At 34.0% G+C, this 72,089-nt stretch overlaps 2 protein-coding genes across 3 annotated transcripts; one reads left to right on the top strand and one right to left on the bottom strand.

Moving 5' to 3' along the window:
- Nucleotides 1–11,516: 11,516 nt before the first annotated feature.
- On the top strand, nucleotides 11,517–51,349 carry LOC131928074 (structural maintenance of chromosomes flexible hinge domain-containing protein 1). Its single transcript, XM_059283984.1, has 51 exons — nucleotides 11,517–11,663; nucleotides 12,581–12,656; nucleotides 12,901–13,059; nucleotides 13,194–13,276; nucleotides 13,467–13,600; nucleotides 13,821–13,838; nucleotides 15,117–15,261; nucleotides 15,534–15,653; nucleotides 16,157–16,320; nucleotides 16,736–16,838; nucleotides 17,175–17,388; nucleotides 17,845–17,965; nucleotides 18,707–18,766; nucleotides 19,052–19,175; nucleotides 19,458–19,652; nucleotides 19,862–19,975; nucleotides 20,388–20,494; nucleotides 20,624–20,706; nucleotides 20,969–21,076; nucleotides 21,315–21,392; nucleotides 21,760–21,879; nucleotides 22,272–22,416; nucleotides 22,960–23,059; nucleotides 23,346–23,415; nucleotides 24,131–24,267; nucleotides 25,692–25,826; nucleotides 26,670–26,829; nucleotides 27,032–27,099; nucleotides 27,288–27,433; nucleotides 28,577–28,703; nucleotides 28,972–29,052; nucleotides 29,872–30,021; nucleotides 30,442–30,567; nucleotides 30,686–30,765; nucleotides 31,109–31,266; nucleotides 31,632–31,750; nucleotides 32,229–32,287; nucleotides 32,569–32,653; nucleotides 32,896–33,027; nucleotides 33,693–33,842; nucleotides 34,472–34,604; nucleotides 44,755–44,874; nucleotides 46,065–46,150; nucleotides 46,323–46,442; nucleotides 46,771–46,872; nucleotides 47,068–47,156; nucleotides 47,611–47,717; nucleotides 49,131–49,201; nucleotides 49,654–49,825; nucleotides 50,426–50,584; nucleotides 51,087–51,349. Exons 1-51 carry the CDS (start codon nucleotides 11,526–11,528, stop codon nucleotides 51,347–51,349), a joined length of 6,114 nt encoding a protein of 2,037 aa, XP_059139967.1. The 5' UTR covers nucleotides 11,517–11,525.
- Nucleotides 51,350–55,428: 4,079 nt separating this feature from the next.
- Nucleotides 55,429–71,055, bottom strand: LOC131928077 (mitochondrial folate transporter/carrier-like). 2 transcript variants are annotated; one of them, XM_059283987.1, is made up of 8 exons: nucleotides 70,669–71,055; nucleotides 62,521–62,683; nucleotides 62,184–62,272; nucleotides 61,641–61,792; nucleotides 61,153–61,266; nucleotides 60,603–60,748; nucleotides 59,710–59,867; nucleotides 57,487–58,053 (listed from the first exon to the last, which is right to left on the bottom strand). In XM_059283987.1, exons 1-7 carry the CDS (start codon nucleotides 70,859–70,861, stop codon nucleotides 59,717–59,719), a joined length of 1,008 nt encoding a protein of 335 aa, XP_059139970.1. In that variant the 5' UTR covers nucleotides 70,862–71,055; the 3' UTR covers nucleotides 57,487–58,053; nucleotides 59,710–59,716. The 2 variants fall into 2 exon arrangements, with proteins under 2 accessions (XP_059139971.1, XP_059139970.1); XM_059283988.1 differs by lacking the exons at nucleotides 57,487–58,053; nucleotides 59,710–59,867 and adding an exon at nucleotides 55,429–55,654.
- Nucleotides 71,056–72,089: the final 1,034 nt, after the last annotated feature.

Raw genomic sequence — 72,089 nt, 5'->3', positions numbered from 1 at the left:
GCTGGGGAAATCTCAGGACACCGTCCCACCATGTGGCACTATTGCTAATAAGTAATAACCAAGGATCTACTTCTGTCAGCCATCAAAGGCAGCCATCATTACATTCAATTTCAGTTTCTCATTTGTGACCATTCGTTCATCTTATAATCTGCATTTTAAAAAAGATGAAAACAATATTCTGAATGTGGCAAAGATCTATTCATTTCTCAAGTATCTCTATAATCGCTCATCGAAGAGCCACACGTAGGAGGCTAGGGGTGACAACAAATTGAAAAAGTATAACTAATTTTAATAAAGTCTTAATTATACATTTAGTTTAATAACTTCTAGTTACGATGTAAATTGATTCGGAAAATTAATTTATTAATTTGTTTTATTTTACCAAAGTTTTGCCCCAAATTGAAGTGAAGATTTAGTTCATCTTTGTTGCTGTTGTTGTTGTAAAATTGTATCTATATATGTGTAAAGCAAAGCTGACATATCTGTATGTTTCATTTTATCACCTGTACCTGTTATGCATAGATAATGAATGATAGAAACAATTTTAGAAAATATATATACAAAATGGTGACGGAAAACTGTGCATTGAAAACTGAGCACACAAAAGTGCCCAAGAGCATTTTTGTTATCTTAAATCAAGCATCAAAATCGATCAATTAGCGAAAAATTGCCACATGTACATTGTAGCATAATAAAACATTCTGACTTGAAATATGAAAAAAACTAAAGTGTATTAAAATAATTAATTTGTATGTGCGCATTTTTCCGTTGCGCAGCTTTCTGTTTACGCATTTTTCTGTGAACCATATAAAATATTCACATGTAACTCTCTATTTATTTTCGACTTTTTTTTTTTACTCCCGCTTCCCGAAATATAGGCTACATATTTATAAAACAGGCATTAGAGTTCCTTTTTGTAACCGTCAAATTGTTGTAATCTATCCTGTTCTTAAATGTAAAAAAAAATGAAATAATGATGTAATTGTAACACAAACGTGCGTGATCAAACAGACAATCGTCTCGGCAGTGCGAGGGGTTCAACGACCTCTCGTTGTTTTATTCTCGAAGTTTCTATCTTATCCCACGATTTTTCTAGACTCCCTCGGGGGGAGGCAATATCGCTCTCTTTGGGAATCAATGGGTTAGCCGTTTTGCTCGTATAGCTTTAGAAGTAACCCTGCCCAGTGGCGTCGCTAGGTCGGGTGTCACCCGGTGCGGCACCTCATAGTGTCACCCCCCCATATAAAATAAATAGATATATATATATATATATAGTGTCACCCCTCTCATTTTGACTAGTGGCGTTTATTTGTGCCGCTAGTAATCCACCTATTAATTCTTGTGGAAAAAAGCAACGTTTTCATAGAAAATTATTAGATTCAGTGACATCCCCTTCACGTTGATAGACTTATCAGTTTTTGAAAATATTCGAGAAAACATTTTTTTCTGTGTATTTTTCATCATCATCATCTCCCGTTCTTGTCCATCCAATACACATGGGGCAGACGAAGTAGAGTTCTTCTGCTTCAGGGACCTCGGCATATGAAGGGTTAGCCTTTGTTTCCCTAACGTAAGTTAGGTACCCATTAGAGCTGGGTGGACTCAGGGGCATTTCACTCAGGAGCATGATCGGTTATTAATAAAGTCGTATGTAGCATTGGTTTCTCTATAGATATCAAACTCAAGTCATGGTGTGCTAACCCCCCCCCCCCCCCCCCCCCTCCTCTCCCCACCCCAACTTGTCGTTATCGTCAATGTGTACGTAAAAAGGCTGCAAATCGAACAAAAATTGAACCGCAAAAACCATTTCTCTTCTATATAATTAGCAATTTTTTGCATTTGTGTCACCCCCCCCCCCCCCCTAATGTCCCCGGTGCTATCCGCACCCCCGCCTCGCGACGACTCTGACTCTACTTAGCCATAATTTAACCCAAACCTATCCTTAATCGTGACCATAGCGGTGTCACTAACCTTTTTACTCTTAACCACGAATTAAGACCGAAAGCAACAACAACCAAAAAACCTCACCTGCCTCGGTAGTAGGCCCTATAGCCGCCTACCCGCTGTTATAATACAAACATTTGGATTGGAACTAAAAAAAATGTTATTAAGCAACGGCAGTGGTTCTTAATTTTTTAGGAGGTACCGAACCCCACCAGTTTCATATGCGCATGTACCGAACCCTTCTTAATAGTTCTACCGTATACGCTGACAAAATTCGATCATGAATCGTATGAGTCGGGTATGTATCTTGACCTACGCCGAACCCTTCACACTGACTCACAAAAAAAAAAAAAACTTGGTGTTCGATCGAATCCAGGTTAAGAACCACCTACAGGTATAGAGCATGTCATTACGCAATACACCACAGCTGCACCTGAATCTACCGCAACCACCCCCGCCGCCCTTACCTTTTCAGCCCGCCACCCCTACACGCTGCGCCCGCCCACGCGTGTCGCGATCAGGTTCAACGGTCGCCCAGCCCACCTCCCAGCCCACCTCCCAACCCACCTTCCGCCCCAACCGTGCTATACTTTTATTTTCTTGGTAATTCCGTCAAGGATGGATCCCTTGACCTCGCGTGCCAAGGTCAAACCACAAAGTTAGTTGATTCAACCAGGAAGTAAAATACTCCCAAGTTTGTTTATTTTTAAATTATAAACAATTAAATTCGGACTTAATTATCCTGTTTAATATATTTAAAGATTCATAATCTATATTAAACGACAACTGATGCATGCGGAGGGTATCAAAAAATTCAAAGCCGATTTATTTTGCTAGTATCGCAAACTGTGACCCTAACGCTAATCCAATAATTCTATTCTTCACTGCAACATTAACTGTCAACAAAACAGCATGTTAATGCTCGATTTGACATGTCCTCCCTCGAGCTCCCCGCCTCCCCCTCCCTAACTAGAGATATTAAACATGTATTAAACATCTATTCCTATTTTATGTGTATACCGTGCAAAGCTGTAAACGATTACGTCACTTCTATGTTTTAGAGTTACGGCACAAATAAAGTTAAGAATTCTCATTGTTACGATATACCTACCTACGGCGGTTGCGGATACAACCAGAGTTTCGTCCAGGCATCTCTTCGAACGAAATGAAATTTATATAATTTATATAGAAAATATATACTTTTAACAGTGTCCGCCCCCCCCCCCCCCAAGAAAGTCTACCGCCCCCCAGAAAATTTCGAGTGCCCCCCCCCCCCCCGGAGAAAAAAGTCTGGAAGAGACACTGGCTACAACCAATCAATGCATATCTCATTACCTGCCGTTAGCTTATAAACCAGCTACTGTAATCGAAGGTTCTAGACCATGCTGAATAACTCTTGTTTCCTTTTCCGAAAACAGATCGTGTTTATGTGTTAGTGCCCTTGAAGTTGTATTTACCCGTTTGCAGTGTTCTTGCACTTATAATAAAATGCATATCAACAGAAGACAACTAAACAAGTTGTTTTTATTTTCCCTTAGCTCTGCGAATAAAACACAAGTGCCCCGCGGATTTTCAGGATATTGTGTGACGTCACTAAAGTTTTAAAACTTCCTCGATTATTTGTTGTGGTTTGTTTTGCTTTGTTTGTTTGTTTGTTTTTTTTTTTTTTTTTTTTTTTTACATAAAAGCTTATTATTAAAACGTTTTTAATGAATTTTTTTACACTTCTCTGCTCAAGGCTATTTCTATTTTTCATCTTATGATGAATCCAACCTAGTATACTGCACAAACTACAGCACTACAGAACAGTTGCTTTTTCTTCTTCGTTCTCAATTGTAACGTTGGGCAGGATTTCGTCCAACAGAATGAAGCATACTTGTCAACTCGTAATGTTCCAATAGGCCAGGGGTCTCCAAACTTTTCAGTCCGAGGGCCGCATTAACTATCAAATTTCAGTTCGGGGGCCAGTTTCTTCCAGGCATGGCTTTGTTTTTTTCTGGGCAAAGCTCCTCAGCAATCACCAACAAACGTTTTTTCCATGAACAAAAAGATCTCCGCGGGCCGGATGAGAGGACCTCGCGGGCCGAATGCGGCCCGCGGGCCGTAGTTTGGAGACCCCTGCAATAGGCAGTAGTTGTTTGATTTTATAGTTTGAAGTTTCTCTCCTAAATGCTTTCTGCAGATGAGTTTAATATTCTAGCTTTAATTAAATAATTAAAAAATAATGAGTAGCCTTCATACAGATTATATATTTATATAAATACATATATATATATATATATATATATATATATATATATATATATATATAAATACATATATATATATATATATATATATATATATATATATATATATATATATATATATGTGTGTATATATATATGTATATATATATATATATATATATATATATATATATATATATATATATATATATTTATTTATTTATTTATTTATAAAGAGGGCACATATATATATATATATATATATATATATATATATATATATATATATATATATATATATATATATATATATATAACAATAGGTGAAAAGCGCATTGCCTTCCCCTCACACACACACACACACACACACACTTACTAACCATTTTGAGTTATAAGCCCAGGCGACCAATTTAAAAATTTCATTAGGTAATTGCAGATCATCAAAAATCTTCAACGAAGACCAAGTCGTGTCTATACCAAACGGTAAAAGAATGACATACATTTACATGCTACCATGCGTGGTAAACTATATATAAAAGCTGTTGGACAAACTCTTTTGTATATGCAAGCAGAAGTAGGATGTGGGTGTAGGTGGTTAAATGAAAAGCCATCAAACCAGTGGAAACCGTTGTAACAATGACGTCACTTAATTTTTGTGTATGTTGGAAACCGGACGTCAATTTGCTTCTAAGTACATGAAACAAAGACGTCATTTAACTTAATTTACCTTGGAACACCACGATTTACATTTAACCACACCGAACAAAGATGTTGCCTACTCGATTAATCAGTGGCCATTGACCTCTAGTTGAGAAACCCGGATGTATAAACACAAATCAACAACTTAGTGTTTCCCTTGGTACTCATTTAAAAATTTTCCACACCGCTAACAAGTTTTTCTCTCTCTTAAACAAACAGTTCCCAGTGTTATGATGTTATTGTGGCTGTGCTGTACAAACAATGCCCAAATACACTGTGAGTTAACTCAGCCTTAATCAATGGAATCATTTAATCACTCTAGATCAGTGGTTCTTAACCTGGGTTCGGTGGAACCCCAGGTGTTCTGTGAATCAGTCTCAAGGGTTCGGCCGAGGTTAAGACACATACCCGAATTCAGGATCGGATTTTGTCAGTTCGGACGATTTAACAATTAAGAAGGGTTCGGTGAACGTACATATATAACTGCTCTAAACTGCTCTAGATGGGGAATTAATCGTAGCAGTGTATGAGAATGTCACAATGATGGTGCATTTTTTCAAAAGAATTGCTGGGTAGGGCCTAATGGTAATAAACTTTGAACTAATTTAAGTTGCTGATGTTGAAGCTAACCCACACCCTGACCAGGGTTTCTTTCAGACATTTTTTTCCGGGGGTGGGGGACACCTGGGTGGGTGGGGGGAGGGGGGCGAGCATTGGTTAAAGTATATAACTTGTGAATAAATTATATAGTTTTTATTTCATTGGCTCTATAGTATCCCCCGGAGAGATATTTTAAAGGAACACTGACCCTAATTAAGTTGAGAGAGAGAAGAGAGAGGAAGAGAGGGCGAGAGAGGTATCATCTCCAATCTAAACACAATCCTCTTCTAAAGACTCAAGTCTCCGTAAACTGCAACTAAGGTTACTTTCAGATTTTCTACACTGGAAGGTGTCTGTGGGGGAGAAGGGGGGGGGGGGCACTCGAAATTGCCGGTTTGCCGGGGGTATTGTAAAAGCGTGATTTTTATTTAAATTAAATACTTTTTTTTATTTCGCCCAAGGGTCGGCGAATGTGTCCCGGATGACTGACTTAAAGACTTATGTGTTACAATTACATGTTTCATCAAAACAATCTCGCAAGGTCCAGTAGCGTAGCGAGGGGGGGGGGGGGGGGGGGGGGGGGGTTGGGGCGGGTGGTACATATGTCCCCGGGTGCCGACCTTAGGGGGCGCCAAAATGGGTTGGAAAAATAAATTGAAAGGTTGAGGGGGGGTGCAAATCGAAATCTTGAGGGTGGGGGGATGCAAATCGAAATCTTTAGGGGGGGGGTGCAAATCGAAAGCTTGAGGGTGGGGGTGCAAATCGAAATCTTGAGGGGGGAGTGCAAATCGAAAAGTTTGTCCCCTTTGCGCCGGGAAGGGTCGCTACGCCTCTGGCAAGGTCGCATGTTGGGACCAGTCTAGCGCTGTAGAGAGTTACTGGCACCATCCGTGAACAGGTCTCCACTTTCCAGATAATCCATGGTATGGATTAGTAAACAACAATACTTCACACATACACAGATGAAATAGAAAAACATATTCAACTAAGCTTGTTAAAGGCCAGACATAGGCAATATAACTATGTTCATTTTGTGATTATGCCTATTATTATTATTTTGTTTTTTGTAAGAAAAATTAAAATATTTAGTTTTTACTTTCTCGTATATACGAAGTATAGAGAAAGTCTTGTAATCGTGCAAAAAAAAATCGAGATTTTTACAAATCTCGACGTTTTACACCTCACTGATACGGAAAAACATAATTTTGCAATCTTGTCCGTATGTCTGTGTGTCTGTCTGTCTGTCTATGTGTCCGTGTGTAAACACGATAACTTAAGTACCGTTACAGCTAGGTTGATGAAATTTCATATATATATTTTATCAAAATCGTAGATCCGTATCAACTTTTGAGCGATTTCCGATAACCGGAAGTGGTACTTTTCCTACTTTGAATTTTTCAAAAGCCTATAACTTGAGTACTATTTCAGATAGATAAATGAAATTTCAAATGTAAGTAAAAGATCTAATTCTCTACCTTCTGTTAAATTTTGAGTAATTTCCGTTGACTGGAAGTAGTAATTTACGCTACTTCCGATTTCTCAAAAAACTAATGTAAATTTTAAAAGTACTAATAATATTGCGCACTATTATGCGCTTTTTTATTTGGCGTTCACTTGGTGTGCAATTAATTTGTCTACGAGATTTTATTATATTTTTAAAACTTTAAATATTTAAAATGGATTATAAATCATGTCTATAGCCCGAGTTCCCATCTCCTGTTATTTTATATAAGATAAGAATATTCGAGAAAGTTTAGGGGAGATCACTCCCGGTTAATTTATTATTTTTATTATTCATATTATATTTCAGTTCTTTAAAAACTCGCTTCAAATTAAAAAAACAAAACAAATATTATTTTTAAAAATATGGACGAAGGGAAAATAACGCTGCTGACGTCACAGCTTAATGGGAGTTTCCTGACCTAGTTTTCTCGTCACAATAAACAAACAGCTATGGCGGTGTCATGGAAAAATTAGCCGCGCGCTGTCTGTTTTTTGTGTACTCACTTAGTTCATTGAACTCCTGGATGCGTGGTACAAGAACTAAAGCAGCATAGGCTAGTGATTTGTATATCATGACATATTATGTGTGCTCTATTAACTCTATAAGTTAATATAGAATGCGAATGTGACGTAAAAGGTTGGGTTGATGGTTTGGCAATTTGTTACTGTGCTGTTTGAAGTCGTTTAAGGTATGATAATGGTTTGTATGTTTGTTGTACCCATGGGCGTATCGGGAGCAGGACATTACACCCCCCCCCCCCCCGCCACCACACACACACCCCGGACATTTCCCCCGACATTAACCCCCCCCCCCCCCACGTCAATTACTCCCCACCGAATAAGTTAGGGTTAGATGTTGGTTTAGAGTTGGGGTTAGGATCAATGTCGTGGTAAGGGTTAGCTATTGTTTTGTTGTTGGGTTTTGGGTTGGGGTCAGTGTTCTTCAGCATGCCGGGGGGGGGGGGGTAATTGTCACGGGTGTAATGACTCCGGGGGAGAAATGGCGGAGTGATGGGGGGGTGGTAATGTCCTAGACCCTTGCGGATCTAGCTTTTATGGGTTTTTGTGGGCTGGGTGGAATGCAATATGTTTGTGTATGTGTGTGTTTGAGAGAGAAAGAGAGTGAGAGAGAGAGAATAAGGGAGGCTTTACCTACATGTGATTCCCAAAGAACCTGAATTTTCAGGGGAGAGGAGGGGAGGGTGGCCACTGGTTAAAGTAGACCTATATATTTTCTTTATTTAGTTGTGTGGGTTGCGGGCGGTAGACGTACTTCGGGGAGGGAAACACTGACCCACTCCCCCACCTCCACCCCCCCCCCCTTTAAAGAGATGTTTGAAAGAAACTCTGCACCACACTCACTCCCTCCCTTAGACATTTTTCTCCGAGTGGAGGCCATTTAAATTTTCTTGAGGGGGAGGGGGTTGCACCGGTTAAAGTATATATTTTCTATATCAAAATTATTTTTTCAATTTCAGTTTGGTTGTGCGGGTGGGGCGGTGGACGTGCTTTGCCGCCCCCAACCACAGATTGCCATTAGAAAAAGATTGCCTTCCAAGAAGGACCTTCCCTTCTGCCCAGCCCACGCTTCGCCGCTGTCGGTCACATTTCGCCGCTGTCGATTGCATGAAAAACTTATGAATATGACAGCCCACGAGACACCTGACCCTATTTCACGTCTAGCAGTCTTGTTTGACCAGGATTCCAACAAATATGTTATAAATACAGCGAAATATATGTTTAATAAGCAATAACAATTAACATTATCAATGAGAGCTGTTTTTATTTTATTTTTTTATTTTATTTTTTTGAGATTATTAAAATCTATAGGGAAGTAAATGGGAAGGTGTGGTCGGACGGTAAAGTGCACAACTTTTAACTCGAAAGACTCGAGTTTGGATCTCAAACTCGAGTCCTTAAGACGTCCCTTGAGTCCAACCAGCTCTGTTGAGTACCTGACACATCAGGGAACGTAAAGGCGGTTGGGCCTAGGGCTGACACTTGAGCTCTACTACATCTGCACCACAGACCGCGAGGTTTAAAAGGGCTAATATATATATATATATATATATATATATATATATATATATATATATATATATATATATATATATATATATATATATATATAAACAAAATGAAGCCAGCTTTTTACAACTAAAACTCAATCCAATGCTTAAAGCAAAGTAAGTTCATTATGTAAAAATATAAGATTGCGTTCAAAGGGAGACCACAAAAAAAAAGTATATTTATTTTAGCTTTTGAGCTCGAGTTGTTTCATATTTATTTTTACATCGACATACTAGAAATGTTTTTTTTTTCTTAAATCCTTAAAATGTCCAGACAAAACTTCCACTAGATGTAGTATCACCTTTGGGAAATAGTAATTAAAATATTTTTGTGCTTCTGTAATCATCTCACAAATAGTTGTCTACGACAAATCCTTGCCTTAAAGATGGCCAGACAAAATGTCCACCAAAGACTTAAGGCAAACCGTACAGATGGGATAGCATCGTTTGCAATAAAATAATTGAATAAACTAACAACTAAATTAGCTCTCAGTAAATCGAGTTTGCTTTAAACAAAGTAATTGAATATACAAACAAGGGGTCATCCATAAATGACGTTACACTCGTAGGGGGGAGGAAGGTCCGTAATTTTGTGACGATGTGTGATGAGGGGGAGGGGGGGGGGGGTTCAGATGTTGCGACGTCACATTTTTGCATTATAAAAAAGCAATGTTAGAAAAAAAAGAAATTTTAGACGTTATTTCGCGTTTTAGATAACTGTTTTAATAAATTGTAATAGTTTAGACAAGATTTTGAAAAAAAAATATCGATGTTTAAAAAAAATTCAACTGCAATTTCGAGGGGGGTTGTAGGTTGAGGGGGGGGGGGGTAAAATCGTCCAAAAAAGCGTGACGTCATTTATGGATGACCCCCAACTAGTAAGTTCACTGTCGGTAACATCAAATATGTAATCAAATAATTAAAAGAGTGTCAATAATGCGTAAATGGTTTCCTTAATTGACGTCATATATATCTAGATATAACTAATGGGTAGTGTAAGGTCGGATTATCTACGCGGGGTGGGTGGCCCATTTTATGATAAACTGCGAGCAATCAGAAAATCAATAATCCTCCATGACTTACATCAACAGATTTTTTTCTCTTAATCTTCAATATTAATATTTTAATCGATACATCTGTTCACAACAGCGACATGAGTTGGATTATCAGCAACAGATAAAAAAGCAATAAAATAGCAACATTTATTTGTTTTATATGACATGGTTTTAAAATAAACCAGGTTATGCAAACCTGGTGTAATTTCATACATGTGAAGTTTGTAGTAGGAAACAAACAAAATAATTTCAACTCAATAAAACCTAAGTAAATGTTCATATAGCCTATGTTATTTATACGATACGAGTAATGATAAACTTCGTATTAAAACAAAATAGATCTATAGACCAAAGGCAGCAATGATCTTCTACAAAGTACTTTTCACTTCCCAAACTGACATTCTGATTTTAGGTTCCGGTGGGTGGTACCTGACTTACGTTAGGGAAAACCCAAGGCGGCTGACCATACTATCCTTTCATATCCCGATGTCACAGAATACTGACCGCCAAGACCGAATGGGGTGGGGGGGGGGGGGTTCATAAAATGCGATGTAAGAAACTGATTTTTAGCTGTTATTTCGCGTTTTTGTAAAAAAAAAAAAAAAACTTGTTTAATGTTCTCAATGTTGACCGAGCTCAGTATACAGGCTTATTTTAGAATTGAAATCGAAGTTGTGTTTATTAAACAACAGCTGCATTTGGGGGGGGGGGGGGGGCGGAGGTTGTTGGCTAAGGTGTAATGACAATATTGGAAAGGGAAAGGGGTAGCCGGGTAGCCCTATGTTTTTGTGTTGTGTGTGGGTGTGATAACGACAGAGGTAAACGTCGTTTTTTTTTAAAAAAAGTATGACGTAGTTAAGGTTTAGATTACTTAACTTTCACTATAATAGGCTTTCAAAGATTACAAAATAAGGTTAGACCAGGTTTAATAATTCATTATATTTAAATTAAAATAATTTAAACAAACTCGTGTTAGTAGGCCTATTGATAGACTGGTGTCCTAACTTAGTGTTCGAATTAAGAGTAGGTTAAATTTTCAGGAAGACTTCTATTAGCCATAATAAAAACATTTTTCTCAAAGACCCTTTCATTGCTACCACATCGTTGCGTCTAATTTCGATAAAACTCTTTGGTTTCATGCCTGAATCAGGTGGAACAGTCGAGGAAAAGACATCCGGGCATTTTCATGTCCTAAACTCACAAGTCTTTTAAAATAAAATAAAAATCATATGGTAGTTAAAAGATTCTACCGAATCGCACGCGACAAAAGCTCCTTAATTAAGTTGTTGAAAGAATACGTCTTAAACGCTTAGAGTGTGGTTTACATGGTCTTGTCCAAATAGGACCAAGGGCCTAATAATGTTACAACCACACTAAACCTAGACTAAAAAGATAGCAAGGAAAAACTCGTCTATTTTCAAATCAAGATGGCGGCGCCCAGTACACAAGAAGATGAAAACCTCGAAGTTTTTATTTATGACCGCAGAACTGATGCTGCTCCAGAGGTTAAACTATCATTATCAGGGGTCCTGACCTTTAAAGATTTTAAAGCAAGAGTTAAAGAGGTAGATATATTTACTGTACGCATAGATCTAGATCTATAAGTCTGAGTCTATTGTTTTTGATATGCAGATCCGAGAGATCAACATCAGTTTTTTTTAGCAGAAATATGAACTGAAATAGACTCAATACTAAAATAGACACTGAAGAATGGCAGTCACTGCCAGCACTCTTCTCAACACTTAGATAGATCTAGATCTATATCTATTATAGATCTCATGTAGACTCTTGATCTAATAGTTAAATAGATTTACTGATTTACTAATAATAAGGGCAAACAGTAGGCCTAGGAAACTTACAAATAGACAGTTATAAAATGACAGTAACAGTAAACACAGCCTGATTGATTTACTTATTAAAATAAATAAATAGTTAAGCGTATCTGATATCTTAAACATTATTCAAATGTCAAATAGACCTAAGGAAATTATTTTAACATTATTAATTAATTCTTCAGTCCTACCACCCATTCCCGTTATCATATTTCATATAGTTTGTTGATTGTTGGTAACAAAAAAATCCAACAGAATAATTAGCCTACAATACATTTAGATCTAGATATCTATTATCTATCATTAAAGTACTTGATTGATTATGAAAAAAAGTATGTGTCTCAAGAATGTTTAAATAACTGAGACTAGTAATGAGTATCTAATATATTGTTACCTAGATCTATATGTTTACTAATACTTTGTCATCTTGTGTTGTTAAATAAGTCAAAATACAAAAATATAATAGTAGTTCGCAACAAATTATTGATAGTGGTGTTAGCAAATATTATATTAATTTTACACATTTTTAAAAATGTGTATTAGGCTATATAAAATAGGGCTAAATATTTATTCTATGACATTGGTTTAGTGATTTGTTAAAAAACAAAACTTTACTCCTAAGCTAAATCAAACTTTGAATTTAATTTCAGGTCTTGAATTTGGATACAGATGATTTTATTATTGCAACAACCAGCAGAGAAGAGATAAAAAATGATGATACTTTTGGTAAAGGAGATAAGTTTGTTATTATTAGAATAATGCATTTATAGTTGTAAGCATTATTTACATAATTTATCAGTTGAATATTAATTGTACTTGTAATTAAATAAATGAAAATAATACTAAATATTTTCCTTTATTTTTGTTTTACCTATTATTTATTTGAACAACGTTCAGATAACTTTTATTGCAGTAAGAAATTGTTTTTAAGAATTTTAATTTAATAAAAATAACAATTATTCCTTTATAGAGTACATTGAAAGGGGAGATACTCTGTATATTCTCAATGAGATTAATCAAGAGTTGTGTGCTCCTGCTCATGAAAGGGTTGACTACCTTCCACATTATGATACCATTGTTAAGGGTGGTATGTACGAATACTATGCATCTGAAGGACAAAATCCTTTACGTAAGTATTTTTAAATCCTTCATTCCAAAACATTTTCAGTACTAGTATCAAATATAGCTATGTTAAAGTATTTCCTAGAGTGTAATGTATCACCATCAATCTGTACTACTGATATGAATTTTATTTTCTTGCAGCTTTTGCTTTTGCTGAACTTATTGACAATTCACTTGCCGCTACAGCTTTTAATGATGGCTCTCGAAAAATTGAACTGCGATTGGTACCATATTTTTTCTTGCCCTTAAATATAATGAAAAAAAATTGCACTGCTGTTTTTTACTTTTGCTCAATATTAAAAAATTCTTGTTTAATTAAAACATTTAAAAATATAAGCTTTTTTAAAAATTATTTTACATTTAATGAATAAAGTGTTCCGATGATTAAGTACAAATATATTTTATTGTATTCAGTATGTAGATGATGCATCTGTAAAAAACTGTGTTGTGGTTATCGACAATGGTAAAGGCATGACCCCCAGGCAACTAAACAACTGGGCCATCTACAGGTTGTCTAAGTTTACAAGAAGAGACAAACGTGGAAAAGGGTAAGCTAGTTCTACCGGTGTTACATTATCTGTGATTTTTATTTGTTTATAGCTTCTTGCTTTCATTGTTAAGCTTCACAGTTTAAATGTTTGTAAGGCAACCTGCTTTGTTGACTAATCAGATCCATTTAAAATTGAACAAAAATTGTTCTATGTTAGCGAATGAACAATGTATGATTGCTATATTATTAAAATGAAATAGCTAACTATCTAATTTCAGAAAAAAGCCGGGTAAAGGGTAAGAGTTTCATCCATCAGGGCTAGATATGTTTATAAGCCTCTTTTTATTTATTCTAAAAATATTTATCAAAATCAGTCTAATTTGGATTGACTTCCCTGAAACAAGAAATATTAACTGATTATAAAAACGTAAACAATTTGTTCTCACATTCTTACACATTTTCTGAAAGCTCACTTAATACATAAACATAAGTAAGAAATATAAAAACTATTGATTATAACACAAAACATTTAATAAAATATGTTAATTTTTCTGTTTTTCTATGCAATTTCTTCTGTGCAAAATGGGTAAAAGTAAGCTGACCAGATGATTTTGCTAAACAACACTGTAACATTTTTTATGGTGTGCATGCATTATATTGCAGCTCTCTTCTTTAAAATGATATGAAATTATCTGAAATGAATTTTTTTTTAAACAAACACACATAATATTGCTTTTTCCTTTTATATCTGGCACAGCTAACCTATTATTCTCATTTTATCTACACAGTAGATTTAGTTAGTAGGGGATATAGAAGTATAATGAAATGCCTTGATGAGAAATATGTTGAACCGAACTTAGCTTTTTGTCAATAAGAAAATTAAAATTGTTAAAAACACAAATTCTTCATTGTGTTTTTTACAGCATTTTATTGTATAATCTAAATCAAAAACATTCAAGAAACAAACAATGACAGTATAAAAGCAATAAGAAAATACTTTTATTTAGAATTCTAACAACAGGAAGAAGTAATGTCACTAAATTAAAGTAATGGTAAATCATATAAATTTTTTAAAATTCAGATGTTATCCATCAAAGGAGTTATTTAGAAAAGCCATCAAATAACTGCAAAAATGCTTACAATATTACAATAAAACTTTTCAACTTTGTTGCACTCTGATAATGTATTTATACTGTTGATTTTGTTAACCTAACTTTATTTTACTGCATGTTTTCATCTGGCTATGTGCTGTATATTTAATCATATTCTGTGGGCATAAGGAAATATACAGCTTGCAACAATTTTTTTTATTACACTGATGATCACAAACACTTTGAATTTTGTTGGTGCATTCAAAATATGTTTAAAAATGTAACTTCACAACCCTAGTGCTATCTAATAAAGTAGTAATATGTTTTTAAAGTACAGTTATATCAGGATAAGACTAATCATATTAAAAAAATTGCATCTTAAAATGTATCAATTTTGTATAGTAAGCAGTGGAAGCAATGAGCAGTAAATATCTAGAGAAAGAAATCATGACATGGCTTTGGAAAAACTTTTTTTTTCCCCAGAGGTGACATTGATCTGACGAGTAGAAATCCTGATGACTCTCTGAATCTGGCAGGTACATGGGCACCAAGGTTTATGAACAGTGACATTTCCTACTTTGGTGTGGGTGGGAAACAGGCTGTTTTCTTTATTGGCAATGCAACAAGGGTAACAGTCTATTTTTTACTAAATAATTTGTATCTATTATAAGTATTATGGAAATTAGAAATAAAATTCATTTAAGAAAATACTTTAAATTCATATTACAGTTTTGTTTAGTTTTATGACAAGCATGATAATGATGGATAAGAAAATAAGTTTTGTTACACACAGAAAACATGTTAATATCTAATTCAAACAGCTATTGTGGTTGTTCACGTTATTAAAAAAATAAGGCAAAGATAGTTAATGAAGAATGGAATTGCCTCTTGTTGTTTCAGATGATCAGTAAACCAAAGGATTCAACAGATGTCCATGAGATGGTCATATCAAAAGAAGAGTTTGAAAAGAGGGAGAAGAATAACCAGTCCATCTATTCAGGATTTATTAGAAACAGAAAGGTTAGTCCACTGCCTCTGTTTTTATTTCAAACAAATTTTCTTTCTTACATACAGGATTATTTTAACATTAAGACATTTTATTTTTAGATAAGTCACAACTATATCAAAGTGTTAATTTAGGCAAGCCATTAAAAAAAACTAATCTTTGTTATATATTAATTTCATCTATTTTTGTCATTTATTTAACTTATTTTTTTTTTAAATTATTTTATGTCACTCTTGTAACAGACATTTTGTTGCACTATTCTCTTTATTTTCTTCATTTTAACTAATAAAATTCTTTTGTAGCAGCATCTAATCATCTAGTGAACTAGTACTGATTTTTTTTAAATGAAGTTTTAAAATGAAGTACTTTATAAAACAACATTTGAACATCATCTAGTGCTTATATTGATTTTGAAATTAGTATATGACAGCATCTGTTTTAACTAATGCTAATATTGAATGTGAAATTAAGTAATTTAAAAGACATCTATTTGAACTATTTATAACTTTGTCTACAGCCTGGAGACTCTTCACACATAGCACCAGATGATGAAAACCTTATCAAGCTGATCTCAGAGGAACCAGGCAGGGAAAGCTTTACGGCTGTTGTCATACAAGGGGTCTCCACACAACATATTGCCTATTTAAAGCAAAACTTTAATATGTGGACCAGACAATTGGCGTATGTCATTTTTTTCCCTTTTTTTTAATTTTTTTTTATTTAACTGTTTTTACAGACATTAACAATGTATAACAGTTAAATGTTTATGAATGAATGTTGGGAGTGTGTGTGTTAAAAAAAAGGCGAATTGGATTCAGGGAGACAGTGGGGGTGGTACGCATGCGCGGAAGAAGATGGCGAGGTCTGAGTGAACACGATGCCTGTATGAAACATAAATTAAATATGAAAAACTGCAAGAAGAAGGCTTGACTTTTGTTCTTTCGTATGTGTATTATAAAGGGTAAGGAAAAGGCCTGTGACACAATGTTTTATTGAAATTTTTACTTGGTAAACCTCATAAAACATAAGTCATTAAATTCATAAATTAGCCTGGTTCTGAATGGTTGACTAAGTTTAACGACCTTTTAATCTCTAGGCACATCTATCACTTTTACCTTCATGGACCAGATGGTAACAAGCTTACAGATGGAGTCAATGATAAAAAAGAGTTTGATCCCTTTAACAACATTGATATTCAGGTAAAATTAAATCTATTTTATCTAAAGATTATCTAAGGGGGATAAGTAGAAAATTTCTCTGTTCTTTTCTTGTACAAAATGAATTAGCTCCTTTAAGTTATTTTAATATCTTCATTAAATAATCATATGTAAATATCAGGGAAGATTTGTTGTTTTTGTTGGGTAATGATCACATATTATAAACAATGGGCTGAATTTTTTCAGTATTCTTGTAGAAATAATACTATATTTTTCTATAACACTAAAGCTAATAAATGGTAAGATAAATCCTAAGAAAAATATGAGCTAAATAACTAATGAAATTTTAAAACTACTTTGAATTATTATGTCCCTTAGGTGAATGTATTCACACGAGGCAGCACGAGTCCAAAGTCAATTGACCTCCGAAAGATTGATGACGACATGCAGTCTCAGTATGTGCGAACATCAGCCAGCACGTTTGACTTCAAGGCTTACGTTGACGGCTCCACTGCTGTGGAGGGGGTTATCCGCTACCACCCATTTAAATATGACAGAGAAACATACCCAGCTGATATCTATGGCATCAGATGTGAGGAAATCTTGGTTTACTTTTAATTTGTTGATACTATTTAAGCCTAAGATTGGCTGACAAAGCTGGTGATTAAATTTTAATGCAAGAACTATTTTATTTGGATGATTTTAGAAACTAATGTCCGATTATAGCCTCTTCCATAAAATAGGTGTGTTGGGTTGTTAGTAGTTTTGTAATCGACTATTTTATGGTTAGAAATTAGGGTTAGGCGTATGGTAGGACTACGGTTAGGGACATGGTTAGCATTGACATTAGCCAGCAATGTGTGTATTTAGTTAACTACCAATTACCTAACACCCCTTTTTTAAAGATTCTATTATCGAACACTGGTATAAAAATTCACCCTTTTATTTTTAATCACAATTAATTTTTAAATGAATTAATGTAATGATATGATTTTTTTTTTTTAGAGACATTGTGTTTAAGCTTTATGGTCACTTGTTACTTTTTTAGTGGAAGCAGAGCCTGAAGATGACCATGGATATGCTATCAACGAAAGGCCAGCTAGAGGTAGACGACCAATGTTTGAAGCTTACTGGAATGGCCGTCTTATTCCTTATACTTTGATTGAAGAGTAAGCTGTTTTAAATATTTTGAACGAGGCGACCCACGGCGTATCATCCACCGCTATTTAGTTGTTTTATTTTCTACTTTTCAGTAATTCATAATTTGTGAATTTGACAGTACCAACGCTGCCACTGAAAATATTTGCTTTAAAACACTATCAGTAGTTCGTTAAGGACGATAACACCCCCTCCTTTCCCCTACCCCAAACACACACACACCCCCCCCCTGAAAGTAAAACTCCACTTAGTTACCTCCCCTAAGTTTAAAATCGTTTCAAACTAAATTATCTGCCTCTAATAGCCATCACTAAACCCGGCTCTATGATTGTAAACATTTAGCGTGAACCACAGCTCACCAGAGCATGTGGGGGTGGGTGTTAGCGATATGCTGAAGATTTTGTTCAGTTTGTTTTAAATTTCTTTTATAAACCCAACTAAATAAAATATCTATAATGGTGTATAAGTATATGTGCTTTTCTATTCGTAAATAATGCAATGAAAAATTGATTTAATTAAAATTACCTATTTGAATAAAAAAATTTCTTACCTTAATTCAAAAGCTTTACAAACTTCCCTTTGAGAGTCATTATATCTTTAATCCTTATTACTAAGTAGCCAATAGTTATTTTATAACTGACTGTAATTCTTTAGATGTATCATCCAAGGGCAACAACCCCCGATATACCTCTAACTTATTGTAAGAACATTAATTTCTTTATCCTAATTCTAAATAAAAAATTTTTTTATAGATTTGACTGGTGCTCATCACCAAAAAAGCAGAAAACAGTTCCTTCAGAGTGTTATAACAGGTACAATGCACTGTATTGTTCAATGAATAAAATCGTGTTATAATAACTTCATGTAAAAGAGTGACATGAATTCATAGTCATTAAGAGTAGTATAAAGTAATTCAGTACTGTGATTGTAGTAGATTGCTAAGTTTTCAATATGTATTAACTTTGCACATCTTCTTAACAATTTCACCTATTTTGTTATTTTTTTGTCATTTAAAATGGCTGAGCTTGGTTAGTTTATGTGTATTAAAAAAAACTTCCATAACAAAAATATATTAGGTAAGGCTTTTTATGAAACAGAATCTCAGGGGTTTTATGGACCAATGATAGCTTTCAAGTCAGTACCAACAAATTAACTTTCCTTGACTTGGAGATGAAATTGAAGGATAAAAATACAAACTTCGTCAGAATATTTAATGGTCATGTAAGTATTAACTGTTAGTATTATATTACCTTAAGCATATTTCATAGTGTGTGATATATGTAGGTACACAATAGCAATGAGTTTGGACCATTCTTTACATAACTTTGAAAACAGTTATTAAAAGAATTCTTTATTCAATTAATTTTTTTTTAGTTTGTGAATTTTAAGTTAAGCTATTAAATTGAGGAACAGTTGTTTATTTAAATCCTCAAAAATAAGAAACTACTGTTAAAAATTATGAAAAAAATATTTTTTAATAAACTGGCAATTCTATTTTTACAGGAAAAGAGAACCAACATAGAGAAAGAGTTTTTGTCCTGGCTAAGAGAATGTAATGAAGAATACGACAAACAGATTTTATTCTCTGGCAACCAGGGGCAGATAGCAAGGGTAGACCTGCCCAAACAAAAACAGATACCTTGGACTAAGTTTACTCAGGTGGAGTGGGATGGAAAAGTGTATCAGACTGGACAAATGGTAAGATATTAGTTGTTTAAAAAAAATCTTTTATCCTAATATATTTATTGGTCAAATAGAGATATTATTAACAGGGATCTTTTTAAATTTTTGTTTAAACTTTTTAAAGTTTTGATCCCAATGCGATACAGTATATTTTTAAAAGTTTGAAAAATTATTTTTTATAATGGTATATATTTTATTTATGGTTCTGATCAATATTTTTAAAGGTTCGAATCTTGCGGACTGCTCCTGCACTTTATGGAACAATCCAGTCTTTTTACCTGTATGGTGAATATGAGGGAGACGTCTATGCAATGGGTGGAGACATTGAACTTTTACAGGTATTTGGTGTTTTCTTTTTTTTTTATATCTGTTTGTCATAATAAAGTTATCTTGTAGATGTAATTTCTAATTTAATTTTAGAATATTAATTATTTAAAAATTTTTAAAAGCAAAGTTTATGACAAAATAAAAACGCAATACTTCTCTGAAATTTAATTAATGAACAGTTATTAACATTGGTTTTAATATTGCAAGAATATTTTGTTCTTTCATAAAATTGAAAAAAAAATTTCAAAGATTCTTTAAAAAATTGTTTGAATTTATATTGTTTCTCACAAAATCATCAAATAATATAGATATTGGGATGAGTGAGTGTTATCTGTTTAAATTAATATTTCAGAAAACTTTAAAAATAATTTGCTAGAAGTTAAAATTTTATTTGCTAACAATCATTTTGTTTTTATGCTTTAGGAGCCTCAGTCACTATATACAGAGCGTAAATTTGTTCCCTTAAATAAACTTGACAGAGGAACATCAGCATTGCAGATTAAGAAGTACATAGATGAGGAAGAAGCGAAGTACAGTTCCGACTACAATTTTTTTAATAGCCTTGTTTCAATAGATATGTAAACTTAGGATATTTAAAGAAAAATTAGTCAATATTTTGTTTTTTGGGTATTAAGTAATCAGTCAGAATTGTATTACAGGTTACCAGATCATCTTATTGTGTCCTGGCCAAATGGAATGGAAATTGTTCCAAATGAGAAAAGAAATGCAGGCAAAACAATAGGTGAGTATTGTAGAAGAGAAAAATCTGATCAAATTTGAAAGAAGAAAAAAATTGTTTTTATTCATTAAATTAAAATACATGATTTCTATATATGAAATCAAGTTTAATGATGATAGACTATTGGAATCAATGTTTAAACTTTTTCAGGAAATGTACTGGGAAAAAAATCATGTGAAAAATGTCATGTTTAAGGTGACACAGTATTTATATCCGTTTAATGCAATTTGTATGAAATGTATTAATAAACCACTCCTTGCTGCAGGTGACATCAAGGTAGAAATTAGCAACAAGAAGGGGGAGAAAATCTCAAAAATCCCAGTCTCCGCTGGAACTAAGAAATTACTAGTTGAACTAAAGCTCATATGGCACGGTAAAGATACATTTTCTACCGAACAATTCATAATTGTTATACTAACAGTAAAATTGCTAAATTAATATTAAGACTGAAATATTTAATAGAATATGTTTTTAAAAGCACCACTTAGAAAAGAGGTTATCAAATTATTATTTTTTTTATAATTGCTATTTAAGCAACATGTCTAGTAGCTATTTTCAAGTGAGGTTGTGAGGTAAGACAAAAATTTAATTGATTAATTTTCTTTTTACAGCTCCACATGGAGATGAGGTTATTGTAGCTTTACTATCACAACATGGCAAAACATGGCCGTATTGGTTTCGTAAGATGGGTGAGTCACTTAATAGCATTTTAGCATTAAATAAGTAAGTAACCTCTAGTTACTATGGATAATATAAGGCGGATGTAGTAGAGTTCCCCTGTTTATGTGACATCAGCATGTGAATTGATTGTGTAGTCAGCCTAGCTGCCTTTACTTTTCCCAACTTGAATTAGATACCCATCCGAGCTGGGTGGACTCTGGAAAGTTCTACATCCACAGATAATAAGTAATATAAATGCTATTTCCAAACAACTATCCTTTGACTGGGATTCAAACTCAGTCCAAACTGGAAAACAATCAAGCCTGAATTGATGAAGGTTAGTATAGTTTTTAATTAATCATGATATGTAGCTGAAACCTGCGTCCTATGTTTCAGACAGTGCCAAGAACCTTGGCAACTACACGCTACAGTTGAACACAGTTCTTAATGAATCTGGGAACGTTATGTTTGCAGGGAGGGAGCTACCGTCTCATATAATTAAATTTACAGTGTGTGGTAAGATCTGTGGTGATGATAAACATAAACGAAGTCTTAAAATAAATTAATCAATTTATCCTGAATGTTTAAGATTTGTTATGAAATTAATGCAATATTCTTTTAAAATTTATTCTAAGGCATAATCAGATCAAGTTCCAACCATTTTTAGAAACATTAATTTTATAGCTCCATTTTTAATAAGTCTATATTTAAATGATAATTGTGTATTAAAATCATTCCTTATAGTATTTATGCATTTAGTGATAGTAATAGCTGAAGTAACACAAAAATATGATAGGAAATTTCAACAAAGAGCTCTGTGTTTTTATGTTAGTTAAATAAATGTGAAGCACACAGAATCAGAATATGAAAACTAACTCAGCCATGGGTATCTTTTTGTTTACCTGCAGAAGGGGACCCAGAAAAGTTTACCGTTGGTATCCTTGATGGTCCGTTTAAGGTTGGCGTACCCTTCCAAATACCTCTGGAGTTTCAGGATCGCTACAATAACTCGACCAGACCCCCGGCAAAACTCAAGCCTATTCTTGATGCTGAGTGAGTTTTGTTCCCTCTCTTTTTGTTTATAATTTGTACTCATTTCTTTTTGGAGATTTTGAGAAGCTAATGCTGTTTATAGATTCTAACAAATAAACTATTACTGTTTAATACGTATTTAAGCTACACAAAATCCAAAGATTTTAATACATTGAGCATACAAAAAAAAAATTTTACTTTTTGAAAAAAATATATGATTCATGGTTCAGTATTAGAGTGCACAACTACAAACTCAGAAGTCTTGAGTTTGGATCCTGGGCTTGAGTCTCTAAAGCATCCATGAGTCCACCCAGTTCTAATGGGTATCTGGCTAATGTTATGAATAAAATAAAGCTGGCTGGGCATAGAGCTGACCACACTATCCTTTCAGATTGTGAGGCTACAGAAACAGGTGTACTGCCTTCTTGACCGCAAGGTCCAAAGAATATCTTTTTCAAAAACATTAAGCAAACTATTTGAAGAGGGATTTAAATGTTTTAAAACAATATAATAATTATGCTTGTATTGGAGGTTATTTTTACCCATATATTTTACCTACACCAGTGGTTTAGAACTTAGCTACGAAAACACCCAAGTTAAGGGAAACAGCTGTTTCATAAAGGGTGTAGTTGCTAAAGGCATTGTAAACAGCAGTGCCGGAAAGGTCAGTCTTTCTCTTACATTTTTATTAAATCACAATGATGTTTAAGCAATAGTTTCTTTAGAAATGCAAATAATAGAAAATAAAAAAAGCAGCTTATGTTATAAACTTAAAAATATTCTTTTAATTTCAAACGTGCATTCAAAGCCATAGCTTTTAGAATAATTTTAAACATCGATCTATCTCTCAAACTTTAAAAATATTTTGCATCATTTTACCAAATGCAGTTATTAAACATTTTTTGAAAACCACAATCTTACAAATTTATCTATTGTGTTTCTAACTACAGAACTTCAATTTGAAAGTGTCCATACCAGGTCTAGACCAGTCACATACTTTAAAGATACGACTTTTGCCAGGTAACACCACCTAGTTTGTGTGAGATGCTAATTTGATACCTTGTGTCAAGCTATTTAATTTTAATGGTAAAAGAAATATAATTTTACAAATGCAAGAGCGGGTATTTTTCACTCCCCTTATTAAAAAAAATATATTGTCTAGATAATCACAGTCACCAAACAAGTTACAAAAAATTATTTTAATATACTCTTATATGTAACCAGGTAAGGCCAGTTGGTAATAATAGTAGAATAGTTGGGGCTTATGTACATAATATATATATATATATATATATATATATATATATATATATATATATATATATATATATATATATATATATATATATATATATATATATATATATATACACATATATATATATATACATATATATATATATACATATATATATATATACATATATATATATATACATATACATATATATATATATATATATACGTATATATATATATATATATATATATATATATATATATATATATATACATATATATATATATATATATACATATATATATACATATATATATATATATACATATATATATATATATATATATATATATATATATATATATATATACATATATATATAGAGAGAGAGAAAAAGTGTTTTTAAAAACGATTAATATATAAATGAAAATATACATGGAGTTACAACAAAGATTTTAAACTGCTAAGACACATGCATATTTATGTGCTCCACAGGTCCAGTGGCGAGTCTTGTAGTCAAACCCGAAACAGAGGTCACAATAGAGAATGGTTCAGCCCCAACATTTTTTGTTGAAGTTCTGGATGCTGCAGGCAACATCACCTCAGGAGGAAAAATCTTTGTCATAGCCAAGGTGGGTAACTGTAGGCAAGGTGGGTAACTGTAGGCAAGGTGGGTAACTGTAGGCAAGGTGGGTAACTGTAGGCAAGGTGGGTAACTGTAGGCATGGTGGGTAACTGGATTTTGTGTCAGAAGGAAAAATCTCTTTTAGGGACAAGGTGCATTACTGGTTTTAGTGTTTATTGTGGTTTATATATTTGTGCAAATATATAGAGTAACTCTGCCTGGCCCGACTATGTGCCTCGAAACGAACAACTCCGTAACTCACTTTGAATACTAATTGCACTGTTATTTGAATGTTTTATACAGAAACATTATAATTGGTAGCAAATATAAGTCTATTTATATCAAACTTTGATCCATTGAATTACCCACAGTGGGATATTAGCAATTAAAAGCAACCCGTCATGTAGGCGGCCATTTTTATGTTGCCGGTACAAGCAAAGCCTCCTCCCGGCTTAACGTCTTTTAAAACAATGTTAATTTTTTTTTCAGAAAAAAATGAACTGAAATTGAATGGGATAAGCTACAGAACATATATGTTTATAGAAAATGCTTTTTTTTTTACTAAATACATTTTTTTGGGGTAGTCGTAAGGAGGATGAAAATTTACGTGTTTGGCCTGGAAACGATTACCCATAGTAAACCATAACACAAGCATTTTATTGGGAAGAGTTATCTCCCCTATTATTTTTTTTCCATTGTTATAAATTATATTATTTTTGGCATTTAAAAACAAATACACACTGAACCACAAAACTAAACACATAAAATATTAATAGTACAAGATTATTTATTCAACTGAGCTGAAAAAAACAGCAAAAATATGATGGAGGAAAGACCAGTTGTTTGGAGGCTAAATCGGGAAAATTGTATTCTGGTCCAGGACGACTGGGTCGTCTGTTTCGGGGGCATATATTTAAAAGTTATATTGCGAATGGAAAAAAAAGGAATACATATTTTTATTCTTCTTTGGCTGGAGAGTATTTCTATGCTTTGGTTTTCATTCTATGTCAAATAGTAACGAAATTAGGTGTCTCGAACTGGAAAGGAGTCTCTGTTTCGGGCTAAGGGTGTCCGGGGCTGGTAATGTTACTCTACACAAACAGAGCTGAATTGCTTAGAATAATGGTGAACATTACTCAAAAATAAACTCAGTGTTAGTATCAACTAATTATTTAAGATTTGGAGGAAACAATTTTTCGAGTGTTAGATATGGTGGGAATTTATGTAAAATGTAATAAATATCACACAACTTCTTTGTAGTTAGAGACAATTTTTTCAGCGTAAGTGCTGCTTTTGGATTTTTAATATGCATTTTAACACTTTAGCAGTATAAGGAATAAACTCACTTGGGGTTAAGAGATCAAAGAACCAAAACTAAACTAGAAAACATTTTAATTTGATTATCGCAGTTATTTTGTTCTATTTTTGCAGCTGACAGGGGCGAATAATCTACCAAACCTTATTGCAGACTGTTCAGCCAATGGGACAGCAACCCTAACTGGCAGACCAGTTCTCATCAAAAACATGACAGGAGAGAAATTAATTAAAGCAGAGTTTGATGTCCAGGTGAGGATGTTGTATGGTAGCACAGTAGCCATTGTTTATTTTAACTTTTATTTAAAGTAGAAAGCTTGTCATGTCTTCTTCTTCTTCGTTCCTAATTTTTGTATTGTCGTGTGATTTCTTATCAAAAAGTCCTAAGTTGATCTGAACAACATACTAAAATCTGCCCATTGCAAATGGGAATATGGTCTTAGAAAGTAAATGCATGGTGGAGATGTAACTATTCTAGGGGTGTAGTAGAAATCTGACTTGCCAGTTGGAAAGTGTTTTTCCAACCCCAAAAAAATTCCAAATCCAAACTTTAACAGAAATAAGTTAACCCAACAATTCCTAAAAATGGCATCTTTTCAGCTGTTTTTCTATTAGACCCTTTGTTAACAGTCTAATTACTAGCTGTTATTTTTCCTAAGTATGCAAGAATTTTTTTCTGTTCATTTTCCTTGACACTTTTGCTACATGTTTCTCCATAAATCCAACCACTGCTAACCACTTCCAATAGTCACATTAGTTGTGATCACTCTGGTACAATACTGTTCAGATGGTCTTGATTTATCTATATTATTTTTTTTAATGTACAAAAAAGTTTTTTAAAAGTCAGGTTGCTTTTAAATTTTTAGATTGCTTTGGAAAAACTTCAATTGTTATAGATATTTTGCTAGGCAAATTTCTACCCATCACCACTACTCATGTTTGAAGCATGGAAAAACAATTTCTTTTGTGTAGTCAGTTACATCTATGAGTTGGGCAATATACTGGTTACTCAGTTCTTTTATGTTCCTTTTTTTTTTATTATCTGATTTTTTAAATTTTATGGCTCATTAAAAGATTTATTCTTACTTCTGACAGGGTGTGAGAAACATGCAGCCCATAGAACGTACTATTAGAGTGCTGCCTAGCAACCGTGCCTCACTGATAAAAATGTTCCACAAAGTGAATGGCACTGACAAGGAAATTAAAAATGGGGACACTCTTCAGCTAGAGGCTGGGTCAATCTTAGATACATTACGTAAGCTGGCAGATGTTAGCAAATTGTTTAAAAATTCATTTCATTTTTTTTTTACGTAAGCTGGCAGATGTTTGCAAATTGTTTAAAAATTAATTTCATTTTTTTTTATTATGTAAGCTGGCACATGTTAGCAAATTGTTTAAAAAATAATTTCATTTTTTTTTCTTGTTGAATTTAAAATTGAATTGTTTTTAATTTCCAGGTTTTGAAATTTACAATGAGGCAGAAGAAGAAATAGAAATAGATGATAAAGTAGCTGGAAAAATTAAGGTATAAACTGTTTAAAATATTTTCATAAGAGGCTACTATCCATAAAAGTTGAAACTTTTATTATTAAAATTTAATCATTTGTATGCAGCAACAAAGTTTATAAATGAGAATTTTTTTTTATTTTTTTTTTGGAGTTTTTTAAACTTGTATAAAATCTACACATTTTAAACATTAGTTTGTGATTGCAGGTGAACTGGGCCCCTAGGTTAACTAAAGATATGATCCAAGGAAAAACACTTCCACCCCTAAAAGCATCAACATCTACCTTAGAAACAAAATACTGCCAGATAAGTCTAATGGAAGGGGATGGCATTGAGCTGCAGTTTAGCATCAAGTAAAGACTTATTTTTATGTTTCACACATAGCAGCATTATGGTTAAATGCTTAATTGCTTTATATTGATGATCAGCTTTTGGATCAGGCTAACATTTGATGGAAGCTTAGTCAATACTGAATATAACCACATATGTAAAAAAAAATGTATGTTTGGTTCCCGTCCTCTGTTCTAGTCAGTAGAATGTCCCTGAGTCCACCCAGCTCTGGTGGGTACCTAACTCACGTTAGGGAAAGTAAAGGTGACTGGGCACCTAACTCACGTTAGGGAAAGTAAAGGCGGCTGGGCACACTGCTGACGACACTATCCCTTCATATTCCGATGTGAACAGATGAACTCTACTTTACTTGCTACATGGACCATCAGGTTCAAAAGGTTAACTTTACTGATGAGCACCTAACTTGGTCTGGGAAAGAGAAAGTGGTTGAATGACCCTTCATATATCAAGATCAAAGACACATGACCTTTACTTCATTTGACTTATGAACCTGAATGACCCTTCATATATCAAGATCAAAGACACATGACCTTTACTTCATTTGACTTATGAACCTGGATGACCCTTCATATATCAAGATCAAAGGCACATGACCTTTACTTTATTTGACACATGTCCTTTACTTCATTTGATTTATGAACCTGGATGACTCTTCATATATCAAGATCAAAGGCACATGACCTTTACTTTATTTGACACATGACCTTTACTTCATTTGACTTATGAACCTGGATGACTCTTCATATATCAAGATCAAAGGCACATGACCTTTACTTCATTTGACTTATGAACCTGAATGACCCTTCATACATCAAGATCAAAGACACATGACCTTTACTTCATTTGACTTATGAACCTGAATGACCCTTCATATAAGATCAAAGACACATGACCTTTACTTCATTTGACTTATGAACCTGAATGACCCTTCATATATCAAGATCAAAGACACATGACATTTACTTCATTTGACTTATGAACCTGAATGACCCTTCATATATCAAGATCAAAGACACATGACCTTTACTTCATTTGACTTATGAACCTGAATGACCCTTCATTTATGACCACTAGAAAGGGTACTTGTATATGTAATAAATGCCAAGTCGCTATGTTAATTGTTCCATCTTTGTTGCTACCCCTAGGTCAACCCCTGGACCAGCCCATCAGATGGACTGTCAGCTCATTGGGGAGACTATCACAATGTTAAACCAGCCTCTCAATGGCAGCATTCATATCAGTCTAAAGGACAAGTTTGGCAACCCAGTAGCTGTAAGTGTCGTTCAGCATATTTTTTTATACTTAAATTTTTAGATATTTTGAGTAGTAATTTAATAGATCATTGCTTCTATCCTGTTTTTTTTTTTTTCATAACACTTAACCCTATCATCTTTGAGCACTATCCTGGCAACTCTATAGGTGAAAAATATTTAAAATGTGTTGTTAGCAATGATTTATAAGTTGTTTTTTTTTTTTTTTGTTTTTTTTGCTGATGAACATTTGCAACAAAAATTTAGTCTTGTGGTAATGTATTGTGTAGGCACTTGCTTCGATGAGAAAGAATCTTGTTGTTAGTGGCTCCTCTTTAAAGACAGACCTGATCAAAGTTACAGTTGTGAGTGTAAGTGTAACTATTTCAATTTTTCTCTTTTTTTTCTGGTTCATTTACCTTTGCTATAAGAGAAGCTAACATGTGTTAATTTTAATTGATCATAGTTTGTTTTTATTTAAATATTTGTTACTGTTAAAAATAATTATTAACTTAATTGGTTTGGTGTAACCTTAGTAATAGTAAAAACATTTTCACTTTCTTGAAACACGTAACTTCCCTAATACAAGTTATGTAATTTTAAAATACAAACCTTGATATTTTTGCTCCTGCAACATTCCAACAACATTTGAAAGGTCTTTACACATGTTAATAAGGCAACATTTGAAAGCTCTTTACACATGTTAATAAGGCAACAACATTTGAAAGGTCTTTACACATGTTAATAAGGCAACATTTGAAAGGTCTTTACACATATTAATAAGGCAACAACATTTGAAAGGTCTTTACACATGTTAATAAGGCAACATTTGAAAGCTCTTTACTCATGTTAATAAGGCAACAACATTTGAAAGGTCTTTACACATGTTAATAAGGCAGCAACATTTGAAAGGTCTTTACACATGTTATTAAGACAACATTTGAAAGGTCTTTACACATGTTAATAAGGCAAGAACATTTGATAGGTTTTTACCTATGTTAATAAGGTAACACATTTGAAAGGTCTTTACACATGTTACTAAGGCAACCACATTTGAAAGGTGTTTACACATGTTATTAAGGCAACAACATTTGAAAGGTGTTTACACATGTTAATAAGGCAACAACATTTGAAAGGTCTTTACCCATGTTACTATGGCAACTGACTGAGTATTTTGTTGTATCCTACAGCAACAGTTGGAGGTCCACAACCTGGTCTTCACCTCCATGGGATCTCAAGAGGTGGAGCTGGCATGGAACAGCCTCAAGGGTTACGTCAGGTGTGAGGTTTTGTCTGGTCCACCAACACAGCTCCAGGTCTTGGACTGGGTTCTAGAGGAGGTCAGAGGCTTCTTCCTAATAATTTTATTTTTTGTAAATTCTCGATGTATTACTACTAAACCCTTTTAAATCTAAAATTGTAAAATAAATTGCCTCCTTATATTAAGTTGTGCTTATTATTCCTTTATATATTTGAATCATTAATTATTAAGACATTTATTTACTAAATATATTTATTTGGAATTATTTAAAATATCTCCAAAGTGAGCTTAGTATTGATTATTTTCAAATAAAAATGAATCTTTTGTTAAAGCTAGTATATGATTATTTTAAATATTCAATTGCCTATTTCTTTACCAATCTATTGTTATAGCTTTCTAAATAATCAACTACCAATCTATTGTTAAAGCTTTCTAAATAATTAATTTCTTTTTTTTTTACCAATCTATTGCTTTCTATAGCTTTCTAAATGTTTTTCAGCCTTACTTGATCCACAGTGGTAAACCAATGGACCAGCCATTCCGAGTGCAGATTTTAGACTCTGAAAAGAATGTTTGCAAATTAAGCAATATCAGAGTTAACCTTGTCAAAGACCAAAAGTTGAAGGTAAAATAAGTGGGCTTGCACTTTTTTTTAATAAAGATTAATTTGGTTTGTTAGTGACTTTTTTTAAAATTGGTCTCCCTTTTCTGTAATGTAGTCTCCCTTTGTTTTTAATCAACAGGTTCAACCTGCTACATCATTTGTTAAAACAGATGAGTCTGGTGTGGCAAACTTTGGTGTGTTGACTTTCACAGCCAACAGGTGAGACTGTTTTAGTGTTTGATTTTGTTCATACGCATTGAACTAGTCAGTTGAACAGAATAATTGGGCTTGTGGGTAATGCAGTATGGAGTTATGATACTAGCTCAAATACTGTTGGATGTCTCACAAAGTATACCTTACTTAAGTCAGAGAAATATATATATAATTCAGACCTAATGAAAATACATTAAATCAGTGTTATTTCCGTAATGACTGCTACTCTTATTAAGTCAAGAAGAATTTAATACCTTTAATTTTTTTAATGTCATTAACATTGCTGTTCTTTTTCTGGTTGTTTTTTTTTTTTTTTCAAAAAATATTTTTGAATATACTCTGCATTTAGTGGAAGTTATGAAATTCAGCCAAATGCTACAATAGACAAAACTACCATCACCGGGCCAAAGTTAACTGTCAACGTTCAACCAGACCCCCTGAAGCCCACACAGATTGATGTCTCGTACAACGCTAAAGTTCCGGTCATTGCTGGACATACGTTCCCAGGTATTAAAAAAAAATCAATCTGTAACTTCACACATTTTTTTAAAGATTTAACCAAAATGTCACAAGTTGTTTTGAGTGTGAAGATGTTAAATCATGGATGTTTTAGTTTTTTTTAAATGTTTCACATGAGATGTCAGAGTTAATCATCCTCTTCTTGTCCTGTTTGTGCCCAAGACTCATGAAGCAGATGAAATAGACTTTATCCATTTCAGTGACCTAGGCATATGAAGGGACAGTGTGGTCAACACTATGCCCAGCCACCTTTATTTTTATTCAAACTCGAGACTTTCGGGTTAGCCATCTAGTGCTCTACTGCTAGGCAATGCCCTCCCACACAAACTGATTTAATGACTTGTCTTTAACAGATTTCATAATCACTGTAAAGTCAGAGGATGGAGGCCTGCTGAGGACCGCCAGTGCTGACCAAATCACCATGAGGCTGTTAAGGAAGGAAGTCAACAGCACAGGTCCCTCACCTGCTAAGGTAGTTTATATGATCTTTTTTAACTTTGAAAAAAAAAAAACTCAATTTAGTATTGTATTATAGGTTTTGTTTCTGCTGGTTTAACTGAGAGCTAGGGTTGTGATTAGCAAAAATATAGTTTGGCATCAGGTAACTTTATCTGTACCTTTTTTGTAAACAGAAGTTTTGTTTTTGTATTAATTAAAATGGGTGTTTGACATTTACCTGAAAGCCTACTTGTCCAAAATTAATTTTGTTTTTTATTGCAAGCTTATTGTTTTTAATCTTTTCCAAGCAAATCCTTCAAATGTTTTAACATAATACTTTTTGCTTTTAAAAATGTTTTTAACAGTTTAGAAATGAGAAAAAATTTTTGATAGCTTAATTATGTATTGCACTGGATTTGTCTGGTGAAAGGTTGCATAACCTCAGTTATTTTTCCCTGAAACCTGCAGTCTTTGTATTCCTGTTATAAAAAAAGATTATTGTCTTATTTCAGACAGAAATCCTCCAAGTACAGAATGGAACTAAAGAAGACACAGGAACTTTCAGCTTTAAGTAATTTGCTTTTATAAGTTGTTTGTTGTTTTATCATCATCTTTCCCCTTTACTGCCCAAGACCCATGGGCCCATTGTTTATTTTTACTGTTTGTTTATTTAAGGTGTTTTTGTAAAATATTTCTGTCAGATGGTTTTTAAAGAAGTTTAAAAGTTGTTTGGTAATTTGTGTTGTAAATTTTTATTTTTGTGAATGTTTTTGCTTTAATTTTTATGTTGCTTTTGTTTGTATAGTGTTAGAAGGATATTAGAACCAATGTTGTTTTGCTGTTATCTTACAGAAAATGTCAAGTCCCTGAAGTAACGGGTGACTACATCATTACATTTACATTCTATGATGGAATATATGAACTCATAAGTAAAGCTGTAAGTTTACAATATCCATTTTTGTGTGTATTTCTGTACATTTTATGAGAAAGCATTAGCAATATGTGTGAGTTAGCTTAGTTTTATTTCAAAGCATTGCCAACTAAAATATGCTGATAAACTTATCATACAGAAATTATCCAAAAATATTTTTTAATTATTTGTTAAATATTGCTGTATGTTTTTTGTTTTTTCTAGCAGTGCCTGCTTCTATTTCTAAATTGTGTTACATGACCTTTCAGATTAACATGACAGTGACACCTGGATCACCTGCCTCCCTCATACCCCTGGACAGACGCACAACACCTACAGTGTCCAATACCAAGAGCTTGGCCAGCAGAACGTTAGTTAAATCACTGCGTCTAGAGCTCAGGGTTAGTCTCAAGAAATTACTAGAAATTTTACGTGAATTTTTAACAACTGTAAAGTAAAAAGCCTTCAGGGACTTTTTGGCCAAGCTCAAGTGTTATGTTTAGTTAAAAAAAATATAACGCAGTTTAGTTTTTTGTACTGTAAAATTGAATGAAGTAAGTAGTTTTGTAAATGGTTAAAATTAGTACCGGATTCACTACAGTGTATGATTGATGCGATTCACTGCACAATGTGGTTAACCTACTATGTGATTCACTGCATTATGTGGCTCAGTTTACAATGTGATTCACTGCATTATGTGGCTCAGTTTACTATGTGATTCACTGCACAATGTAGTTAACCTACTATGTGATTCACTGCATTATGTGGCTCAGTTTACTATGTGATTCACTGCATTATGTGGCTCAGTTTACTATGTGATTCACTGCATTATGTGGCTCAGTTTACTATGTGATTCACTGCACAAATTGGTTAACCTACTATGTGATTCACTGCATTATGTGGCTCAGTTTACTATGTGATTCACTGCACAAATTGGTTAACCTACTATGTGATTCACTGCATTATGTGGCTCAGTTTACTATGTGATTCACTGCACAAATTGGTTAACCTACTATGTGATTCACTGCATTATGTGGCTCAGTTTACTATGTGATTGATTGTGCAGGATGAGTATGACAACCCGCTGGGCAAAGACTACAATGGGAAAGTTTTGGTAGAGATCTCCGCCCCAAGTAAAGTGGATGAAGTACCTGTGTTTGCTACTGGTCAGTTGGTCATTGAGTTCCCACTGCTGAACGGACAGTGTACACTGCAGGTATGCATGGCTTAGTTATCTAGTCCCATGGTGTAAACTCAAGATTGTTATCCATTTTACCCCCAACACGTACTGAATAAGTCTTGATAAATATTTTACTTCTACAAAAAGTTATTCACTTTATTATATCAATAATTTATGTGATTTGAATTTTTCCTTTGGAGTTAAGGAACAAAATTTACCCTTAGATAGATACAACATATATTTAATTACAAAACAACATGACTAGAAAAATACACGTAAGGAAAAGATTGACACATTTACTTTTTATTCTAGGATAATTCTTAATTGCCAATCTTCAAGACATTTAATTCCATTATTTTTTTTTCTACTAAAACAAAGCATATTCTGGAACTAAACAAAAAAATTTTAAATCTTAAAATATAGAACATTTTATAGCCTAATATAACTGAGCCTGCTGGTTTTACAATGAACTGAATCTTTATTGTTAGTATAAAAAAAAATAGTTACAGAAATGAAAAAATAAAATTCCATTTAAGGGGGTTAGGAATAGTAGGAGAAATTGTTGATATGTTGCCTGTTCCAGTACGTGACCCTACTAGAAATTCTGATTCAAGTAACACCTAACTAGTTGTTCAATGAATTATTTGTTGATGTTATTGTTACAGAACTTGACCCTCCAAGAAAACACTTCTGGCAAAGATGGATTTGAGTACCACCTACATTGTACAGTTGTTTGTGATATGATACCCAAAAATAAACCTCTTCCTCCATTAGACATTCCTTTCTTGTTTTACAATGGTAAGTTTTTTATTTCCATTCTCTATAGGCAATAAGCTACTAATTTTTTTTTGGATAGTTTTAAACATAAGTCTTAATTTAGCTCTAAAGATATTTCAGTTTAATGATGAAACTATAAATAATGCTAACAAATGAGACTTGGTGAAATATTACATTCACATTTGGTGTTTATATCCCAAATAGTCATTAGTTTATGGTTTAAAACCTATTGTATATTTAAGTGCACTGAGTACAGTTAAAATATTTAAATAGGCAATACAGTTATTAAAAGATAATTATATTATGTGATCATATGTTAAAGTAAGTGAATGTAAAGTGTAATATGATAAGTCAAAGTCAGCTGTGTCATCAAGTTCATGTGTTGTCAGTCTGTGGAGGTTATGAAATCCCAGTGACCTGTAGAAACTGCTCCACTGACTTGCAGGCTTTGTATTTACATTTGGCTTTGGTAATCAAAGCAACTTTTCTGCAAACAGAACCAAAAGCTATTCAAAAAACTTTAAAAACAAAAATTATACAAATTTAACTACAATAAATACATTTTTTAAAAATGCATTCCGTTAAGGAATTAAAATATCAACAATTTAAAATATCCCTGATTTATCTCTGATTAATTACTTACGTATAGAGATGCCAAGCATTTAGAGTCACTGTTGCTTTGCCTGAGTAATACCCATTAGCACATGGAATGCATGAGTTATCTTTTCTTATTGTCAAAATTGTGAGGTGGCCTCCCTTGACTGAAAGGGGAGCTGGCATAGTGATAGTCACTGGGCTGTCAAAACTTGTTTCATGTGATGTTTTAAAATAAACAATCGGCCCCATGGTAATGATGTTGCTCACAAAATGGTTCAGTTTTTGGGCTTTCTTTATCAGTTTTGGCGAAATGAATAGAAGCTGTGGATGGATTAAAATTATAAAATATCCTTCATTTTTTTGTTGGTACAATTTTCAACTTATTTATACTAATAATAGTTAATAATAGTTTTCTAAGTCTTGTGGCAGTAAAGTTTCCCTTTCAAACCTGATGGTCTATGGGGCAAGTGAAGTAGAGTTCACTTGTTTCTGTGACCTTGGCATATGAAGAGATAGTGTGGTCAGCACTATGCCCAGCCGCCTTTACTTTCCCTAACGTGAGTTAGGTACCCATCAGAGTTGGGTGGACCCAGGGACGTTCTACTGACTTGAACCGGGATTCGAACTCGAGATTTACAGGTTCGCAGTCCAGCTCTCATCCGCTAGACCACTCCATCCCAGTGGCAGTACTTAGTGTTTTATTGTTATTCTGATTGTCCTACCTGAATGGTCACATGAAGTGTGCTACTGAGTGAGTGGGCAGGTATGTTCACTGAGATCCCCGGGTGAGTGTCTGACACAAACTGACCCCCTTCAGTGGTCACTACAAACGTTCTGGGTTGTCCATACTCCAGGTCCAGATCATCCTCCTCATTTACGTCCCCGCCTATGTCCCTGTGGTCTGTCTCAGAGTCTATTCTCCACAGCCCGGTAGCATTTTTGCTGATTGTTTTATCAGAGAACCTTTTCAACCATCAACAAAACATTAGATTTTTCGTTAACACTTCACATCTTTAGTGTGTGTATTATGTATGTATATGTAAAAATATATACATCAATCTATATAGACATTTGCCATATAGACTATATATATATATATATATATATATATATATATATATATATATATATATATATATATATATATATATATATATATATATATATATATATATATATATATATTTATATATATATATATATATATATATATATATATATATATATATATATATCTATCTATAATAATAGTTTCGCTGTCTGTGTATCTGACAAGAACGCTCTGTCTGACAAGAACGCTCTAGAGAAAACACAAGCAATTTAAAAACATGCACAGTAATTCGAAAAACGAAATATGACGTCGACACATTTAGCGCACAGAGTAGAAAATAATCTCAAACCCAGAGAGTGCTCAAAGTTATATGACGTCATTGATTTTCGCGTTAACATTGAATAAAAAGGAAATGTTGTCTAATCTAAATGGTTTGCGTGAAGAGTTTCTTGCATACAATTCTTCGGGTAGGGGCGAAGCCCCACCCCCCGCGTAAGAACGTCTGAGCCCCCCCCCCCTCCCCAACTCAAAAGAAATTTCCTCATCGATACTCTATAATAAAATTACCGCCTAATTAATGTGTCTAATCTAAAAAGTGGTTTTCTTGCAATGGGACGGTAGACATGTTTTTTTTGGGGGGGGGGGGGGTGGAGGGGTGGGGTGTGTGTGTGTGTGTGTGGGGGGGGGGGGTGGTGTGTGGGGGTGGGGGGGGGGTGGTGTGTGGGGGGGTGGGTTGGTTTCAGTGTTTCTTTCAGACTTTTTCCTCCCCGGAGAGGGGTGGGGGTACTTGAAATTTTCGGGGGCGGGGGTAGAATTTTCTGGGAGGGGGCGGACACTGGAAAAAGTATATAATTATATTTCGTTGAATGGGACGGTAGACATGTTTTTTTTGGGGGTGGGGGTGGTGGAGGGGTGGGGGGGGGGGGTGGTGGTGTGTGGGGGGGTGGGGGGGGTGGGGGTGGTGTGTGTGGGGGGGGGTGGGGGGTGGTGTGTGTGGGGGGTGGTGGGGGGTGGTGTGTGGGGGGTGGGTTGGTTTCAGTGTTTCTTTCAGACTTTTTCCTCCCCGGAGAGGGGTGGGGGTACTTGAAATTTTCGGGGGCGGGGGTAGAATTTTCTGGGAGGGGGCGGACACTGGAAAAAGTATATAATTATATTTCGTTGAATGGGACGGTAGACATGATTTTTTTGGGAGTGGGGGGTGGGGGGTGGGAGGTGGGGGGTGGCGGGGGGGTGTGTGTGGGGGGGGGGGGGTGGCGGGTGGGGGGTGGGGGTGGGGGTGGTGTGTGTGGGGGTGGGGGTGGGTGGTGTGTGGAGGTGTGTGTGTGGGGGGGGGGGTGGGGTGGGGTGGTTTCCTCATCGATACTCTATAATAAAATTACCACCTAATTAATGTGTCTAATCTAAAAAGTGGTTTTCTCGCAATTTCTTTAATGCAATTCTTCGCGTAGTGGCTAAGCGCGACACCAGTGTTTCTTTCAGACTTTTTCCTCCCCGGAGAGGGGCAGGGGGTACTTGAGGTTTTCGGGGGCGGGGGTAGAATTTTCGGGAAGGGGGCGGACACTGGAAAAAGTATATAATTATATTTCGTTGAATGGGACGGTAGACATGTTTTTTTGGGGGGTGGGGGTGGGTGGGTGGGGGTGGGTGGGGGGAGGTGTGTGGGGGGTGGGGGTGGTGGGGGTGGGGGTGGGGGTGGGTGGTGTGTGGGGGGTGGAGGTGTGTGTGGGGGTGGGGGGTGGGGGGTGGTGTGTGTGGGGTGGGGGGGGTGGGGGTGTGTGGGGGGGGGGGGGGGGTGGGATGGTTTTAGTTTAGAGAAAAGAGACAGCACTATCAGCCTAGCGCCCGTTGTACCCTTCCTCAACGGGCCATTTATCTAGTATATATATATATATATAAATAAGAATAGATAGGTGAGCTTTTTTTTAACGATGCTTTTTTTTTCTTTGTTTATTGATTATCAAACATAATACTGACCTTTGACCCCTGTTGTTGCTGTAGCCAATGACAGGCTGTAGCAGGTTCTTGTTCAGGAGTGTTTCTATCTGATTACACACCCCTAGTAGTGTGTAATCTGTCCCAGCAGAGGGTTTGATCACTCCAGAGTTGTCTGACTTGGCATCCCCCTTCTTTTGTGGAAAAGTTCCATTCTCTCCAGTCATGTGTGGGTTTACTTGTCCTTGGTTAGAAAATGTCTGATCGGTGTTGGTGTCTAGTAAAGAATCCAAGCTTCGACTCAATAGCTGGTTGGGTTTTTTCTTCATGGTAAAGTTGTTGTCAAATTTCTTGTGATTTTCTGAGTTGAGACCGGTGTTGTTTACATTGTTGCCATGGTGACTGGGAAGTTGAGGAGTTGAGTTTTCTTGGTGCTCATTGGTGGATAAGACATGATCAAACTGTGAGGTCAAAATTTTCATTTGCTTGTGAGGAATCCCTTGGATTGATTCGCCTTTTATTTTTAACCTGTTGTCGGGAACGTCGACGTAGTCAATGAAATCCTCCACACTGGAATCATCGTAGTGGGGATGTTCGGTGTGGTGTAGCCTCCTGCTGTCCACAGGCCCATGTGTAATGTTGTGTTGAGTTGTGTCCCTTCTCTGGATGTGGTACTCTGCTGATTTGAGACTGTCGTCATCAGAGCTGCTGTAGAAATCTACTTCACTCTCGTACGTTTCATACTGATCTTCATTGTTAATTCTCTCCCTTGACACATGGTATTTGGTATTTATTCTCTCCCTTGATCCATTTTCTTGATGTCTTGTATTTCTTTTCTCCCTTGATCCATGATTCTGGTGTGTATATAATCTTTCCCTTGAATCTTGTCCTGAGCTATGTTGCCGTGGCTGTTTTTTTCTTTGTGGCTTATCAACATGTGAGTGAGACTTGGTTCTGGATTTGTGTGAAGCAAAGTGGTGGTCAGATTTGACCACTCTTGGACTGTACTCCCTGTGTTTTCTTGAGTAGCTGGCCCTAGGCAGTGTGTGAGTGACTGGTTTTCTCTTCTTAGGACTGTTGATCTTTTTGTTGTAATGTCTGGGGGTGTATTCCTCTTCATCCTCAGTCCACTCTATATCCTCTGACCATTCTTTATGATGTGATCTTGTAGATCTGTGTTCCTCCAGGTCAGACTCTGTGGCTTCACTTGAGGATGCTTTCCCTTTTCTTTTCTGGTGGTTGTGTCCCTTGTAATCAATGTATATTTCGCTATCATCAAGGCTGTATGATGGTACATATCTTTCTCTCTTTTCCCTTATTCCTTGTTTATGTTTAATATTGCTCTTGTAGCTTTTATAATTCTCTGAATCACTTTGATCTGATGCTACTCTAGGCTTCCTCTTGTTGTGTTTCACCGGGGTGCGGCTCGCCCTACCCCCCTCCACCTGATCCACGCTGTAGCTGATGGGGAAAGTGACCGAGTGAGCAGACCTGAGGGTAGACTTGGGGTTCCACCCCACATCAGACGGCACACTTTTGGAATGCTTGTTCCGGCCAAACAGGAAGTCCCTCCAACTTCTGGTGCTGTTGAACCAGCTGCTCTTGTTGTCAGTAGTTCTAGTCCCAGTCTGCCTGTCCATTCCTCCCTTGTCCCTGGCTCGCTCCCTGTCTGTTGTCTGGAATCTCTGGTGCATATCTGGACCGTAGCCATTCATCTTTAAGGTAGCTCTTGGAGATTTAAGTTTTTTATTTTCCTCTGCTTCTTTCTCAGATTTAATCTTCCCGTTATTCATTGCAGCCTCTTTAAAATTTTCATCGCCATTTTTACTTGCCTTGACTCTTCTTTGTTTTATGAAATTTTTATTCTCTAATTCGTTTTTCCCCTTTCCTGCTGCGACCAAGTTGTAATTTTCTTTGATGTTGAAACTGTGCAGTTTGGCAAGTCTGTACAGAGACTGTGGCACACTGGCCAGATCATTGTGTGATAGGTCCAGCACTTGAAGCTGCCTCAGTCTGCCAATGTCTTCTTCAAGCTCCACTAGCTTGTTGTTGTTCAGGTACAAATACTTGAGGAGCTTCAGCTTGTACAAGCCTCTTGGGACAGCTTCTAACCTGTTATCTGTTCAAAGTTAGAGTGAGAGATGTTTATTTTAACAGGCTTGGGAAAACATTCTTTCTTGGTTTTAAACTCATTTGAGGAATTGTGTGAAATGTTAGAGAGATCAAAAACATAAAAACCAGATGACCAAAAATCGATTCAATAAACTTAAATATCCAGATCACCAGCAAAAAAAAACCAATTCAATAAACTTAAATATCTAGATAACCAAAAAAAAAAAAAAAATACAATAAACTAAAATATCCAGATGACCAAAAAAAAAAACTAATACAATAAACTTAAATATCTAGATGACCAAAATAAAACTAATATAATAAACTTAAATATCCAGTTGACCAAAAAAAACCAATACAGTAAACTTAAACATCCAGATGACCAAAAAGCCAATACAATGACCACACATGACACAGCCAACTTACAGGAAGCAGTTAGAGAAACCAGACATCTCATCCCCTCTACAGAGAAGCTGGTCAGTTGGTTTCTGGAGACGTTGTAGTACCTCAGCTGTTTCAGGTGTCCTGGTACATAGCGCAGACTGTTGTCCTGAAGGTGTAACACTTGAAGGTTCTAATGGATCAAGTTGATGATAAATCAAATATAAGTTGTTAAATTTATTAAACACTTGGAGGTTCTGATGGATCAATTTGATGATAAATCAAATATAAGTTGTTAAATGTAATTGTTAAAGAAGGTTGAGCTATAATTAACACAATAGAAATAATGAAAATATAATATACAATTAAATTGTTGATTAAAAATTGTTTTGGGGTGGGATTTGCCTATAATGGGTACCATGTGTACTGAAAAAAGCAATAAACTGGGGATAAAATTCAAAAGATGATTATTTCCTATGTAAAATATCACTGCATAAGATAATGAAAGAGACACATGGAAATTGTTTTAGTGTACTGTTAAAACTAGTTTATTAGTTTTAGGAAAAAAAATATAGTTTAGTAAAATAACAAAATAAGTTTATTAATAAAATGTGTACTTAACTAGTAATTACTAAATAGTTTACTAGGAAAAAGAGAATGGTCAACTATTTACCTGTAGTTCAGACATCTGGTTGGGTAGAAATTTTAACCCATTGGAGGCCAGACTGAGGTACTGGAGACGTTTTAGACAGACCAGCATTGAGCTGACTGATATGAACCTGTTCCCACTCAGGTTCAGCTCTCTCAGACATTTCAGCTTGTCAAAGTCTGAGGGCAGGGCAGCCAGTCTGTTTCTGTTGAGGATTGCATGGAAAAATATGTTCTTTAGAGAATAATAGATTATTGATCAACTCTAGTGTTTTTACATTACCAAGATCATAATATTTTTCAAATATTTATTTATTTTGTTTCTTCTTTGTTTCTTCTTTACTTTTTGCTGGGAGGTATTGAGATTCATTTACTTTTAAGAGCATTATTTCCCAGTGTGATTTAGTCCTTCATAGTTTTATTATTTAATTTCGTGTTTTGTTTTAAACTTTTCTATAGTATGACACTGTTGTTGTTATTCAGATCTTCATTTATGTGCTTATTTCTTTGTGCTTTTATAATAGCACATGTGTGCTTTTCCCGTGCTTTGACAGGATTTTAGTGGCACAATATCAAATTTGAATTTGACCGAATACCTAGTCTAAGCAATGTTTTAAGTTTTTAACAAACTGCTTACTTGGCCAAGCTGAGTGCATGCAGGGATGTGATTTTAGTAATGACCAAAGGAATATGGTCCAACATGTTGTCATTTAAATTAAGCTTCAATAGGTGGTGCAACTCTTGCAGGGAGAAAGGAAGTTGTGATAGTTTGTTGCCATGGAGATCTAGAACTCGTAAGCTTGTCAGCTCACCAACCTATGTAGAGATATTCATGTTAGTAAATCAAATGTTAGATTTATTTTACAGTCAGCAAGTAACTTTTATTTTGTTAGGCTTACTTTAGTTTACAGATACATTTATTTAACTAATTATATTAACCTCTTGTCCCCCATACTACCAGTCCCATCATCTTATATTAGCATCATCACATGCTTTTAGATGAATTTTTTTCAAATTGCGAAATTCAATTTTAAAAAATTAGCTTGTTTGAAATGAAAAAGTATGATGTTACACTTCCTAAACCCCTATTGCTCATCACATATTGACACTCCTTCCTAAGGAGTTAGCTGTCACAACCTCATTTACCTCTTGTATGGAAAACTCCACAACTCTATTTACCTCTCTAATGGACAACCCGATTTACCTCATATATGGACAGCCCCACAACCCCATTTACCTCTTGTATGGACAACCCCACAACCCCATTTACCTCTTGTATGGACAGCCCCACAAGCCCATTTACCTCTTGTGGCAGCTGATCAAACTGGTTTTCTCCCAGTTCCAGAATTCTCAGCTTCTTGAGTCCCCCAATACTTTTTGGTAGCTGAGTCAGACGATTGGCTGTCAGATTTAGTTGGGCTAGTTGCCGGCAGTTGACCAAAGTCTCTGGCAAGGTGGTCAGGAGATTGTGCTGCATGTCCAAAACTCTGTTTCACCCATACAGTTAGACAATAATTACAAAGAGTTGAACTGTTTTAAAAGACAGTACTTTTTAAAGTTGTGAACTGGTCTCTTTAAAATAGTCACTGCTTTCAAAATATGTAAAATGTTTGATAATTTAATAGACACAATTTAGATAAGGTTTTCAAAATAGTGTACCATATAACACTGTGAGGGGTGGACTAAATTGTTAACTGGGCATATCAAATAAAACTTCTTTTGACCAAGGTGATATTCCAAGACACATTTTCTTTCCCCTACCAGAGTTGAGTAGCCTCAGTAATATCCTACAGTCTCAAACCCTAGAAGCTATCTATATTTTTGGCTTAGTAACTAGAGTAACAAAGATAAGAAATGTTGTTAAAAATGTGTTTGGCTCCACCTGAGGTCCCTTAGGTATGCAATCATGGTGGGCAGGTAATCAATGTAGTTGTTGGCCAGCCGCACGACCTGTGTAGCGATCAGTTGGAAAGTCTCAGGGGGAACAATCCTCAGCTCTCTGTTGTTTAAATTCAACTCTAGGTATCCTTTAGAGTTAGTCAGCACCTACAGCAGAAATCATGTGATTTTTTTTTATTTGTCATTATGCACTATAGGATTTGGGCTATTATTTATTTACACTGTTTATTGTGCAGTACCTACAATAAAAATTATCTTTTACTTTCTTAATGCTTGAACTTCTGTTGTTAACAGTAACTTAATTAAATATGCTTTAGCTGTAATGTTATATTTTGGGTATGCAAAACTAGCAGCGAGTACAATTTTGGGGAGGGGGTTATGTACGTATCTGAACCCTATGTGGACATCTTGTGGAGGTTGTCAAATAGCACTTAGCACATACCTGAACCCTAAGCCTGGTCATCTTGGGGAGGTGGTCAAATTCATGTAAAGTCACCAGGTCTGGTGGGACCCGTTTCATTCCAGGCGCCATTAGGGTGAAGTGAGTTGAGAGTCTAGTGATGGATAATCTAAAAAAATAAATCCATTGAATTTTTAAAAACCAACTTTCCTATTTGAACTATTACAATAGCAATCAGTTGATATCTAGGAATGTGTTTAAACATTTGTATCATGAGAAGTAAACTTTGTAAGGCTTTTAATGTCCTTCTGTCATGTTATGAAAAATGAATGCTAGAAAACCAATACCATTTTGATTTTATTTTTTTTATTTTTTTCTTCAGTCATCAAAATGATTTTTAAAGTTATTGCATTTCTAGTTTGTTGTGTCATTAGAAATAGATAACTATATAAAATATTGTGACTAACCTTTTTTTATAGTAGTCTTCAAAAAAGAAAATGCTGATGTAGTTTTAAACTCAGGAAAATACTTATTGGAGTTAGTTTTACAGTGTAGCTCCTACCAAATTTTCCCCATACAAAAGACTAAGGGAGGTGTCTAAGACAATAAAATCAATAGGATGGGAAATTGGTTATAAATTATTTCTAGACTTCAGGCTTATCTGTATTGATTCCTCTTTGCTTGCTGGTATATACAGGTGGTTATGGAAAGATAATCAATAACCATGGGAAGTAACTAGTGCTAAAATAATGAAGAGATAATGATTTTTAGTTATTAAAATATGTATTCATACTTTGTTACTTACATTGTTTTATTACAGTGATGTTTTAGTTTCACCTGTATTTTTTTTAAATATCTTAACATGCTGTTGCTACCTCTATAAAAATATTACCAACAAGAGATAGAAAGCTAGCCCATTTCAGGAGCTAATCAGAAACATAATAATTATTTATAATTAATAGCCATGTTCCATTTCAGATGCTAAAAATACCCTGGAAAAAAGTGTGTGATTTGCTTGGCTAAAAACAGTAAAATACTAATAATTTTAAATAAAAATCCAGTTATACAGTTGAATCTGTATTTATAATGTCATGTCAGCTCAATCTCAGATGCTCAGCTGTGGTAAAATGTCATGTAAAATGTCATTTCAGATGCCAAGAAGCAGCAACAGATGGCAGCACTGTCCAAAGAAAGAGATAACCTACAGAACACAATCAGGGCATACAAATCCATGTTTGAGACCCAGCAGCAACTTATTGCAGAACTTCGGGGTAACTTGTCTTTAACTTCTTTGTTGGTTGTATGTAACTAAACCATTGGTCATACATGTCCATTCAACTTATTCCAGAACTTAGGGGTAACTTGTCTTTGGCTTCCTTGTTGGTTCTGTTTGTACCTAAAACAAGATCAAACACATCTACTTAACTTATTGTACAACTCAAGGGTTTCTGTCTTTCTTTCAACTATTCTTTTTTGCTTAGTTTATCCCTAAAACTGGTTATACAAATCTATGCAACTAATTGTAAAACACTATAGTATTTTGTCTTGTAATACTGTTGTTGAATTTCAGATATACATGAAACACAGAAAGAAAACATAACATTTGTTATATTTCAGATGTTGTACATGAAACACAGAAAGAAAACATTATAACATTTGTTATATTTCAGATGTTGTACATAAACACAGAAAGAAAACATAACATTTGTTATATTTCAGATGTTGTACATGAAACACAGAAAGAAAACATTATAAAATTTGTTGTATTTCAGATGTTGTACATGAAACAAAGAAAGAAAACATTATAACATTTGTTGTATTTCAGATGTTGTACATCAAACACAGAAAGAAAAAAATTATAACATTTGTTATATTTCAGATGTTGTACATAAAACACAGAAAGAAAAAAATTATAACATTTTTTATATTTCAGATGTTGTACATGAAACACAGAAAGAAAACATAACATTTGTTATATTTCAGATGTTGTACATGAAACAAAGAAAGAAAAAATTATAACATTTGTTATATTTCAGATGTTGTACATGAAACACAGAAAGAAAAAAATTATAACATTTGTTATATTTCAGATGTTGTACATGAAACAAAGAAAGAAAACATTATAACATTTGTTGTATTTCAGATGTTGTACATGAAACACAGAAAGAAAAAATTATAACATTTGTTATATTTCAGATGTTGTACATGAAACACAGAAAGAAAAAAATTATAACATTTGTTATATTTCAGATGTTGTACATGAAACAAAGAAAGAAAACATTATAACATTTGTTGTATTTCAGATGTTGTACATCAAACACAGAAAGAAAAAAATTATAACATTTGTTATATTTCAGATGTTGTACATGAAACACAGAAAGAAAAAAATTATAACATTTGTTATATTTCAGATGTTGTACATGAAACAAAGAAAGAAAACATTATAAAATGTGTATTTCAGATGTTGTACATGAAACACAGAAAGAAGAGCAGACACTGAGGGGAGATTTGAGAAAACAAAACATCCCCAGCAACCAACTGCAGTCTGTAAGTGTTGGGGTTGTCTGTTTAACTTGCTGGTTGTCTTTTTGTTTTACTTTTCAATATCTCTTTTTTTTTCTTATTTCAATTTAAAATAATAATAGTCTGATGTGCAATATATGTGAGAAATATTATGTTGTGTAGAAATTTGTTTATCCCAATTTCACTTGTCTCACAGGTGGAGACTGTTGACAAATTAATTTCTGCAAGAATCAAAGAAAGAGAACAAGTGTTGAAAGCACCAAGAAGAACATGTGCATTGTTACATGCTGACAGTGATGGTGATGTTCTGGGAAAGGTAAACACTTTAGATTCACTTTTTATTGTGCTAGTTACACAAATAAGTAGTTTTGTTGAAACAGGTTTTCACAATCAAAATCTAAATCTTGTTATTATAAGGGTCTTGATACTTGTTTTACATCTTCGTTTTAAAAAATTTTTTAACCTAGTTCTTGTTTTGAGTAATAACATTACAACTCGTCAGTCTAACAAAAGTCAATTGTTAAATTATCTAATGTAAATTTGTTCCTTAGTAAGGGAGGGATAGTTTTTCTTTTACCAGACAAGTATGCTCAGGGTTTTAAGAACTGGTGTCTTGGGTTCATAGTGTTTTGTTTCTGTTGCAGATTGCTCATTTGGCTTTAGTACACCAGGATGACATTGCTAGAGTTTTGTCATGGCACATGTCAGCTGACATGGATTGTGTCGTCACACTGACGACGCAAAAGGTAACACCATCACACATTTCTTTAGAAAATTAACATTGTAAACTAAAATAAAGCTGCATTTCATTTCCTATTTATAGTTTTAAACATTTCTTTAGAAAATTAACATTGTAAACTAAAATAAAGCTGCATTTCATTTCCTATTTATAGTTTTAAACATTTATTGAAATCCAGTTTTAAAAAACTTATATTTGACAGGCCAAAGAAATTTACCAAAGAACTCAAGGGAAGCAACAAGTTCTACCCTTGGATTCTATTTATAGAAAAAATTTGCCTGAATGGGACAAGTAAGTGGATAGCTGTTGTTTTATCATACTAATAAAGTACATATTGAAACATTTGTATTTCTCTTGTGGACCTAAGGTTTTTTTATGTAAATAGATTAAGATAGCTGTTGAATGGTCTGATAGAAAACTGATATCCTAAAAGTGAGATCTTGAATTCTTAGCTTTGTAGGAACTCGATAATTTGACTGAGTTCTAATGGGTATCTAACCTAAAAGTGAGATCTTGAATTCTTAGCTTTGTAGGAAGTCGACTCAGTTCTATAGGGTACCTTACCTGGAAAAGTAAAATTGGTTTGGCATGGAATTTACCATGCAGATCTTATGTGGTCAAAAAAAGATACTTGAATTAACTTTCAGTTAAATGGCATTTATCTAAGAAAATCACATAGCTTGTCTGATCTAAATTAAAATATACCTGAATGAACTGAAAGGTAACTGTTGTATTTATCTTGCAGACCCCTGCCCCATGTCAGGTACAACTCTAGCTATAGACCAGCAGGGAACCCAATCTATGCCAGAAATTTGCTGGAGTTTACAAAAGATGAAGAAAGTTGTAAAGTTGGTAAGATATTATGTTGCACTTCAAATGTTTATTCTGTTCTTTATTACATATTTGGTTTTCCCACATAAATCAATAATTTCACTGGGGAAAATAAGTTTATTGTCGAAGCAAAATGTTTTAAAAATATTTTCTTATTGTTGGCTAAATATTTATCCTGGAAAAATTTTAAATACAAAATGTCCATACCTAATGAGGATATTATTAATGTACACAAATTCTGCAAGTAAATCTGTATCCAATCCTGAAATAATCGCTTACATTTTGTTTCAAATCTTGTAATATTGTCACTCACATTTGTCTCTGTTTTCCAGATATACTGATATATTTTTTTTTTAATTCATTTAGACTTAGACATGATTTTTCATTACTGTTTGATGTTCACTTTCTACAAGATTTTTTGTTACTATTAAATGTACAATGTAACCGTGACACCTAATGTTTTCTGGTCCTCACTGTTTGATGTTCACTTTCTACAAGATTTTTTGTTACTATCAAATGTACAATGTAACCGTGACCCCTAATGTTTTCTGGTCCTCACTGTTTGATGTTCACTTTCTACAAGATTTTTTGTTACTATCAAATGTACAATGTAACCGTGACACCTAATGTTTTCTGGTCCTCACTGTTTGATGTTCACTTGCTACAAGATTTTTTGTTACTATTAAATGTACAATGTAACCGTAACACCTAATGTTTTCTGGTCCTCACTGTTTGATGTTCACTTTCTACAAGATTTTTTGTTACTATCAAATGTACAATGTAACCGTGACCCCTAATGTTTTCTGGTCCTCACTGTTTGATGTTCACTTTCTACAAGATTTTTTGTTACTATTAAATGTACAATGTAACCGTGACACCTAATGTTTTCTGGTCCCACTTTCTACAACATGTTTTATTACTATTAAATGTACAATGTAACCGTGACACCTAATGCTTTCTGGTCCCACTTTCTACAAGATTTTTTGTTACTATCAAATGTACAATGTAACCGTGACACCTAATGTTTTCTGGTCCTCACTGTTTGATGTTCACTTGCTACAAGATTTTTTGTTACTATTAAATGTACAATGTAACCGTAACACCTAATGTTTTCTGGTCCTCACTGTTTGATGTTCACTTTCTACAAGATTTTTTGTTACTATCAAATGTACAATGTAACCGTGACCCCTAATGTTTTCTGGTCCTCACTGTTTGATGTTCACTTTCTACAAGATTTTTTGTTACTATTAAATGTACAATGTAACCGTGACACCTAATGTTTTCTGGTCCCACTTTCTACAACATGTTTTATTACTATTAAATGTACAATGTAACCGTGACACCTAATGCTTTCTGGTCCCACTTGCTACAAGATGTTTTGTTACTATCAAATGTACAATGTAACCGTGACACCTAATGTTTTCTGGTCCTCAGTGTTTGGCATGCTGCTGGGTGATACCCTCATCCTGGACAACCTTGACCACGCCAACTTGTACAGACAAGAAGTAAGTGACTTGTGGGCAACAGGTGTTATTGACCTGTAGCACACATGTTGCAGTTAGCTGTAATGATATAGGTGTTATTTACCTGTATGATATAGGTGTTATTTACCTGTATGATATAGGTGTTATTTACCTGTATGATATAGGTGTTATTTACCTGTATGATATAAGTGTTATTTACCTGTATGATATAAGTGTTATTTACCTGTATGATATAAGTGTTTTTACCTGTATGATATAGGTGTTATTTACCTGTATGATATAAGTGTTTTTTACCTGTATGATATAGGTGTTATTTACCTGTATGATATAAGTGTTACTGACCTGTAAACTACACGTGTAAGTGGGCTGTTAGTTAAAAACAAATGGTTATTTTTTAACCAATTTCTAACAATTTAAAATACATGCCCTGTATTAAGGTAATTCCTAACCAAATTTTATTTATATTTGCATAGATAATAAAATACACACACTGTCCCACCATCTTAACCATCAGTGGAGACCGTATCCGCAGCAATGGTAAATTTGGGGGTGCCATGAACAAAGCCCCACCCATGGACAAGTTAAAAGGCAGTGTGTTTGGTCAGCCTCTGCCCATAGCTTATCATGCTCTCTGTACACAAATTGGTAAGGAAGTTTTCTGGAATTTTTTTTTAATAGGTGTTGTGAATTCTTTTATTTTTTAATCATCATCATCTTTTCCCGTTCGAACTCAAGACACAGGGCAGATGAAGTAGAGTATATCTGCTTCAATTACCTTGGCAAAAAAGGAGATAGTTCTGTCAGCACTATGCTCACCGGCTTTAGTTTCCCTAATATTAGTCAGGTACCCATCAGAGCTGGGTGGACTCTATGGCGTACTATGGACTTCAATATCCAAACTTTAGGTTTTCTGGTAGGCAGATGTGATCTCTACATTTTGACCATGCCATTCCCCTCTTATTTTATAGTGATTTGAAAAGTAAATAATATTTGTTGCTGACAGTGCAAAACTCAAAAATAAACAACAAAAATAATGAAAATATTTTCAGTGCTTTCTTTCATTGATTGCACCGGAATGTTGTTTAAATATGTTTTTTTTTGGGGTTTTTTTTAAATGCAGATTCATAATAAAATGTATATAAAACAAGAAGTTATTTTCAAGTGACCTAATGTAGCTACAACTTAAGTTTAGACATAGTTCTTCCTCTGCAAATAAACTAAAGCATGAGAAATGTTTTGTTCTAGAAACTCTCGAGAAATACAAAAATGCCCTGCTGACCAGCATTCAGTCACAAGATGAACTCCAGGAGCAGATCAACCTGCAGAAAGTTCCAGAAACAATGGAGAAGTACCGAGAGTGTAAGGAGGCGGAGACTAGGCTCAAGGAGGTGGAAAGGAAGTTGGGTGAGTGGCACCTCAGACCTCAATCATTGGATGAAGTACTCTATTGTCTTCACCTTGTGATCTCAAGACATCTGATTTAACACTGCTACTAACATCAATTATATGGCTGTTTATCAGCTATGCTTATAAACATACATTATCTCTTTAAAGAATCTTGTCAAATCTGTTTCCTTTTAATTATTATAATTTATTGTGTTTTGCCCCTTGGTTCACTCAACACTAAAAAGATATTATGAATGATAATACGCATTTATAAATTTAAAGCTCTACTAATCAACCATTTCTAGCATGCGATATTTTAAGCAATATAGTGTACCTTTGAAAATGATTATTTTTTTAAATAGAAATTGAGATATTTAATGCCTATGTAATTTTTTTTCTGAAGGACTTAAGTCATTTTTGTATTGATTAGGTATAGAAATTATTGAAATATATAATCATTATAATTCCAATGTATTCATTTCTTTAATAAAGTACAAAATTATTTTTTTTTATTATTAAGGTATGGGAAGTCCAACCAAGGGAGGTAAGCAACCTGCCAGATCCCAGGCTGAGACAGAGCCAGCTCTGAAGAAACCAAAGCTAGAGCCAGGCACATCAACCAGTCGGCTCCCCATGGCCACATCATCACCCAGGTCCAGAAATGGACCCTCACCAACCATTCCAGATCCCTCCACCACCCCCTCCAGAACCAGCTCACGGATTGCTTCTATGACAACTGTGGTCTCTGAAGACGGCAGGAAAAGGCTGAAAAAATCTGTGTAAATAAACTCTGGACATAAGTAGCATTTAACGGACTATTAGTTCCAACCCACTGCCAAACTTGACAATTCTGTATTTCAGCTTTGTACATTAACATTAATGTTGACATGTAAAAATATATTTTGCTTGCTACTTCCCCTATAAAAAAATTGTCTATACATTGTCAAGGATTTGTTATAATGCATTGTCAATGATTTAATATATAACACTTGTTTTAAAATAAATGTTGCTTTACTGGGCCAATGAGGAAATATGATCTAATTTAAGTGTTTTTGTACATTTCTGCTTTGGATGGCAGTGCTAGATGCTAGGAATGTTTTTTCTAGTCAGTGTGTAGTATCCAAAGTGTTGTGCAACCCAAGTTATTGGATAGTCAATACAGCATGATTTGTGTGATAGAGATTGCATTAGAGTTTGTTTTTTTGTATTAAAATATTTGAGTAACCTGTTGGATACATGTTTTTTACTTCATGCTCTGTAAAGTTTAAACTATTTCCATTGAGAATTACATGAAGCATTTTATAGTTTGTAGAAGGAAATGTTCTCTTTGTAAAAAAATTGTTTTGTCATTACTTTGCTAATTTTTAACTTGTACAGTACCAGATATATTTTCATATAACTTTTAAGTCCACTAGAAGAATTTGGAAGGCAGAAAATGTTTGCGGTTATATGTAAAACCACAAACAATCTCACTAAATAACAGCTTAATGTAACCCTAAATTATTTTTATGTAAACGTTGGGCTGTTGAAAGTCTTACATTGATTTATCATGCAGTAACATTTTGAACATCAATGTAAGGATCTGCGAGATTCCAAAAATAGTTATGTGGGATGCTCCACCACCTATTAAATCATGTAGTACTTAAAGCTGATGTCGGTTGTTATTTTTTAAAGAGTTAACCCTAGTTTCAGTGGTAAAGACTGTTAAAAATCAAATAGTTCCTTAGTAATTATTGTTTTACTATTAACTCGTCCTATTGTGTTTTTGAGAAACTTGGACAATTTTTTTTTAAATCTCAACCATAAATATGTGCACTTATAAATAATTAGAAATGGTTAAATTAAATTATTTAAAAAAATCAATCCCCCGTCCCCGCCCATATAATAAGTTATGGTGCAAAGGGATACATTTTAATATGGCTGGTCACCTTATCTCCCTTAAGGATGATGTAAAACCTCTAGATGCTATGATCATAAAAAGCTGAGCATGTGGAAATATTGAGCCATTTTTTCCTGACTAAACAGGCAGCAGTTTATTCTATTGTATTTTAAATGATTGTATTATAATTTTCATCCAACCCTTTTGCTATATTCATGTTCAAATAAATAAGTTAATTTCTAAATCGAGTGATTCTTTGAGATTTTTATTTTATTTTAATACAAAATGAACAGTTTAAAAAACTGGTTAATGATGGACAAAATGAAACTACTTCAACTTATAAAAATATTTTACATCATCCATAAATTAATTACTAACACAGAAAAGTTGCAAGTTTATCAAATAATCATCTGACACCTTGACTTGCAACAGCACATTTTTCAATAATAATACTGTAATTGAATTTCTCATTATAAACAGAACAGACAGTTGTTTTTTTTCAAAACATTTTTTTAGCTAAAATTTGTATAGATACAGTACCTAGGTCCTAGAACTATATTCAAAATTTTTATAAATAACAAAGAAATAAACTTTGGGCAAGGTTACATCTTAAAATAAAACAGTAACACATGTATTAGTATTATGACAAATTCTGGTTAATCATTATAGAAAACATACAGAACTGTTTAAAGAAGTTCTAGTTGTTTTAAGTAGGCCTACATATCTTTTTATTAGTCAAAAGAACAAACTAAAAAAAAATTCTATGATTAACTTTCTGTTCAATACAGCTACAAACAAGCATACATTTTTTTCATGCAATATCAGACAATGCACATTCTTGTGCATTCGCTTTACTTTTTTTGTAACAAATTTAATATTTTTAAAACTAACATTTTTATTATTTCAGCACCATACATTTTTTAAAATTTCTTTAACATTTGTACTAAGCATTTGTGCAATATTGGAGGATGATCAGTTCAAATACTAAACCAAAACCCATATAAAGGGACAACAAGGAAATACTAACATACAAGATATCAGCTTGACTCGTTACTATTTCAAACACCAGAATATTTGAAAACTTCAAGAAAACAAAACAAAACATGTCTCAGATAAAGTCTTCAGATTTTAACACAGAAAGGCTGTTATTATAATGGAATTAATCTGAAGATAATCTTTGTTAATATGTCATTTGTTTGATTTATTTCTTGAATCAGAGTTAGGTTTTATTTCTGAAAGAATTATTTAAAATTTTATGATGCATGTATTTTGAGTGAAGTCACTAAACCCAAAAAAAAATCTGAATTGAAATAAACTGGCTAACTTAAGGGGATATGCTGTTTTTTTCTATTTTTTACACTTTAAGATCTAAAGCCTTTTGAATACTTTTATCATATTTGGCATATACAAGTAAGTATTAAACAGGAAAAAAAAAGGTCGAAAACAATTTTGGTTGTCATGGAAACCCAAAAAACCTCCGCCATTTTGAATTTTTCGGTACTTTTAAAAATACTAAGGCTTTTTTATTTATGCACATATAGCAATAACATTTAAACTGCTTATATTTCAGTATATATTAAAACTTTTGTCACGACAACTTTTTGAAATAATTACTAGTAAGAATTTTACAAGGTCTAAAAAATCGTACCCTTTTTAGTATTCAAAAGTTTCAAAATGTGCATATTAATTACCAAATACTTTTTTTCTATGAAAGCAATCACAATTCCCTCGTGACAAAAGTTGTATTTTCGCATGAAGAACATTTACTGAAAATATGGTTGGCATTGTTTAATAAATAAAAAAGTAGTAGGCTTTTTAGTGTTAAAAACCTGCGAACTGAGAAAAACAGCCTAAAGTAACGAAAACTAGGTCAGGAAAGTACCATATCTGTGTAAACTGCAAAGCCGATTGTAAGCTTTGGGTGTTTCCAAGATGTAGGAAATTAAGTTTATTAAATACACGAGAAATCCTGCTTTCCAATGATGTCAAATACAATATAATGGCGGATATAAAACTTTTCATAGAGAGCTTGTAAGATTGGGAAAAATTGATTATTTTTTAATTAACAGGGTCATAAAAATCGTAATTCAAACACCTAAAATATTTTTTTCTCTTTAAAGTTATTATTTTCTTTATACAAAAATGGACAAAGTATCCAAAAGTGCAAGAAACCCATCATGACGAAAAACAAGAAATTTTGTGATTTTTTTTCCGCGCATATCCCCTTAAGAAACAATTACAAAATCTAGAATAACAAAAAAAAAATTAAAAAAATAAATGAATGTAAAATTAAATTTAACTGAAACCAGCTAAATTTGCATAATTTTAATTTATTCTAAACATTATATATTATCTATATATATAATTCTCTTCTGGGAGCCGATAGAAAACAAGCTGCAAGCGCCTTACAGTCCCCTCTCTTTCTCTCTATCGCTACCACCCCCACCCCCCCCCACCCCCTCACCCCCTCACATAGTCTGGTGAGCTGTGGTTCACGCTGTTTACATTTTACAATCATAGAGACGGGTTTGGTGACGGCTATTAGGGGCAGATAATTTAGTTTGAAACGATTTTAAACTTAGAGGAGGTAACTCAGAGGAGGCTGCTTTCACGTGGGGGGAGGGGGGGAATGGGGGATGGGGGGGGGGGGGGGGGGGGAAGGGGGGGGGGGGGGGGGTTAGTGTTTTTAAGCAAATATTTTCAGTGGCAGCATTGGTACTGTCGAATTCACAAATTATAAATTACTGAAAAGTAGAAAAAAAACAACTAAATAGCGGCGTATGATACGCAGCAGGTCGGCTCGTATACTATAAGAGGCACAGAAATTTTTAAATTACAAATAACTTATATGTGGATTATACTTTTCTAACGAAATTTCTAATTTTATCACTCGGTTCTTTTTCACATCACAGAATATCACAAATTTCTTCAAAAGTTTTTAGCTTGCATTTGACCATCCCATGTGTGCACAAACGATCCATTTGTCCACTTTAACAGCATGAACATTACACTACTTGAACAGTAATCCACTACAAACACTCTTCACAGCAATTTTAATAGTTCTGAATTGGCTTCTGAGTTAGCTTTTTTTATCTGGGCCAAGGAAGGTGATGATGGATTCATAGACAAAGAATGTTAGAGCACATGCAGGAGTGACTCTCAAGAGATTTGGCAGAAGTCCTTTGTAGTATCCATACAAACCTTCAAATCTGCAAGAGTAAAATGGGAGATAATTACTGTCTTAAACTTTTAAGAGTAGGAGATATGTGTTTTAGTTTAAGAGTTAAAATCTAGTAATCTTACAAGACCATAGCAAAAGATACAATTAAAATATTTATCTACAGGCATATCAACAGTTATAACTCACAACCCATGGTCATTTTCTGCTATTTTCAGAGCACTATGCCAGAACTATTTGTAAGACAAAAGAAAATTTGATTTCTTTAGCATTCTTTTTTTAATACTTATAAAAATTAGACAAAAACAACAACAAAGCAATAAATAAATTTTAGTTTATTTTTTAAACAAAAATCTATATAATCAAAGGAAACAACAGTCCGGGTTAGTTAAACCTAATTACCCTAAAGTAGCAAACTATTTCTACATACACTTTTTCAATAAAATACATATTTATATTCAAATATGATTTTGCATTATGCATGATTGTCAATGAGCGTTGGGAAGATTCAGCTTCAAATTTAACAGCAATCATACACCTGTAGGTAGTGCTGATATTGGTGAGTCTACAAGTCACTGATTGAAACAATCTTGTGGAGACCAAGGTCACTTTGACATATGTCACTTTGACAGGTGTAAATAAATACAAGGGGTAGATGGTGACACTGAGGACAACCACCATAGGCTATAGATATAGATAAGAGCTGAAATATTGACTGGGCCCCTAGGATCCAATATGAGTACAGCTCCGCCATTGGCTAAAGAAAGAGATCAGCTCTTACTGCATTATGTTAAGTAGGTAGAATTAAATTTCATACTTTCAAATACGGCTAACATCCTACAATTCAATTAAAAAGTGAAGAAAAAATTCTGAAAGATCAATTGCACATACAAGAAAAAATACTTTATTTCTGTTTTATCTTTTCGAAAAATTAAAAAAAAAACATTTAAGAAAATCTTACAGAAAAATGTGATGAGAACAATAGACAATGAATTACAAAAAAAAAAATACAATAAAGAAAACATGTTATACACAATGAGAAACATGTAACATTTTGAGTACAAAAAAAAATAAAAACATGAATCCAATTTTGACTGAGATACAAAACTGCTGTACCAGTTGAAAGAAAAGATGCATATCATGGATTTCAACAACTACAAATGGTGCAATATCTCATGAAAGACTGCTTATAAAAGTATTTGTTCACAACAATTCTAACGCAGCAAAGTTATCAAAACTATCCTTAACAAATACATTCAACCAAAAATAATTTCTTTTAACTATTTACACAACTATCTTCTATTTACATATTTCATAAAGTTTATCGATTGCCTATAAAAATAAATTAATAGCATGAGTGCAATATTAAGTTACACACAGTTTTTAAAACTGCTAATACTAAAGTATGATGGTCTCTAAAATATGACCTCATATAAAACCATACGAGTATGTTATAAATCTTACACTGAGACCAGTGACAAAAAATGTGGAGATAAAAATGATAATGCTGCTAAAAAGTGTAGAGAGAGAGTGGAGAATGTGATATGTCAGACACTTCATGGTATTTAAATTACAATGGAACATGTTTATAAATAAACCATTTCATTTTAAGTCATTTTCTGCCATTTGAAAAAAAACAACAGAAAAGATAGAATCTCATGGTAAAATAATTCTCACCTTATTAAATCTTATTTTGAAAATAGTCTTTATAAATATGACTGGAATGTATACATTTGTGACAATAGCACAAGAAAAACATTTGTTCTGTAAACAACATTGTAGTTGCCTAATAATACTATTTTTTGTCCCAGTGATAGAGACACAATCCTCAAGAAAACACTAGGACAACACACTGTCTTGATTCAGTGTTCACTAGTACAACCCACATCTTAGCAAATTCAGATAAAAACTGAAAGTGATTATGGCATTATACTGGCCATGTATCTGTTAGAACAATCATGATAAACATGAAAACAAGAAAACTAAAAGCATCATTACTAAATAGTGTGATGACTACTTACCGCACAAATGAAAAACACCAATCACTCTTCAAATTAAAACAAGTAAAAATTAAAATCTCATTTAAAAGAATTTGCACCAAATGTTTTTTTGATGTTCACTCAAAATTGTTAAAAAAAAAGTCACAAAATATTTTATTTACATGTCTCTGTTCAAATAAATAAAATTGCATTGAAATTTGTTTACATTAAAAAAAATTTCATAAACCACTAACATGTAGTTACCAAAATGAAATAACTACCACAAAGACAAGAATTCCAGTGTATCTACCCAGATACCTGCCACTCTTTGTACAAGAGCAAAACATACAATGAAAGGTATTTAAAAAATCTTGGGAAAAGCTATTAGTCCATCTAGAAGATTCCATTCAAGCTGCTTTCTTGTTCCAGTAATTAGGGTTTCAGTAAAAAGCTGTGCAATAAAACAAAATAAATGTAAAAAAAATAAGTTTCATCCGAGGTAACATTTAAAAACAAGCCCCACTTAGTTCACTAACCATACATTAAAGATACTTTATAATATTGGACTGGACTTAAACTTGTTAGAAAATGTTTTTTTTTAAATAATTAGTCTTTTTACTTCATAATTTTAAATTGTTTCTTTACTCAACAAAGACTAAGATGATGTATAACACAATAATTTTTCTTAAATGAAGCAACTTATTGCAAAAAATTAGCTAGTCATTCATGGCTTAATTTTTTTCAAGAAGAAAAACTTATATATAACTATATAATTATAGTTGCTAGAATATAATTATAGTTGCTACTGGAGTTGCTTTGTACAAATTGTATGTCCATGATATCTGATGTATTAGACTAGACTACATTACATGTAGTTTTATTTCACTTATAAATGTATTTGTAGTGCAAACAGTTATTAACATTAAAATCTTGTTGGTACACATCTCTAGACAATGAAATATAGCAGGTAAAGAAAAAATTAACTAAAAAACAAAATAAGGGATGAACTTAAGCAGTAGAGCCCATAACTGCTAACTGAAAGTCTCACTCTTGGCTACAGGGCTATAGTAAATACAACTTCTTGAGTCCACACATCTTTGATGGGTACTTGACTCAGGTCAAGTAAAGGCAGCTGGAAATAGTTGACCACACAACCTTACATTGAGGAAGGTCATAAATTCAGGTGAACTCTACTCCATCTGTTCTATGAGCCATCAGGTCTGAAAGTGCACTTACTACAACTTTTGACATAAAGAAATATTCATTGTTAAAAAAATGTTGACAAGAAATTCTATGTACCAACAAGATTCTATTGTCACTACACCAACTCTTAGTTTTATCTTAGACATCTAACCAACATCAGACCCAAACTACGATATATATTTTTTGTGGCTACTCAAAGTTAAAAAAAATAAACAGAATCAAAGTAGCATCTTTCCAAGGCTAATAATACCAGTGATGTATTGTATGTCATTAATGTATTGAGTGCAACTGACACAATCTAAACAAAGAATCCCCACATTGAACTCACACTACTATTGCAGTGAACTTCCCTACAATATTTATGCAAAAGAATTTTATTTCAATAGTATATTCTTTATTTTAGGTCAAATAAACAGTACAGTTAAGTAGTGAACCATTAATCTAAGTAATATTTTTCTTCAACTATAAGTAAGAAGTAATGTTAAGTTCTCTTTTAAACCTAGAGCTAACAAGGCAAGTGACGTAGAGTTCACCAGTTGTTTTAAGAGTAAAATTTAATTTGTAAAATATATAAATCAAGACTTCAACCTACTTTACATATTTTATAGTACAGTTTAGTTGTGAACCATTAATCTAAGTAATATTTTTCTTCAACTATAAGTAAGAAGTAATGTTAAGTTCTCTTTTAAACCTAGAGCTAACAAGGCAAGTGACGTAGAGTTCACCAGTTGTTTTAAGAGTAAAATTTAATTTGTAAAATATATAAATCAAGACTTCAACCTACTTTACATATATGCTGTGTTTAGAGTACGAATGTAAAAATTTAAAAATCAATGTTTAATTCTACTTCAACATTTTAGAGTTCTAGAGAATAGTTCCGATATAGAAGAAAACACAAACTTACCCAGAATTCAGTTGTCCTCAGCACTGGCCATGTCCTCCTCCAGCTCCGCGTGGAGGTTGAGCACAGCCTCGTAGATCCCAAACACAATCATGATGTTGGGAACGATGTGGATCATGTATGCGTTCAGGCCCTTGAACAGCCCACGGAAAGACTCGCGCCTGCGGGAAAGGTTTACTCAGTGGCTCTCGGGGTAATAAGGCCATTCTTATACTTCACCCCATCCCATAATAGTGTTTGGTTTTTTGGGTGTCTCATGCAAACATTTACAGCCTGACACAAGGGTTTCTAAGTCTAACCAACATTTAGTAAATGTTATGCTTCCTTTTTAAAAACAGTTAAATAAATAAAATAACTAAATTAATATTTAAAAGCATTATAGTATCACATGTGAGGAGTACACTTTTAAATGGTCCTAGCCATCTTTTAAAATATTAATTATGACTTGCATGATTATATGAATTTAGTTGCTTTAAAAAATTAATTTTGACTTAAATAATTAAGGGAATTTAGTTGCCTGTCCTTAAGGTAGATTTTCTATGTGTATGTTTAAAATGCAAAATACAATTATTAAAATGATACTAGCTGTTGCACTCTAAGTTATATCCGTGAATACTTTGTATCTCCTTCCTAACCAGTGTATACTTTTGTGTACATGACATTTGACCAAATTTTATTCTTAGTAAAAATATGAATAGTATATTGTTTTGAAATATATGCATTCCTGCTCACCTTTATTATATTGCATTTTTAAAATAACTTTTTACCACTTAAATGGAGTTTAAGCTACTGGGGCCCTAGTTGAGGTAGTGTCAGAAGATAATATGGAAAGTTCCCTTTATTAAGTGTCCCCCTCATATGGCATACTGTGCTCTATCAGACTACAGCAGACTTACACCCAGATCTGTTTCACCACATCCCAGACTCCACTGTACTGCCTGTGCTGGTCCTGCAACCTTGACCTTACAACCTGATACGGGTATGTTGTGGCAGCTGCCACCATCTTGGACAAGGCTGCAAAGGTCAAGTACTCTGCTGATGTCTAGGGAATGAACAAAACAAGATAAAAGTTGGCAGAAAAATAAAAAGAAACAAACATGGATGAAGTTTGTATATTATAAAACATTAGAATGGCCCAGTGGAAAAAATGAGTTTGAAGTTTTTTTTTTAATGAAGTATAAATATCTAGTATTTTTCAACAGTTTTATTTAAATTAAATCACTTGGGTACTTTTCCCAAAAAACCCAGGGGTTCTTTAGGTAATGCTAACAAATATGCATTTTTGAAAAATTGTAACAAGTACATTTTCCACTGAGCTCTTCAATTGTTAGATCTAAAGATAACATAAGCTGAAAAGTAAAAAAAAAAAATTACAAGGATAAGATACATTAATGTGAGCACACATGACAAGTGTTACAACCAATTCAAATTGAAAGCACTGATTACCAGTCTGGTGTCCAATGGCTGGTTTCTGTGTTTGTTATACAAGGTTTTCATTTCTTCGTAAGTCATAAACTGCAAGGCACCATGGGAGATGCCGAATACCCCTGGCACATAACCCTGGGTTACAAATTATAAAAAGAAAAGTTTTAAAACCAAACAAAAATAATTGTTTAATCATTACATTTATAAAATATGCTTTTAGAACAGATTTGTCCTAAAAGATTTATTTGCGATGCTTTGTTACATTTAATTAAGACCATGTTTTTATCATGAACAAAATTTTTTATGCATCTATGTTAAGGACTCCATGTTTTCATTTTCAAAACGTTTCATTAAATAAAATTGATAAAGTCCTGTTTAAAATGTTTTCATGGTAAAGTCTGACAAACATTTATAAACATACAATGTTGATTAACACCTCAGGCATTCAATAACCCATGCAACCGATACATAGATATCAACAAAAAATAATAAGTGACAAAAATGCGTACCCTGTAGAGCCCACGAACACCTTCATATTTGTAAACATTGGCTAAAGTCTCCCACATGCCAACAAAATGTACATTCCCTGGGGTGCCGTACTGTAGGCACATGCGAGTCTTGGAGACCCAGATTGGATTTGTTAAGCTTAGAGTTGCCAACCCTGAAAGCAAAAAATTTCATTGAGCCTGATATATAATCAGTAACGCCAGTGAAGAAAGCGGTAATAAAATAAAGCAAATTAAAACAATGAGAAATATTTTTTAAAATCTTAACATCAACACAACCCAAATTTGGAACAATTGAGGTAGACCAATAAGACAGCAAAACTCCTACTGATAACTTTTAATTGTATTTCCTACTTGATACTCAGCAGTTGTTTCTGCTTTCTTTTGAAACTGGTTTTAAAAATTTGCATTCAGCGAGAATTCTTTTTCAAATTGGATTTTTTAAAATCAAGTTTTAATAGATAACTAACATTAAGTAACATTAATTGTTTCGTTCAGCTCCATCTGGCAGTTATGTATTTGTAAGTCCATTATTAATGCACTGACCTGCAAAGCTAGCAATCCACATATGATTCCCTGGACCAAGGTTTTTAGTTGTATCCCCATCCTGCATCCAGGTTTTGGTTGTGTTGTAACTAAAAATAAACATTATCCCCAAATGTCAACACAATTTACATAACACAAAATATGCTATTACACCACACCTGTCATGTAGCAAGAAAAATATATACAACATTTCTCTGCTTACTAATAAACTGATAAATAATGAGTGCTGTATTTTTAAGGCAACGACAGCTTATAAACTACTATTTAAAAAAGCATATTTTGATGGAAACAAAATTACACTATGTCTTTAAATTAATTAAAAAATCAGACTGCTCACAAAAAGAAATAAAGTCCCCATGACAACCCTGCTCCTGTAACATTTGGCGTGACTCCTCTGTACAACCCCTTCCAGCCATCAGACTGGACTATAGCACGGAAAGCATGAATAACACCCGTGTACTGTGGTCTTTTGATTCCTGTCTGGCCTGGTCCTTCATCAACTATAAGGATGGCAAAAGAAAGTTTTATACAAATGTTAGGATATTTTAATTTACCGTTTTTTAAAATAACATTAATCTGAAGAGTAAAAGAAACTTGTTTTTAAGAAAACCATTTACAAAAACAATTTTAAAATTGATTTATTTAGTGATACATTGATGGTCATGTACTTCAGTTATAAACAGTAATAGCATATTCGAGAACAGAACCCTCTTATTTCAGATTTAAAACTCAGCTGTGTGTTGATTTAAATGAGGTACCTTCGCACACACAAAAACTGTGTTTCTTAATTAAAAACTTTTAAATAAATAGCTATTTTTTAATATACGATGGACTGTACCTATTTTTGTATAGTCTCAATTTTTTCAATAGCTGAGAAATTTGCTAATTCCAAGCATCATCATATGCTAAAGCACAATTTCTTTAGTCAGCTAGTGAGATGTATGACCACGTATTTAGTTAAGTAATTCCTTATGTAGCCCCTTTAACAATGAAATCATGTCTAAAAATATGGCCTATATGGCTTGTTTGATCTGTACTAATGGGAGCTAATTTTGTAATGTGTCACACCACTGTCCAATAATGCCACAACAATGGAATCTTCTTAACAAAGGAGTGTCAGATTATGCCCCAGTTGTTAACTTATATTTGATCGTGTCAATGCTAACCCATCTGTAACCCAAGTCCTACCACAGCTTAAAACCCCAATGTCTGATAAATCTGATATTACAATATTCAAAAATACAACTGCCAGTCTACTTATAAATGACAGATAGCTAATGTCTGAGACAAAGTATCTAAAAACAAATATGCCTATGATTTTTACATGCATAAGATACATTTCTATATCTTAGAATGTCTAACATAATTTTTAATCAAATTCTTTCTTAATGTAATGTAAGACTAATTTATTTTGTTGTACTGTAGGCCTATATCCATTATAAATTCACAAAACACCTAATTTAAGGCCCAACCTGACTTAGGGCCTGAAATAATTGAAATTCAAATAAATTGATTTCATAATTAACTTATTTCAAGGCTGTCACAAATCACGAAAAAGTGACTGCAAATGTGGCGTACCAGTCAATATTGTATGGCTTACTGGAAGCTTCATGTTTATTATGGTTTCTTGTGTTGTTTCATCGAATTGGTTTTTTAAAATTGCTTTTAAAAAGTTTAGGCCTAAACCTATTTTGAATAAGGCCCATCATGATTCATTGTTCACTAGAATCTAGATCTTTGCAATATTTTTTTTAAATAATGCAAAGAGCCCATCGTTTTTATGTCATTCCTTACCAAGATTTATATATTGGGTGTGGGGAAATTGCGAGACGCGAAAAGCGAAATGGCGAGGCGGGAAAATGCGAGAAGGTAATGCGAGACATACCTGCGGAATTAAGGGTAAATAGCGAGACACTTTTTGCGAAAAAAAGTTTTCTTTTTTTTCCATCTTTATTTATTTAAATTATTTTTTTTTGTTTTAAAATAAACAAGCATTTAGCCATACCCTTTAACACGAGTGCTGTATGTTGTTATTTTTTATCTAGATACTAAGAAGATAGATAGATCTATATCTACAGGGATGTGACCAGATCAGGAAAAAAAATTAGGAAATTTTCTTCGGATAATAACTCAATATGTTTTATCTACTTTTTATCGCGGTTAAGCAGCTTCATACCGCAGTTAAGCAGCTTCATACTGTTACTGTACTAATTAATTGTTTAATGAAGTTAATATTTTTAATACAAGAAGTTTATGTTACTCTAAAATATTTAACATTGAAAGTCTTGTCTAATTGCAATTTAATGTTTACCTTATTAACAACTTTTTAAAAATTACAATGGAAAAAAAGTAGCAATTAAGTTTTATTTTACCATTAAGCTAATTTAAACTGTACTAATCTAGTGTACATTCTAGATGTACTCCTGTTTTCTATTTTAAATAGGGGGCCTAATGCCTTATATTCTTTTAAAGATTGGATTGGTAAAAATATGTATCTTCAACTGTAAAGAGCCTAGATTAAGATTAGTTATAATTTGAAAGTTTTAGGTTCATGTGATGAAAAAATGAAATGGACCAGCTAAAATTAGAAAGGGTCTGACGTGTGAACCAAAGTTAATCATTTTGATAGCCAAGCCATATCGATATTTGTTTTTTTGGAATAAATGTAAATTGTTAGGGGTCATCCACGTTTTTTTGACGATATTTACCTCCCCTCTCTCCTACAAAAGCCAGACTCCCCCCCCCTATAATGACGTCACATCTCAGTCATCAAATGCTCCACCCCCCTCGAAATTAATTTGATTTTTTTTTTTAAAACATCGATTTTTTTCTAAAATATTGTCGGAGGTCGACCAACAAAGGGTATTTTATTCAATCTCTATTACAATGCTTTACAACAGTTTTTTAATAGCGGCTAAAATGCAGTTGTTTCTAACGTTACTTTTTTAAAATACAAAAATATGACGTTACACTATCTTACGAGTGTGACGTTATTTATGGAAGACCTCTGAACATATTTTTTCTTCCACAAACAAGACACGGTCGTAGTCACGTTGAGTTTAGTTTTTTTTTTTATCTGTAGGCCTACGGAGCATACGTATTGCAGGAACAGCCATTTGAAATTGACTGTGACGTCATTTTTTTTCCACAAGCAGTACCGAACACGTACTTGGGGTCAAGGTGAGGTCACAAGAGCCACCGTTGCGACGGGGTGGGGCGGGTTAGTCTAGTCATTTTGCAAGGATTTCAATATAAATATGAGATTGCGAAATAAAATAGAATCAGAGAGAAACTCTAGATTTAGACGGGTTAAAATACCGATAGGTAAATTAGGCTATATCGATAGCTAGATAACCAGGCTTAAGAGATGTCAGTTTCATTTGAATAACTGCATTATTTTAGATTACCTTTTCCCCGTGTTTTTGATAAATAGTAAACTGAATATAGCGGAAAATTTGGACTAAAAAAAGTGTGCTTTGAAAAATTCGAAAGTCCGCCGAAATTCCGAATCTTAATCTACATTTCATCTTGATCTAGCACTTTCAGACCTAGCGCAATCGACCAATCGAAAAGAAATGCGCATATTCGAGTGTCCGTTTGACCTAAGTATAGTACAGTAGTTGTCAATTTAAATTTAAATACGAACAAGTGGAATGAGCATGTTGGCCCTTTCCGTAGAAGACATTTCCGTTTTTTTTTCCTAATTTTTTTAAAATTTCGTAAAAAATCGACAAAAATTGAAAGTCGGCGGAAAAAATTCGGCGAAAATTAAATCAGCGGAGGAAAATCGCAACTGAAACGGAAAAATCGGATTTCCGCTAAAATTCGGAAAAGTCACATCCCTGATATCTAGATCTATCTATTTAAAAATCCTAACATCGTTGCTGCGCTACTGTCATCGCCCGCTCTTGTTAGCGAGAGGAAAATCCATTCTCAGTCGGCATTAATTTGAAAATCTAGCCCGCTCATGATTATACAAACGTCAGAGGTGTCATTGTGAATTGGTATAATCTTGTCAGCAGGAGAGATATTTTGCAACATCTATTTATGGATTTTTGTACTTGCAAAAAGTGTAAAAGTATAAACAATTCTAAAAAGTGCAATTTATTTTTTATTAAGTAATTTTAATTACAAACAAAATCTTCTGAAACAGTCCTCAAACACACCTCGTGACACCATCTTTTACACATAGTACACCCAACCCAGTTCATTAGACTCCCATTTATACATTTTTCTTTTGCTTCTTCTTCCAATCCACATTCACAACATTTCACATTCTCATCACAGTTGACCTCCTCGTTCATCCCACTAACAACACTGGCACCCATGTTCTCATCATCTGCAGATGATCTGAATAAGGTCCGCTATCGACAAAACTACCATTTAATAGCTAAAAGGGGTAATCTATAAATGATGTCCCGCTTTTTTGACGATTCCCCCCCCCCCCCGCCCTCACCTCCGTCACACATCATCACAAAAATCCAGACCCCTCTCCCCCCACTAAAATGACACCTCAGCCGACAACCCCTCTCAAAATTGCAGTTGAGTTTTTTTAAAACATCGATATTTTCCCAAAATCTTGTCTAATTTCGGTCAAAATAGAGTATTTTAATCAATTCCTATTACAATGTATTAAAACAGTTTTCTAAAACGCGAAAAAAACGTCTAAAATTCTTTTTCTAACATTGCTTTTTTATAGTGTGACTTCACATCTAACCCCCCCTCCTCCCCCTCATCACACATCGTCATAAAATTACAGACCCCCCCCCTTACGAGTGTGACGTCATTTATGGAAGACCCCAAATAACACCACCACCAAAACCAAAAAATTCAGATAAGTTCAACTTGGTTTTAAAAATATTTGAAGTAGGCCAATAGCTTACGATATAGCACGAGCAACTGATAATATCGGTGACGTCACTTTATTTTTTCCCCAAACAGTAAGTAAGAGAAAAAAAACTGGGAGCATTGAGAGTTCATAAAAGCTTAGGAATAAGCAACACATAAGGGAGGGTTAATCTAGTCCTCACCTTCACATAGGGCAGTAATCGCATACTTAATTTGATGTTATTTTTTTTGACTTATTTATGGAAATAATAAATAATAAATTATATATATATATTATATATATATATATATATATATATATATATATATATATATATATATATATATATATATATATATATATATATATATATATATTTACAATTAATTAATAAATAATAATATAACATTTATGGGAAAATTCGGAAAAGTCACAACCGTGATATAAAATCTAATATAGATTAGTGTAAAGGAACATTGGAAGAGAAAACACACAGTAAGTAGTTCTTCCCTCCAGAATAGTTGTATCCAAATGATGTAGGCATTTCCTTGTGCTTAGATTTATACGGTAAAAAAAGCTAGAAAAAAATCGTAGGCGGCGGCTATAATACAAAATTTCTATGCAACAATAGAAAATATGTTTGCGGCGGCAGCGGATCCGGGCACGGCGATCTTCAAAGACGGTAAATCAGGCGGCCTCGGCGTTCCACACAAAAGACAGAAGTTGATTTATCGTCGGCGGTATTTCCGTCGGTTTCGAACAAGGTGGTATTCTAAGTCGACACAAAAGTTGACAAATCATCAGTATGTCTAGCGACGGAAAAATCGGATGTTTTAACAATGTAAACGAAACGTCTTTGAAGTCTGAACCAAATACCACTGAAAATAGGGTGCGGTAAATTTTTCGCAGAAATCTTCGCATTTCAACACCACCCAGCGTAAGTATCGGCTTGTGGTAAAATGCGAAACAAAAAGTCACGTGACCGACCGTTTTCGCGCCCTTCTCGCATTTTCCCGCCTCGCCATTACGCTTTTCGCGTCTCGCAATTTCCCCACACCCTTATATATTATATAAAATAGGCCTACATAACAGAGGGGAAAATGTGTTAAAAAATTAAAAATAGATTTTTAACCATGTACCAAGGATTCTTCTCTAGATCTAAATCCGTTGAGTTAGGTTTAATGTTTATTGTAATGTGTGTAAAATTAATGCTTTCAAGTTTCAAATAAGCATAGTCTGGTTAAAAATAGCAGCGGTATTTTATAGTTATTTGATTCGAAAGATAAGAATTATATAGAGCTACTTTCACTAAGGCGCCGCTTGCGAGACGAACCAAGAAATTAGGCCAAAAGTAGATCCGACAATTCTTAAATAACAGACTTAAATTAAATAGAAACGGATAGACTCTAGTTCCGATTCTTAAACTAACGATGGCTTCGTAATCAGTTTTATCCCTCTACCCATTAGTGAAAGCGAAACTGGTCGCCATTTTTGGTTAGTGCATGAGCCGTGAGCTGGCTTCAAAACAACAAACCCAGAAGCTGAGAATCGAACGGCCTACCCTAAACTTTCAAATTTAGAACTTGATTTTAGGTTGAATTTTGGATTTTTAAAAATAAAATATTCTGTTATTTCAAATACACCATTAAGTTCCTTACCCCTTAAGAGAACATTTGACACCACATTTAAATATCTAGCTTACTCGGTTGACGAGAAAAGAGAGAATTTGAAAATTAATCAAAATTGAAAATGAATGACAAAACAGCGTTCTTGGCATAACATGACGTCGTCGACTTGTGTACACGAGCTTTTAATTCCCGCCATGGTAATTGCGTCAGCTTAGGTAATTTACTCACCGGAAAATAACAAAAAGCAACTGGTTGATAATAAAACTAGATCTAGTTATTTTATTATTTTTTAAATTCTACTCTACATGTTATTCATACCATTTTAATAATTTTATGAAGTAATGAACACCTGCATAAATCAAATGACCATAATAAATATTTTTATTTCAAATTCTAATTTTAAATAATAAATAATAAATATGCTTAAAATAATAAGATAGTATCAGTTATGATCGTTTATAAATACAAATACATGTTACACTCAATTCACATTATATTGAGTCAACAGTGTGGCAGCTGAGGTTCATACATGGTATATTTTTTTTTTACATTACAATTTTTTTTCATCTTGAAAACATGACGTATGTGATTTTTTTTTTAAAATCTCCAAACATCGTCACTCGCGTGATTGCTTGCTTACGTTTACTATCCTGTGGATGAAAAATCCCACCACGGTCGCGGGTCACCGTGAGTTCAGCAGGCCTATAGTACACATCATAGCATGAACACGCGTACACGAGATGGTCGGTGTCTTCACTTCTCTCTCTTCCCCCCCCCCCCCCCCCCTCCCTCTAGCCAATTGAAAAACAGACCTACTTCCCTACTTCTGGTCATTTTTTTTAAAGTTCGGTAATTTTTTTTTTAAGTTCACATATCAGGCATGCAAGACAGCCAGCCAGTGGCGTAGCGAGGTCGGGTGTCACCCGGTGCGGCACTTAATGGTGTCAGCCCCCCCCCCCAAAGGCGTAGCGACTCTTCCCGGGGACAAACTTTCAAATTTTCGATTTGCACCCCCCCCCCCTCAAACTTTCGATTTGCACCCACCCCCTCAAACTTTCGATTTGCACCCCCCCCCCCCTGCAGCCAGCTGTATTAAAAAATATTTTTTAAACTAGATCTACGTCTAGCTTAAAAAAATAAATAAACGCTTAAAATGCCCGTAAACAGATTATTTAGCGCCAAAAAAAAAAAGGCCGCTGAACGAGCATTTTTTTAAATACGCAGCAATGAAAAGGGCTAACGGCCGATCAATTAAGTCTAAAAAACGCCCGTAATTAGGCCTAGCTCTGAAAAAGGCCACTGAACGAGCATCACTAATTATATAAACGAATAGGCCACGCAGCGTTGACGAGGTTAACCACCGGTCACGAATTAAATTCAATGCAGCTACTGTCGGCCCACAGTGAAGAAAAAATCAATATACTAATAAAATTACTAATACAAAAATAATTTCCATAATTTTACTTTTTCTGCACACGCTACAATTGAATTATAATTAAAATACTAGACTTAACAGTTCATTCCGCAAAAAACAAAAACGAGTTGTTTCTGTGAGGTAACTAGCGTAACAATGACGTCACGATAGTAAACAAAGCGGACAGAAATGTCTGCATGGGTACCTCATATGGAAATTCGATATAAAATAGGCGAATCAACATAACTGTAATTACTCATTATAAATATCTCAATTATATATTACTACTTCTGTGCCGGGGGGTTTCGACCGAGTGCTGGGCCGTTTAAAGCGACAGTTCAGTTTTTCCCAAGAGTACTCGACAAGAATAGCATGTATTAATTAAAACCACATATCTGGCTATTTTTTCGGCCATTTTCAGGCATGGCGTCCATTTATATAGCATGTCTCATTAAAATAATGATGAGAATTAGCGAGATTAGCAGTTTTTTCATTTGTCGTGTATAGGACCCCTAAAATAAACGTAAAAACCGTCAGAAAACGACGCGTGACGTTTCAGGGTCAGAGGTCAATCCAGCCATCTAAGCAATGAGAAAATCTACTTGATTTTCCTACCTTGGAATCGAACTTTAATCAAATCAAGTGGATGTAAAACAATAGAGGATACCAATCCTCCAGTAACACCTGCAACTAAATGTTCAAATCGTATATGAGATCGTAGACTGAATCCATTTTTGGATGTGGACACACTTGTTGCGTCAGAAGCTGATCCTCGTTCAAGTGCTGATTTATTCTTTGATTCCATCATTATTTAATTAGAATATATCAGCTCATAGCTAAATACTCAATATTTTAAAGCTAAAATTATTAAGGCCTAATCATTATCCACAGCTTTAAGCTACGTTTAAAAAAAATTATGTTGATGCTTAAGTTGCTAAAGTTTTGGTGACCGCGTTCACAGAATTGCACGAGTGGTACGATGACGCCATGTTTTGTAAATAACACGGATGTTGATTTGTCGGAAGTAGATGTAAATTTTGGATCACTTAAACTATTAAACGGTGACGAAAGAAAAAGTGCATATGAAAACGTTTTTGTATAGGCCTAAGCGTATCGGGCTGTTTATGGCAGAGGTGTAGCGACCCATTACGATGCCAAGGGCGTACTTTAAACTTTGCGCCCCCTCCCATTTATATTTAGTAATTCATGTAGACGAAAAAAGCCCCCCCCCCCTTAAATTAATGGATATGACCGAGTTGACGAGAATCCTTCCATCATTATAGGTAGGAAAAGTGGTTCCAAAAGTGGTTCCACTTTGTGTTGCCAGAAAGCATATTTTTGAACCAAAATTGAATATTTTATAACATTTGTGAAATAAGTAAAAATCACTTCCGGTTTTTACTAAGGCTAGAATTTTAAACACAAAATTACTAATAATATAATAGTAATTTACCAAACATTTTTATTTTAATTTGTATTAGTATAGTCAGGGTGTTGTGGTGAAAGGGGATGTTATATTATTTAACATAAATAAACTACTAGGCTATATTCCATTGTAATAATAAGTAAAGCGTAATTAATATCATTTTAATATAGGCCTAATAAATCTAGATCGACCTCTGACTATGGGGGTCGTCTATTAACGATGTCACAACGATGCCAGACCTCCCCCTTCCCCAAAGAAGTAAACCTAAGCCAACATTCCCCCCCCCCCTAGTTTGTTTTTAAAGCAGCGATTTTCATAAAATATTTAGACCTATGGGCTTTTCCAGCATTCAATGTAGGCCTATTGATGAATTATTTACAACAATTTATAAAACAACTTTTAATAATGCAAATAAAGGCTTAAATTCAGTTTCTTAACATGAGTGTTTGTTGAACATGGAAAAGTGTCACCTTACTTTCTGAACCCCCTCCCCTTTGACACAAAGGTCCAAATCTCCACCACCACCTCAAAGTCGTTTATAGACGACCACCTCAGCATTTTATATTTATTTATAGGATATTCATTAATTAGTCATACAAACCCAATTACA

The sequence above is a fragment of the Physella acuta genome, unplaced genomic scaffold (genome assembly GCF_028476545.2).
Source record: "Physella acuta isolate Inbredline_101_S28 unplaced genomic scaffold, ASM2847654v3 ptg001460l, whole genome shotgun sequence".
In the NCBI taxonomy this organism is placed as follows: domain Eukaryota; kingdom Metazoa; phylum Mollusca; class Gastropoda; family Physidae; genus Physella; species Physella acuta.
The sequence above is the reverse complement of the archived record's forward strand: the minus strand, read 5'-3'. Positions and strand labels throughout refer to the sequence as shown.

What these genes read in the sequence shown, in the direction of transcription:
- LOC131928074 (XM_059283984.1), top strand. Translation starts at nt 11,526, where the DNA reads ATGGCGGCGCCCAGTACACAAGAAGATGAAAACCTCGAAGTTTTTATT. An exon ending in GATTTATTAGAAACAGAAAG is followed by an intron (nt 15,654 to 16,156) that starts GTTAGTCCACTG and finishes CTTTGTCTACAG; the next exon opens with CCTGGAGACTCTTCACACAT. An exon ending in CCAACTTGTACAGACAAGAA is followed by an intron (nt 49,202 to 49,653) that starts GTAAGTGACTTG and finishes ATATTTGCATAG; the next exon opens with ATAATAAAATACACACACTG.
- LOC131928077 (XM_059283987.1), bottom strand. Translation starts at nt 70,861, where the DNA reads ATGATGGAATCAAAGAATAAATCAGCACTTGAACGAGGATCAGCTTCT. An exon ending in GATTAAAGTTCGATTCCAAG is followed by an intron (nt 62,684 to 70,668) that starts GTAGGAAAATCA and finishes CCATCCTTATAG; the next exon opens with TTGATGAAGGACCAGGCCAG. An exon ending in AGCCATTGGACACCAGACTG is followed by an intron (nt 60,749 to 61,152) that starts GTAATCAGTGCT and finishes TTCATTCCCTAG; the next exon opens with ACATCAGCAGAGTACTTGAC.